The sequence below is a fragment of the Magallana gigas genome, chromosome 6 (genome assembly GCF_963853765.1).
Source record: "Magallana gigas chromosome 6, xbMagGiga1.1, whole genome shotgun sequence".
NCBI lineage: Eukaryota > Metazoa > Mollusca > Bivalvia > Ostreida > Ostreidae > Magallana > Magallana gigas.
Window position 1 is genome coordinate 50,774,461 of NC_088858.1, and position 70,425 is coordinate 50,844,885.

Consider the following 70,425-nt stretch of genomic DNA (forward strand, 5'->3'; position numbering starts at 1 on the left):
TAGCAAGCATTCAAACATCATGTTATACATGTCAAAATTTCTCTTAAGTGATTGTATAACATATGTTGTTTGTTCTTGGGAAATATCATCGCTTTTATATTAAAACGAGAAAGTGTTATTTTTCAACCTTTTGTTCCCTTGGAGTGTCACACTTTCGTTGAACAATTTATCATATTGATGTGGTTTTAATTACAAGTAGCAATGGGGACATTTATTACATCGTGTCCTTTTTGATGACAATGAAATTTATTTTCATCAGTTGGACTCGTCATGGAAGTAATTTTATTGTGCAGTAATGGGCAACTGCATGGTTGATGACAAACAAATCTTAATCAAACTTAAAAACAAAACATAAAGACATTAATTTATTGAAAAATATTATTAATCATGTTATAATAATAAACCCCCAAATTCTCGAACATACTTTCAACTTTCTTTTTTGCGTAAGACTGACATCAAATTGCATATGAAATGTTTTTAACAAAATATTCTGTACAGCAGAGTGCAGGGATTTAATAACAACCTGGTAATAACAGAAATGAATAAGTAGTACTGTAATAATGCCGGTATTATTGGATAATGTATAACACATCAATTTAATAATACAGTTGCTGAATTATATATCAGTCATTATGTAGTTTGAAGGCATGGTGCAAGAACTTCCCTTAGTTACAGAATTCTCTAACATTGTTTACGCATAATTACGAAAGACGAATAGGGCAACATAAAAAAATATTTTTATCTCGTAATTACGAGTTAATTATCTCGTTATAACGAGAAAAGATCTCGTTATTACGAGATAATTTTCTCGTTATAACGAGAAAAGATCTCGTTATTACGAGATAATTTCTCGTAATAAAGATCTATATAAAATGGAGCGTTTCTGAAAAGAATTCGACTTAATCACCCTTTCAGTCTATCTTATTCATTCCAGAAACATTAATTCAATTTTGATTAATATTTAAAAATAATAACGATCATTATTCATTAATTTCTACAGATCAAAATGATTGGATTTGAAATTTTATCTTATATGAATAAAAGGAAAGAACTTCATGTAATTTTACTATTCAACTTATATATATTATAATCCCACTCCAAAGTAAATACCAGGTAGACCTATAGTCGTAAAAACACGATTTTATTAGTTACAGATAACTTTAATGACTATACAGTTTCAGTCATGGATATGGATGTACAGGATTTACCCGAATTTGTGTTTTATATGTTCATACATGTATATTGAAAATAATTGTTTTGTATATTAACATTTTGGAGTCTGAAAACAAATTACACGTATCCTTCTTAATTATTGATAAATAGTTCAATGAATTTACTAATCAATCTGCTTTGCTTTTTCTTCTGAAATTTCTTTAAAACTGCTTGGTCCGATTTTATATCAAATTATGCATACGTACGATAAGTATGTGTATATTAATAGATATTGCAGTAGTTTATACACTTTACATAAAAAGAATAGAATAATGAAACGCGCCCTTTTAAATAGATCTTTTCTCGTAATAACGAGATCTTTTCTCGTTATTACGAGATCTTTTCTCGTAATAACGAGATAATTGACTCGTAATAACGAGATCTGTTCTCGTAATTACGAGATAAAAATAATTTTTAAGTGGCCCTTTTCGTCTTTCGTACATAATATATTGTAGCTGTATAAATTTTAACATTGATGGTTGTTCCAAATAGTATTTTTTAAATGTATTTGACTCGTACTGGTAATTCTGATAGCTTGGCCATATTAAGACGAAGTGATATTCATCCTAAATTTCGGATTTACACAATTTACATATTGCGTTATTACGCAAAATATTTCTACGGCGTTCACTCTCTATGGACAAATTATGTGATTCCAATATGATTTTACAAGGTTTTGTTTTTTTGGTTTGTTTTGTTTGTAAATATAATTGAATGGGTTTCAGCAAATGATACTGTTGTTAAAAAATGGACAATAATGTTTCTATATAACATACATATAGATGAATTATTTATATCTGCAAGAAAATTTTGCACAAAAGTGTCATACATTTTTTGCTAATATACGTAAAACATGGCTTTTGTAACAAATTTTGTCTTGGTCATCCCAGAAGTAGCTTAAAACAAGTGAAAAGCTGTCAATGTGACAGCAAACCGGGTTTTCTTTTATGTAAACTGTATCCATAATCCATGTCAACCCTTATCCAGTGAAATGGAGTACCCTACATGTATATGCAACATTTTGCCAAAAAATGACTAAGTTCAAAAGCTAGTATTTTTTTCATAAATTATCGGAAATCAAAATCCTAGCAATATGCACACCTCTGATATATGTACAATTGATCTGCAAAAGAACAACTTCCTATCTTGAGAACTGTAGGAGGAGTTATCCGTACAATGAGGGTACCCTATATGCAATATTTTGCCAAAAAATGACTAAGTTCAAAAGCTGGTATTTTTTCGATAAATTATCAGAAATCAAAATCCTAGCAATATGCACACCTCTGATATATGTACAATTGATCTGCAAAAGAACAACTTCCTATCTTGAGAACTGTAGGAGGAGTTATCCGTACAATGAGGGTACCCTATATGCAGTATTTTGCCAAAAAATGACTAAGTTCAAAAGCTGGTATTTTTTCGATAAATTATCGGAAATCAAAATCCTAGCAATATGCACACCTCTGATATATGTACAATTGATCTGCAAAAGAACAACTTCCTATCTTGAAAACTGTAGGAGGAGTTATCCGTACAATGAGGGTACCCTATATGCAATATTTTGCCAAAAAATGACTAAGTTCAAAAGCTGGTATTTTTTCGATAAATTATCAGAAATCAAAATCCTAGCAATATGCACACCTCTGATATATGTACAATTGATCTGCAAAAGAACAACTTCCTATCTTGAAAACTGTAGGAGGAGTTATCCGTACAATGAGGGTACCCTTTTGGCAGCCGCCCGCCCGCCCGCCCGCCCGCCATTTTCACCATTTTAATAACCGGATTTTTCCGTTGGAAAACCCGGTTAATAACATGTTATTTATAATTCAGTGGAATTTATTCAAAATCACTTTTATAGCTGTCTGTATTTCCGATATTTCTACGATATATCATTATTTCGTCAATTAAAATGCAGTTTTGAAATTAATATTAAAATTAAAGACTTCCATTTCACTTACCTAACCAATTATATATATATATATATATATATATATATATATATATATATATATATATATATATATATATATATATATATATATATAATGTTTGGAAACAAAATCCCCAACCCTTTTGTAATCATAATATGCATTAGTTCGCGTATGTAGTAATATTCTTCCTCTGAACTGTCGTTTAAAAAATGTTTGTTGAATCATTGACTTCAATTTAAAAATAAACCTGAAAGGTCAGAGCGGACGAGCTTTATGCATATTAAAGCACAATGAACATGAAAATCGCCCTTGTAATTAATTTCAGATTGGAGACAAAAATTAGAAATGCATAATCAGATTGACACATCATTTTTTCTTATGTATCCTTAATGTTAAACATAGAAACTGAGAAGCAGAGTGTCATATCTGTACATGAATTCGGAATTCGTTCCGGTTCAACACACTGTCCTCATGTTATTTCACGGAAGTAGTTATTTGCAATTCTACCTGACAACAACAGCAAAACTGACCAATAAAGCGTTAATTAAAATTTTTAAATCGTATAAAAGGGGACGAGTTTGAAAGCAAAATCCATCTTCCCTTTGGTAGTCACTTTGGGTAAAGGTAAGAAATAAAATTAAGATTTTTCAGTTTCAGTAATATGAATGTTGGCTCGATAACAAAGCTGAATATTTATTCTTAATATGAATGATATAACAAATTAAAAAAAAAAAACATAATGTAATGTCTGAATATTTTAGTAAAATTAAAAATACCATTATCTAACATTTTCATTGATTATTTATTTCTTATTCATAGAGTAAACATGTTGGGCTTTCTTTCTGTGTCCCTGTTACTTGCTTTAGCCGAAGCAGGTGGAGGTGGTTACTATCCAAAGGGTGGATCCGGAGGAGGCGGAATATCTGTAATACAAACTGGAGGCGGTGGCGGAGGTGGATCTGGACTTTTCTTTGGAGGAGGAGGAGGGGGTGGTGGTGCTAGCGCTGGAGCAGCAGCTGCTGCTGCTGCGGCAGCTGCAGCCGCCGCATCAGCGGGAGCTGTAGGCGGTGTTTTCGATGGAGGTTTCCACGGTGGGTACTATCCATACCATGATATTCACTATGGTGGCTTTGGCGGATTTGGAGGAGCCGGAGCTGCAGCAGGCGCCGCAGCTGGAGGATCTGGATTTGGAGGCGCAGCCGCTGGTGCCGCCGCTGCCGCAGGAGGATTAGGAGGATCTGCTGCTGCTGCCGCCGCTGCCGCAGGAGGATTAGGAGGATCTGCTGCTGCTGCTGCTGCCGCCGCTGCTGCAGGAGGAGCTGGGGCAGGTGCCGCTGCAGGAGCCTCTGCTGGAGGATTTGGAGGCATTCACTATCCAGTGTATCCCATTCCAGGACCAATATATCCCCCAGGTCCTATCTACCCACCAGGTCCCATCTACCCACCAGGTCCGATCTACCCACCTGGTCCCATCTATCCACCTGGTCCCATCTACCCACCCGGACCAATCTATCCTCCAGGTCCAATTTATCCTAAAGGCGGCTTCATTGGTGTTGGAAACATTGGTGGTGGCGCTGCTGCTGGAGCCGCAGCCGGTGCTTCCGGATTCGGGGGATCAAGTGCTGCTGCTGCCGCTGCCGCCGCCGCAGGATCCGGTGCTGGTGGATTTGGAGGTCAGAATTTCGGAGGCCTGTTCTTTGGTGGTGGTTCCGGTGGCGGATCCATTGGTATTATCGGAGGTGGATCTGGAGGAGGAAAGGTAAGACACAAGGTTTCATAGAATTAGTAATTTTGACTCTAATTACGCTAATTTATTAATGAGTAAACATTATTTCTTTGTTTTGCAGAGAAAGGTATATTAATCTGTGATGGAAACTTTTAATCAAGACGGACAGCCCGTGGACTGAACTCTCTATCTGCTTTTTATATGAATAAATTTTCATAACTCTTTATATTGCATTTTCTGTTCATTTGTAATAAGATGTTTTAGCTCGTAGGATAATGCATACAACTCAGATAGATAAATAAGTAATCTATTATCAAGGCTAGGGAAAAAGACAATGTTTCATTGGTGGGTCAGCCATATAACCATCCTGCTTGTGTAATAAAATATGATATGATTTTTGGGTTAAAAAAACTATTTGATAACTAACCTCAGAGCACTTGTTGCTTTTTGCGCTAAATATATATCCTGGGAAAAAATTTGCTGAAAGATTTTTTTAAAAAGACAAACCCCATCAGTAATAAAGAAAAGTAAAGCTGTCAATGTTACAACAAACCGGGTTTTGTTTATGTGTATACAGTATCCAAAATCCATTTGCCTTCCTCTGAATTGATAAACACTACCTATCCAGAGAAATGGGAATTAAGTTCAACAGCTGGTAATCTTAACCTCTCTGATACATATAAGATTGATCTGCAAAACAACAAATTTATCTCAAAAATTGTAAGAGGAGTTATCCGTACCATAGGGATACCCTTTGCCAGCCGCCTGCCATTTTCACCATTTCAATAACCCGATTTTTCCTATGAAAACCCCGTTAAAAACAAGCATTTTAGATTAATTTCATTATCTTTAGGCCCGTTATGGCATATAAAGAGCTACAGGGAAGTTGAAAAGGTTATCAAAAGGCGCAACAAAGAACATGTACAAAGTTTATTTAATAAAATGAAAGAGGTTAGTGAAAAGTAAGTTTGAGTTTGCCCTCCTCTAGACGTGGTGTTTCAGAAAAGCGGGTTTTGAGAAGCCAATCTCGTTACAACCAACAAAATTCACGAGAATCAATTGTTATTCCAGTAAAAATGGGGAAATTTTGTGATTTTAATTAATCAGTTTCCATGCCAAATTTTTGCAATAATTATAGAAAAAATATCATTTCTGTTTTGGGCTTCATATTTCCAATAAAAAAATGGCATGTGACATAGGTCACATATAAAATAAATGAACATCTTAGGTCCCAATCTTTATATGCATGATGTTTATGGATGATTGACATTACTAGTATTTTAGGTGCCAACATCCTTAATTGAGCCGTCAGAATTTTTCGGCGAACAATATGGACTTCATATGGCAAATACTCTTGTTGGTATTAAAAACAATACTACTGTACCTGTGAGACCAAATAACCTTACCAATACGGAACAGTGAATACACCAAGTTAAACTGTTATAGGTGTAGCATAATATTCAACTTCCTACAGGTAGAGTAAAGAATTCAGATTCTTCTACTTTGTTGATCAGATTTGTTACTGAAATTGATAAGAGAGCATTTAAAGAATTGCCAGAGCATATGAAAGACTTGTATAGCTATGATGTTGAAAACACTGATTTTGACGACTCGTCCAAAGACAAAAAATATAACCTACTTTGTAAATACAGTAATAAAATTTAAAGACGACTTAGTTTTAGGATATCCTAGTGATTGAACATGAACTAGATATTGGTGATAGCAATCAATAAAATTGCCGCCAAGAAGAGTGATCGCGCCTATGCCGACACAGAATTACAATTAATAAAAGTGGAAAACCAGGGTATTATTCAGAAGTCTAAATCTCCATGGGCATTTCTTTTAAATCGATTCATGAAGAAAAATGTAAAAGTGAGACCATGTATTGATTATCGAAAGGTGAATAATGTAACTAAAAATGATGTCTTTCCGTTGCCAAAGAACTTTACAGATTATTTTGAGAGGGATGTAGTGGCAGACTTGTCCAATTTATTTAGACGATATTATCGTGTTCGGGTCAACATTTGATGAATATTTGAAAAGAGTCCAAGAAGTTTAAGAAAGCAAACATCAAATAAAGGTTAAAGCCCAAATGTGACAACTTTTCTAACAAGAAGTTCCTTTTAGGTCATGTGGTAAACAAAGATGGTTTTTAACTAAACCATGAAAATATTTTCAAGATTTTGGGATGGCTTATACCGCAAAATGTTACCGAAGTAACAAATATTCAATAGTCAAATTTTAGGAATGGCTTCGTGTAATTGAAAATTCGTTGAGGACTTCTCTGCCATTGCTTTAACATTAAATATATTTAACAAAGAAAGATGTCCCTTTCAAATGGACTAAAGATTGCAATATTGTCTTTACAAAAATCAAAAAATATCTTACCTATATTATGGCTTTTTAGATTACATGTGAAGAAATTTTTCTTGAAACTGATGTCAGTAATTTAGCATTGGAGTTGTCCTTAGTCAATTACTAAATGGCTAAGAAAGAGTTATTTCATATGGATTAAAGTTAAAACCCAAAAAGTTCCAGTTTTTCCAACAAGAAGTTACCTTCTTAGGTCATGTGGTAAACAAAGACGATGTTAAATCAAACCCCGACAATATTTCTAAGATTTTGGAATGGCCAATACCGAAAAATGTTACCTAAATACGGCAAATATTAGGAATGGCGTCATATTACAGAAAATTTGTCAAGGACTTCTCTGCCATTGCGAGACCCTTGATTCATTTAACAAAGAAAGATGTCACTTTCAAATGGATTGAAAATTGCAATATAGCTTTTACGAAAATTAAAGAATGTCTTACGGGACCGGATATTATGGCCTTTCCTATGCCTGATGAAGAATTTATTCTTGATACTGATGCCAGTAATTACAGCATTGGAGCTGTCCTAAGTCAAATTCAAAATGGCTAAGAGAGTTATTTCATAGGCCGATAGAACCATGAACAAAGCAGAAACAAATGTTTGCGTCATCGACAAAGAATTATAAGCGTAGACATACTTTGTAGAATATTTGTAGAATATTTTAAACAATATCTAGCAGGTATATGTAGTATGTTCAGAGTGCGAACAGATCACCAAGCCTTAGTTTGGCTGTTTTAAATTAAAGAACGAAAAGGACGTACCGCCAGATAGATAGAAATATTATGATTTCCCCATAGAATACAGACCTGGGCATAAATACGACAATGCTGGAGCTTCAACAATCCTCATAGTTGTGACTGTTCTGTTAAAAGAAAGTTGAAATGAATAACAAGAAATGAAGAATTTCCCCCAAAAGAAAGATGGTCCAAATATCACACAAGTGAGAAGAATAACATTCGTACTTTTACCCGGAATGGACACATACAGAGTTAACAATTTGGAATTATCTTTGCAAACTATAGAAATGCCAAAAATGCTAAAAATTATCCAGATTTTAGCAAGTTACTGACAAACAAGTTGATAAAGCAGGACTATCAACAGTCTCGCTTGAAGTCATCTATTCGTAAATTCTATGGTCGATACAACGACGTCAGCAAATACAATCTTCCACTGGGTCGCATGCTGACTGACGTTTTTCATACTAATTGTTAGACCATAATTAATCCCCTCATTGTCTACGGACTTTGCCGATCCCCCCCCCCCCCCCCCCCCCGATTACGACAAAGAGCACAGGGCGGGTGTGACCGGTCAGCAGAGGATGCTCACTCCTCCTAGGCACCTGATCCTACCACCGATGTAATGGAGGTGCGTGTTGGCTCGAGGTTTGTATTTTGACCATCACAAACGAACTAAATCATCAACGTTTCGGGTTTTTTCTTTTTATGACATTTTCCCCGATTATGACATGCCCAATTGTGACAAGGAGCACGCGGCGGATGTGACCGGTCAGCAGAGGATGCTCACTACTCCTAGGCACCTGCTCTACCTCTATCTATTCGGAGGTCTGTGTTGCTCTGCTTTGAATTTGTATTTGGTTTTTGGAGGTGGATCACGGTTTGTTATAATTGCTATTTTTTCATTTACATGGGAGGTATTCAATGTATAATAAAAGGCTATTGAACAATTTTGAATCATTTTATCGCAAATTTAACATGGATGTACACGCTGCGACCAAAAACTGATGCGTTGAGTGATGACACTATTGGGATCGCGAGTTAAAATTTATAAACAAGCATTTTTATTAGCTGATAAGTACCCGCCCTCTTTTACCTTTAAGGTTGTATTGATAATTTATGCACCGACTGCCAACTGTGTCGTTTACTCTGTATCAGGACTGCACAAACTAAATCACTGTAATAAGACTGATAAATGACACACTTCTACAAGCCTGCATATGTTTTTAAACATGTACATAAAACTTTAAATTTACAGCACAAACATGTTCAATGTTGGACTGATCTGTAATTTACTTTATTTTGTAACTCACTCAGTCTTTAGAAACATTAATTTTATTACATGTACCTCACTATTCATCAGACAATATTTACTACTGATGTTGCTGCTTTACCTGCCGCTGACTTTCTCTCAAACACGCTAGATCTATAATCATCCTCGGATTGTAAAATTCACGTGCAGATCGAGTCGCTATTTAAAAGTTTTATATTAATAAGCAAACCACATTTCTTCATTTAATGGAGCTGGTGACGATGTTTTAAAGATTTTCAGTACAGATTTATTATAAAAGAAGACATATTCCGTAGAACGTCTAATGGATTCCATGGCGTGTTAAACCCAATTTGCCCGTGGATTTACATTTTGCAGCAAGCTTTGGTGAGGAAAAACAGTCTGTTCAATTCATGCGATTTTCCACAAATGGTACATTATGAACGGTAACGTAAAATATATTTGTTCACTAAACAGTTTCTGACGAATTTCTTCACAATAAGCTGAATAACGTTTGTTATTCAATGAGCGAAGTCCAATCTGTAGGCCTACATATATGCGTGACATTAAAGTTGGCAAAGAAGAAAGGCCCTGTGGTCCAGTGCTCAAATAAAGATTTTTCCGAACAAAGAGTTAAAATTAGCTAATAAGGCATGTGCTCTTAAAACGCACTGTGGACCATAGCCAACGTTAATTTACGATGTCTTTGTGTGATTTTACGTCTACGACGGAGAAGGAAATAACTATACATGTCAAGTGGTACCTCCCACACAAGAATCAGGGTCGAGTATCATTCAACATCATTGAAAGGACAGAACCTGTATGAGAGTTAAATATGAAAAGAACGCAGCCTTCATCACATATTGGATGGGTTAGAGTACAAAAAAAGAACAGGTACTGGTAGTATATCAGATGCAAAATTTGAAGACATAAGAAGCCAGTTGTTGAGCAGCACCTATAATTACGAGATAGTCCCAGTGGTAGAGGAAAAGAAAGCAGAGAGTAAATCAGATGAAAAGGAAGAAGACATAACAAGCCAGTTGTTGGGCTGCATCGATGTCCAGTGGTAGACTAGGAGAATGGTGACCAAGCAGATGGCATTGTCACAAAGAAAGAGAAGATGTTATATGAATAGTTACAGAAGATCAATTAAGTGCTCTGGATGGTGTCGGAGATTTACAGAAATGGAATGCTCCTACCAGAGGCGTCTCCCAAATCCCTTTGAGGAAACAAACCCCATCATTGAAACGGAGGAGTGAATCCAGAAGCCCTTTAAACGAGATTAATTCCCGTTGCCCCCAATACATCTCCCTTTAGGGACATCGTTAGAAAAAACAAGAGAATCAACAACTGGCAGAGAGGAGGTGGAGGAGAGACCTTTCTCAGCTTCAACCTGGAAAAAATTCAATGCATCGTTCATCACGACTGACTTAATCGCTCGATTAATCATCGGTGGATAGTAATCGGGTAATCTTGTGTAATTCAATCAATTGTCCAAGTTGCGGTACGTATTCACTTCCATTAATTTTTTTAAAGGGTTTTAAAACTTTGCAATACAAGATAATTTTCTTATTTCGTCTGCTTCTCTCTTTAAGGCGGCCATGATTGTTACATAAGATAGTCATTACGATGTAGGTTTATTTCAAGTCAAATTGCGGGCCATCAACAGCTAAAACTAGGTTATTAAAAAGTTTAGTCATCATCATTAAAATATAATATTCCATTGTAAAATTTTAATTTACAATAAATTTAAAATATTCAAATACTTGAAGGCCTTAAAGGGCCTACATAGCTAGTGCTCACCTAGGACTACGGTTGCATATAGTATATACTAGTATCATATAGCATAAATACGTAACGTTAACATACAATAACTTTATTGTTTACTTACGGTATAACCTTATATATAGCCATATTATAACGTTTATGATACATTAATTTTCATTGATATTTCTTTATAAACTTTGTATCTACTTTAAAATAGTAAGTTAGTCAGTTTTGTTCACTTCCTAGAAAATGTTGAGGTCTAAAAGAAAGAGCAAGTCGCCCTACGCCAGACCAAATGCACATCCGGCACTCAGGGCCCTCAATCCGGCAACCACAGCCACCCAAACCCGAGCAGGCCCACACAGGCAGCGGTCCAGTTTGTGTCCACTCAACCTCAAAATCAAGAGCATCAGCTACCAGTCGATGATCCCACAACCAGTGAGCAGACTGCAGTACCGCTACCTTCCATAGCGCCATCAATGCCTCTGACAACTTCAGGTGAACACCCTTTAATAAGCATTTCTGATGAGCTTGGGGTTCATGTCCCTCAAACCATCAAAGACAAAATATGGTCAAAACAATACATTGATCTGTCAAAAATCATCAATTCAGAAACAGTTGATACATCCGCTCAGGATAATTTTCCATAGTTGAGGGTCAGTTAGTTATTGAACCAAAAACTAAAACAAACAAAATCACATCAATTAACACCTGGCTTGATGCGTTTTTGATTTTCTCAAGCATATACCTGGCTAGACACCCATCAGACATACAGGGTATCTTGAAATATATCCACACAATACGTTTAGGATATAGCCGTAATATAAATGGCAACTGGATCGAATACGACAGGCAGTTCCGTCTCAAAATGTCTAAAAACACATCAATATCATTTGGCTCTATCGATGCGGAGTTATGGTTATTGTATATGCAGGCTCAAGTTCAACAAGCTCCACAAGAGTCAAAATCTTCACTCAAATGTTTTGATTATAACTTTAAAGGTTCCTGTCCCAAACCCCAGTGTTCATACCAGCATATATGCATGCATTGCAACAAGTCACACCCACGCATGCATTGTTGGTCCTATCAGTCGGCCCAGACCCAAGTCACCAGACCCCCCCCCCCCCAATCCAAATCCAGCACACCAAAATTTCGCCCCGCAAAATAACATCAATTTTCGTCCCTTACGCCCAAGGCATTATCAGCCACAAAGACCAAGATTTCATGCACCTAGGTTTAACTCCAATTAAGATCTCCGTTTTAGAGCAGTATCTCGCTACATATCCAGATATTCAGAATGCTCAATTTTTATTAAATGGTTTCAAATCCGGCTTTTACTTGAATTACATAGGCCCAAGAGTCTACTTACAATCCAAAAATATGAAGTCCGCGAGTGAACATGCTGATCAACTTTTGGCTATCATTGAGAAAGAAATTACGTTAGGAAGGATGTCAGGCCCCTTTTCCCAACCCCCTTTTCCCAACATTAGATGTAACCCTGTTGGGGTCCTGCCCAAGAAAGATGGAGGCTACAGGTTAATTTCAAATTTGTCAGCGCCCATTGGCAATAGCGTCAACGAGCATATTGATCCAATTCTGTGCTCAGTGTCTTACGCTTCTTTCGATCAGGCCATTTCTATGATCCAAGAGAATGGTAAAGGGGCATTGCTTTGTAAAATGGATTTGTCTAGCGCATTCAGACTTTTACCTATTCACCCTTCAGATTTTTCACTGTTATGAATATGTTTTCAAGAAAAATACTATTTTGATATATGCATGCCCTTTGGTTGTTCCATAGCTTGTTCATCTTTTGAAAAATTCTCATCATTTTTGCATTGGCTCGTAGCACAAAAGTCTCAAAATTATAATATCATCCATTATCTTGATGATTTTTTGTTTGTTGGCGAGCAAAATACATCACAATGTTCAACGCTTGCTGAAACGTTCAAGTTAACTTGCAATGAGTTGGGCGTCCCAATAAACAACAAGAAAACTGAGGACCCATGTACTCGTCTATCTTTCTTAGGACTAGGTATTGATACCATAGATAAGGTCATTTTTATTCCTGACAATAAGGTTGCAGAACTTAGGTCCAAGCTTTCATCAATTACTTCTTCTAATAAAGTCACCCTGAAAGAAATGGAATCACTTTGTGGTTCGCTTAACTTTTTCGCCAAAGCCATCCCTGGTAGCAGGGCCTTTAACCGCAGGTTTTATAACACAACAATTGGTATTAGGAAACATTACCACCTGATCAAGGTCACACAAGCAGTTAAAGAGGATGCTACTATCTGGCTCACATTTCTTGACCAATACAATGGGCGTTCCCCATTCCCAGAACTACACTGGTCTGATAATGAAACCCTAAACCTCTTTACCGATAGTTGTGGTTCCTACGGTGGAGGTGCGATTTTCCAGAATCACTGGGTTGTCATATCCTGGCCAGAGTCTTGGGGTCCAGATATAAGAAGAGATATTACATTTTTGGAATTAGTGCTTATTCTTGTGGCCATCTGGATTTGGGCAGATCAATTTACAGCTAAGAAATTGCTAATAAACACTGACAACATAGCTCTGGTCGATATATTGAATGCCAAGTCTAGTAAGTCTCAACGTGTCATGTCTCTTGTAAGACCATTGGTATTATTATGTATGAAAAATAACATTCAGATTAAAACTAGGCATATTCCAGGTTACCAAAATTCCATTGCAGATTCAATTTCTCGATTTCAGTGGGAAAGATTCAGATCCCTGGCTCCGCAGGCAGACAAGACTCCAGCCTGTTTACCTCCGGAATTGTTGTCCCTCTTAGACCCCATGTAGAATGTTTACTTGAAGCAGCAATATCCAAAAATACTGCGTCAACGTATCAAAAAGGCATAAATTCCTTTGAAACTTTTTGTACCAAACACAATTTTATCTTTTGTTGGCCTCCACCACTGGACCACATAATCAACTACATCGCATACCTGCATGCAAATAAAGTGTCATATTCAACAACAAGATGTTATTTGAGTGGTATTAGTTACAAGCTTCAGTTAGAGGGTCAAATTGACAACACTAAAACTTTCATAGTTAAAAAAATGTTAGAAGGTTTCCATCGGTTAAATCCAGCGAAGATGTACGGTCCCCAATTTCCCTATCTTGTCTCAATAAATTAGTTTCTATACTACCTACGGTGTGCACAAGCTTGTATGAAGCTGTTATGTTTTCAGCAGCCTTTCATTTGGCATTTTTTGCATTATTGCGCATTAGTGAATTTACTTTTACTAGTAATGACGCACCAGCCTTATTATTTCACGACGTGACCATTAATGAAACACACATTGGTCTGTATATTAAAGGTTCAAAAACAGACCAATACAATAGGGGTACTAAGCTACAGATTGAAATAAATTCTCAAACCCAGTCTTTATTCAAACATATGCGTGAATTTTTGGCAGTTGGACCACAAATACAAGGCCTATTTTTCTGCCATTTTAACCACAAACCTCTTACTAAATATCAATTCACATCCGTACTACATAAGTCTGTCAAATTTATTGGCCTTGACACAACAACTTTCAAATCCCACTCATTTAGAATAGGTGGAGCTACACATTTGTACTTACAAGGGCATTCGGAGGAGGACATTAAGTCAAAAGGCAGATGGAAATCTAACGCGTTTTGTTCATATATCAGATTGTAAAGCATAATCTTATGTCTGTTCAGAACATCCTCGTATTATAATTCAATACTAAGTTTTCAGGTCCCAACACCACGGTCTGGATCATTGGTTCGTCAATTATCAAACATGCATCCCATCACGCTGTCCAACAATTTGGAAACCCACACCTAGACCTTCAGAAACATAATATCACAGTATTTTGGCATGGAAAGAGTGGTATGGTCTGGGAGGATGTAGAGCCCACAATTACAAATATCATTGAACAAAGAGGCCAACCAGATTGGGTAATGTTACATTGCGGGGGCAATAGTATTCGGACAATGCCGTTGCTAAGACTTCAAAAATTCATGAAATTAACCGTTGTTAACCTACAAACAATTCTGCCGAATACAAGATTCATATGGTCCCAGATACTCCCACGAAATTACTACAGACATATGTTATCAAATATTGCCGGCGAGACCGCTCGAAAAAGAATTAACAAATCATTAGCCCAATTTATAGTCAAGCGTAAGGGCGCCTGCTTAAAGTACCCTGATCTACAACAGTGTTCACCAAAATATTACCGTGATGGTGTACATTTGTCTGATACTGCTCAGAATACATTTTTGAAAACCATACGTGCTGGCCTTCTAAACATACTACATAATAATGTTAAAGTTTATGCTAAATCCCACGCCGAGTAATTCCGCAGTCTTATTGTCATGGCATTGTGCAAAATTTTGACCGCTTGTGGCGGATGTCTTCATGTATCATATCATAGATTTTTCATACATGAAGACATATGGCCGAATTTTGCTTAAGCCTGCCCCGGATTCTGTTTACTTCCAGGTCCGTGGCCAATAATCGGGCTTATTTTAATTGACACTTTGTATGATTCAGACATTGATTGACAGTGAGTCATTGAATACACTGAGTAATTGAATAATTCTATTGATACATTGGGTTGATTGTCATAATTGAATACATTGAGTAATCAATTAAATTGATACATTGATTGTCATATTGAGACATTCACTAAAGTAAAACATTGATTATACTTTATTGATTTGCATATTGATTGATTGATTGATTGATTGAAATATTGTTTGAATTATTGATTGATTGATTTCATTGATTGATTCATCTTGATTGATTGATTGTTTGGTTCATTGAAGATCTAACATCATAACTACCCAAAAGTCGATGTTGGTCATTTAACTTACTCTATTGCTATATTTGCAATATTTTGCATACGATTGAATAGTTTATGATGTACTGATATATCAAAATAAAGCCATGACAGAGACTGCCAATACGGTGTTGTTAATCTATTTTATTGAAATAATCCGACTTAACTCGATGTGAGTTAAGTCATGTTATGGAAATGAATAGATTAACCATTTCACTAATTTATACATCGAAAGAAAGATAACTCCTCAATAAAATGACAAGTTTTATTACGTCACAAACGTTGAACGCTGTAAACTGCAACGTCACGAGCGAAAAATCAAAGTTCACGCTTGTGGCTGGTACTGTGGCTTTTCCATTAATATTAACTTAGGATAAGATAGCAATTTTAAGGGATAATTCACATTTGCAGACAAGGCAAGAAGTTAAAAAAGTGTAAATATAAGCATTAAATCATGATTTTTTGAAGTATTCAGTCTCATTACTGCAGCGATGTGTGCATACGAATTTTCATAACGCGCTAATGAGACTGTATACTTAAAAAAATCATGATTTAATGGTATAGTTCATGTAGTTTTCCTTTGTAAATCTGACAACATAAAATTTAATCCTGATTTCGCTTCACTGTGATTTCATGTTTAGAGTATTACCGGGTATTCATAATATTAGAGCTTTTTGTAGGGCAGAACAAAAAAGTGACAAAGGTATATAAAGGGTCCTGGGTTATCATCTTCTTTTAGAATTCCAAGATAATATAAACTATATAGTTTTATATGTACATGTAAGAGATTTTTGTAGACCAAGATAATTGTAAGGAGATCAAAATAAGGTCTGACATCAAATAATTACTCTGAATGTCTTGTAAATTTAAGAAATGATCCATTTTCATCAAGCAAATCATTGATGTATATATACTATAATTGTACAATTTTCTTATTATACCATTCAGTAAAGAGAAGTGAATTTTTACAGTTTATGCATCATAATCTGTTTTTAATATACCATGACAGATGATGTTCAGATATTCAAAAAATCTATACATTTGTGAATAAATTTCCATGAAAATAGTTAATTATCAGTTTCCTCAATCTATTATTATTGACAATAAATCAACTTGGCATGAAGCCTGTTTGACTAGGACTATAATAAAATCAAACATATTTTTTTTTCTAAGCATACATGGCCCCTGAGTCAGGGATTCTGGTATTAAGACAGGGCTCTAATAATTATATAGGATAGGGTGGTGTAGTTTTGTCCAATTATTTTTTGGTACTTAAGATTTGTTCATTTATGTCACTGTATATTATGCTACAATTTTTAAAAAAATTTTAGAATTTAGAAAGTTAAAATAATTAGATTAAGCACTCCCAGATTATTAAAAATGATTTCATTAGCACTGTAGTCATAATATATAAAATAAATATATACAAGTGTTCTCTAATTCAAAATTTGTTTTTTTTTCTCTTTCATCTGTGTAAAATAGATTTCTCTTAATTGCATGTAGGTCTATGATTTCTTAATTTTTTCTACACCCCCTCCCATATTTATTAAGGAAATAATAGAGGGACAATTCACAAGTTGTTATTAGCCACTTTGTTTAAAATAAATAGGCCAACATGTAACACTATAATTAACATCCATTGTTGTTACTGAATCTATACACAGTACAGACTCGGTAACAACAATCAAAACAGTGTAGCATAAAAGTAAACTATATTTAATTTAGAACATTAACTTATCTTGCACAATTTGGCAGACAGTCACACAGGTGATATCCCCCTGTACTTTGTTTGCAGGTGTATAAAATGCTTTATTTGGTGATTCATACAGTATAAGAACGTAGCAATTAATGCAGAAAGAAGATGGTTTCTGTATTTATGCTTGCCTCCTTCATAGCTTGCATGAATCACCAAAGAAATAATTTTGCACATTTCATTATAAATGTCAATATCTGAATAGAATAAAGTACCTCAATATCTGGAATACTGGGTGGATCTGCCATCAATCTTCTCCTGTCATCTTGCATTGGCTGTTGAATTCAAGTGAATTGTGAACATCAAGCAGATAGAGAGAAAAGTATTAATGTAAGCATTGACATGTAACAATAGAAACATCCATTGATGTAAGCAAATTTATACACAGTGTAGCATGAAGGTTAAAACTGATTTAAGTTAGTACATAAACATATCTTGCACAATTTGATTGAAAGGATAGATAGACTGTAAAAAGCTTAGTGTTATTTTACATGGTAATCATACATTGAACTTAACATGTTGATTGTGTTTAATATTTAATGTAATATTTCTATACTAGTATCCAAATTATGTGCTTGTAAGGAGGGATTAGAATTTATACATATACTGTTTTTACAGTACATGTATTTTGAAATATAATTCCAAGTGAAATAAACCTGATAGTTGTATTCTGTTTCATTTCTTCTCTGATTACTATTGGGGGAACAAGAGCAAGGAAGTTCAGCATTATTCTGTAAAATATAATAATACCAACTGAGAATGTATGAAAAAATTATCATTATTGTAAACATGCAATGATGTTCCCGTATATTCATTGTGCCTTTGCAAATTATTGTAATTGTGTTTGTGTCAATAAAATATTTGTATAATTGATTGGCAAACAAGTTGTCAGTGAAGACTTTATATGTAACAGTTATCGGTGACTTACTGGCAAGGAAAGATAATCATGGTCTTTATATAGAGTTGACCTTATTGGGATACCACCAACTGTTGTTGGGATTACCAGAAGAACCTATTAATGAAATGAATCACATAATTAGTTACAACATGAAAAAATATTTCCAATTATTTCTTCCAATTCTTATCAAAACCACTATTGTTTTATATCAATACAGTACATTTCAAGTCACTAGGGGGTTTGGAGGGTTTATAAAATGAAGTAATTGTAGTACTTGATGCTACACATATTTATCGACAGTTTGTTCAGTATTTTGTATATGCCTGATTGTACAATGGGCATTGGTCATGAATGAATTAAAATCTATATACATAAAAATAAATATTCTCATCCACATTGCCTATAAAGAAAGTTAAGTTTAGATTGAAGTAACCCCCCCCCCCCTCCCCCATTTGGCAGATTATGATTTGATGAAAAAATATTAATTTGTATTACAAAAGCAGTATGATGTAATATAAATATTATATCTTGTGTGGGCAATTCACTTCTCATGAAACGAATCGAGTTCAAATCATAAACAGACACAGATATAACATTTGTAAACACAGCTTATATCAGTGTGCAGAGAGAATTGTATGTATACGGATTGTGTATGTTTCTTGCGTATTATGTATGGTTTTGTGGCTAATTATATAAGAAAATTATAAATCATAACATGTTAAACTTCCCCTTGTAAATTACAGTTGTAAACACGTGCTGCAACGCTTACATTTAGAAGAACATAGAGTGATGCATTTGAAAGCGCCGCCATCTTCAACTTCTCAGTTTTTTAGCGCATGCGCAAAATCTGTTCCATGTTTACAATTTTTGCGAATGCGCAACGTCACTTCCGGTTTTGATCTCACCCATCCCCTAACCGCATTCTGGAATTGTATCTATAATCCATGTCAACCCGTATCCAGTGAAATGGAGTACCCTATATGCAACATTTTGCCAAAAAATGACTAAGTTCAAAAGCTAGTATTTTTTGATAAATTATCAGAAATCAAAATCCTTGCAATATGCACACCTCTAATATATGTACATGTACAACTGATCTGCAAAAGAACATTTTCCTATCTTGAAAACTGTAGGAGGAGTTATCCGTACAATGAGGGTACCCTATATGCAATATGTTGCCAAAAAATGACTAAGTTCAAAAGCTGGTATTCTTTTGATTAATTATCAGAAATCAAAATCCTAGCAATATGCACATCTCTAATATATGTACAATTGATCTGTAAAAGAACATTTTCCTATCTTGAGAACTGTAGGAGGAGTTATCCGTACAATGAGGGTACCCTATATGCAACATTTTGCCAAAAAATGACTGTACAATTGATCTGCAAAAAAACAACTTCCTATCTTGAAAACTGTAGGAGTTATCCGTACAATGAGGGTACCCTTTTGGCAGCCGCCCGCCCGCCATTTTAATAACCGGATTTTTCCGTTGGAAAACCCGGTTAAAAAGATGTTGGCCATATTGGCCTCACCCTAAGGTCTGAACCCCTGAATTTAACACTAACAAAAAACATTCAAAAATACAAAATCTGACTTCAAATGGATCAAATTCGAATCAAAAAAATTTCAATCTCAAGAAAGATTTATTTACTTCTATGTTATTTAATCCTCCAGGGGAGCTTCTTTCTCCAAAGTATTGACTCTATGACGATTGTATTGGGCAAGGAATGAGTCAATATTCCTATCAACACTTTCGTGTTACAAGAGGCCCCGGTCAAAGGTCACCCGGACATAGCGATATAAACAAATTGACTTCCGAAAAGCAAATCGACAAAATAAAAGCAAGATTTCTATGATAGTACAAGAAAATATGTGTTTAAAAACTTTTCAGACTTGAAAAATCTCGTAAGATCTGTTCTTTCCTAGCATAAACAAATAAAAATCCATTCATAAATTTTGTGTTTGATTGGTTTCAACAATGCTTGGTTTCGATAATGATCATGATGATTGTCATTCACGGTCATATTCATTGGAATTGTGTGATAACTACACACTAAAATTTAAGTAAAATAAATTAAATGAACATTGTTATATACATTTAAATAAAAACATCATGCATTTCATATTTTTTGTAGAACATATCCAGTTTATGGGTAATATGTTGTTGATTTTACGTTGCTTTATTATAAACGTTCCTCTGCATGGTTTCACGTTCTGAAGTTTTACAAAATCAACAAAAAATGTCAACCAGATGCTGTGCTTTTAGCTTTTGTACAAATAATGCAACCAAAATTACAAAATGGAAAAAACAGATGTGTGAAATTCATCAAATTCAGCATTGGTTGGGTTCCTGTATTTGCGACCCGCCATTCAAACTTTTCCCGTTTCCAACTGAACTAAAAGATAAATATGGACGGCAAAAGTGGACCAGTATAATTAACAGAAAAAATGGCTCAAGGTTGTGTTCTGACCATTTTATTGATGGGAGGCCAACTCCAACAAACCCATACCCCACGCTGAAACTAGGGTACACACCCCATAAGCCCATTGTATCTAAACCGACCCCAAAGGAAAAAACTCTGCAGCCCACTAAAGAAAAGAGAAGAAGATTTGAACAACAGCCTTCCCCAATCCCAACATGTGACAAGGAAGAGAGTAACAATTTTATAAATGTGCAACCAAGTTGCTCATGTGATAATGAGGGAAAAATCGCCCTTTTAGAGGCTAAAATTAAAGACCTTGAAATAAAACTTGATGCAAAACCAAAGGAAAAACCAGCTCCCCTCAATAGATTTTCATTAAGCAAAGTTTTAAAATCAGATGCAAAAGTTAAATTTTACACTGGTTTTTCCAATTTGGCATCTTTCAATACTGTCTATCAAACTATACACCCCCATATTCATAAACTGCGCTACCGGAAGGGTCCAAAAAGGGTTTGTAATCCTTTAAAACAAAAGAACAAGTTCTCAAGCCATTACAGAACACTAGGTCCTAAAGAAGAAATGGTAATGTGTCTAATGAAATTAAGATTAGGCTATCTCAATGAAGATATTGCAGACAGGTTTGGTGTGTCAGCCACACATGTATCCAGTGTATTATCAACTTGGATAAAACTCCTAAGCTTAATGCTTAGCACACTAGTATTCAACCCACCCAGAGAGGTAGTAATGTCAAATTTGCCCCCTTCTTTCCAAATTAATACCTATCGAAATGTACGACATATAATTGACTGTACAGAGATTTTTATTGAAACACCCAAACAATTTACAGGTAGCCGCCCAAACCTGGAATGATTACAAGCACCATAATACTGCGAAAATCTTAATCAATATCACTTCAGCTAGAATGATCAACTTTGTATCTGAGGCTTGGACTGGTCGTGCCAGTGATAAGTGTATAACACTTAATTCTGGCTTTCTAAAAATAATAGAGCCCTGTGATAAGGTTATGGCTGATAGGGGGTTCCCTATAAGAGAAGAGCTCACCCTGTTAAGGGCAGATCTTTTGATTCCTCCAGGTAGGCGGGGGGGGGGGGGGGGGTCCTCAAATGTCTGCTTCTGACGTGTCGAAAACTAAAGGTATTGCAAATAGGCGTATGTACGTAGAGCAAGCAATACGCCGTAAGAAACAGTGTCATATCATCAAGAATGAAATGCCAATTATCCTATTACATCACTTAGATGATACAACTAAAATAATTGCTGGCATTTGCAATTTATACCCACCACTACCTAGATATTAAGTGGGTACATGTATTTTCAAATGACTTTGTAAAATTTAGTAATGTACTTGTTAGGTACATATGATTGTTATGTACCTGATATTGATATATGTTGAGGACTATTAATCTACACATGTTCATATTTACCTTTAATAAAAAATGTATTTCAAAATCATTTTCATGGAAAGTTTAATTATAAATCTATATTCCACTACACAAACAGTATTCAACTTGTATAACATCATAAGAAATTTGCAAATCCAGTGTATCTGTTGACATATGCAGTTTAAACATTACATGATTTACAAGTTTTACTAAACCAAGAAGAAGTAGTGTTCAAAACTGACTTTGACGTGCCTACACATTTAAAGTGATACCAATTATCACACATATCACAACAAATGCTGCGCTGTGAAAATGATTTTACATTTTTTTGTTCTTGAATCTGGCTTTTACAAATCAAACAGAAATAAACACCTCCACTACTTTCAACCTCCATTGGTTTTGGTTCACATTCATTGAACATTTTAACTTGGCATGAAATAACAGGTATATTTAGTTTTTCACAAACTTTTGGTGCATTGATTGTTTTAAAGAAATCAATCAAGTTAACTTGAACATCTGCAAAGTATTTTTCCTCAAATTTGATTCTTTTCAGAAAATTACCATTACAGGAATACACAAAAAAATCACACCACCTGCGCTTTGTAATGGTCATCTGCCCTTGAACTTGACAAAAATAGCGGTGATTTTTCTTAATGTCTATTTCACCATCAGTAGATAAAAGATAATCTGGTATATTACATAAACAAAATGAAGGGCATGAATCACATTTAAGTTTCATTATTGATTTTACCTCCAAAAGCCCTTCACCACAACAGTCACATGACATCAACATATCAGGACTAGCAGCTAAATAAGAAAACTCATGATGTAAAAAGATTCCACATTCCCTAAATTTTGCATTGACATGATTATCTTTATAAATTTTACAGTAGATAGTCTTTGCAAGTGGCTCAGATTCTCTTCCAAACTTCAATGCTTTGATGTTAGAATTAGCAGTTGATTCACCCATTATCACCGACACAATCGAACTCATATCTACTTCAGGATTTTTCTTCAGTGAATTCATGCGAGTATGAACGGCATAAAAATTAGAAGCAGTAATCCTGCCTTTTCTCAGATCGTGCCATAAAGAGTTACTACTTTGTCCTACAGTCTATTCCTCAATGAGGTTGACTTCATTTTTGTCAGAAATTGATGGTCAATAAAGTCCTCAACTGTCTGATGACCTGAGGCGATGTTGTTGAGGCAGTACCGGTAGGCTTCCACTTCACATGCTTGTTGTCCAAGTTCTTGAGAAATTTCAAGAGGCAATACTTCAGGTATATCTGTACCTGTTAATAACAAAAAAGAAGCACAACATTTTTGACAACTTTCTCATGTGTATATACATGTAATAATTTACTTTTAAAAAGGAAAAGTCAAACAACAATCACTACTATACAAACACACATAAAGTTAAGGACTGGTTGAAATTTGCTATAATACCTTTCAACAGACAAGCATTTAGAACTGCTTTTCTCAGCTCATCAATAAATGTATTCCTGTCAAGGTTCAATGACTCAAGCGGTTTAAACTGGTTTTTCAGATTGGAAACTAACGGTCTTGTTTTTTCTGCAGAATAAAATAGAGTGAAAAAATCCACAACAGTATAAATTAAAAAAGAAAATTATTAAATTTTAAACATAAAATAAAACAATATTTATAAAAATACCATGCCCATGGCGCGACATTCGAATGGTCAAATCTTTAATCTTTGTTGGCACCACCTTAGTTGCTGCTGGGACCACTGGCATGGTAATGATGTGCACGATGTAAGACCTAGTTTATTTGCTGACTCCACTCGAAACAAAAGGACTGCTACGTGATTGCAAGTCTGACCCATTCTGAAATTTGAAACTATATATTTTTTAAATCTTGACAAAAATAGACAAATATAATGGAGAATTTTAAATTAATAATGATAATTCCCAGCAAATAAAAACCATTTAATATGTGTAACAAGTATAACCAAGCTTTAAATATATATATACAATCATAATACAGAAATTTATTTAAAATATTAGACTAACAGTAAAATTAAGTTACCAAGCAGTACAGGAACAAAATGCAGACTTAACACATCCAGATTCCTTTGAAATAGCCACCCACATCGTGTGATTCTCGTCCGTGACCCTCTGACTTGGGGTACACTTCGCTCTAAAGAAGCATACTGGAGATGTGGAAGAAACAGAATGAAAAAATATTTCTTTAATAGAATTACATGTAGCTGAACAATATTCAAAAGCCTTGCCAATTTTGTAATCGTCCATGTACGTTTTCACGGTGTTGCTTGTGCCTTTGTCTATAAAGAAATTTACAATGTCAGATAATAATAACGGTGGCCACTGAGACATCCAACTCATTTCATCCTGCCATCCTGCCCCTATTTTGAACGGATCGGGTAACACAGACCCATCAACATGCAACAAATCGTTATATTCTTTCTGAGGCTGACAAACATATTCACAGTCTGAAACTTTCATAGGCAACTTCATGGAATTCACAGCGAAACACAAAGCAGCTAACTCGGCCTTAGTCCCATCGGTAGACAGTCCTCTTTTGCTTAAAAAATCCTTCAGTGCTTCCAATTTCCAAGAATTAAACGTTTCTAAAGAAAATGTGTTATAACCGGGATCCATTGTTAGACAAAGTTTAAAAAGAATCGGGTAATATTTTTGTAAATCGTCACAAGTTGCGTAAAAACAAATAAACCTCCTCAGCAGCTGCTCAACGCGCCATATTTTATTGCTGACTGACCCCGTGACCTCGCAAGGCCGCTAACATCATATAAAAAAGTGTTAATAGGAGTATTAAATCCATAGGAAACATTTTATTATGTTGAAACTTCAATGCAGGAGTCTAAACAGATCCAGACTATATTGTAGAGAACATTACTACTGATATCGTCTTTTTACTCGTCTTTAAAGTCTTTTTAACACCATCAACAGCCACGTAAGGTAAAGTGGTGCAGTTCGTTAGATGTAAAAAAAAATATGGCGACTCTCGATCTCGGTGTAAATTTAACAAACCAGTACTTGATTTTTCGAGGTCGGTAACTTGTTCAAGAGAAAGTGTGAGGCAAGTACTGAGGCGGTATCAGTACCAAATTTCATGATGAATTTTATGATACTAATTGTTTTCAAAAAAGTTGCTTATAAACAATGTTAATGAGTCCAAAATTAGCGTACTTTTTCTGCGCAATAAGTTCACTTTTTGTTTAATGGGTGACACTGTAGCTCCCAGCTCGTCCATTTTCAGACCGGGAGCTACACACTTCAGTTAAATTTTTACACATTTTTCTATATGTAGCAATATTGGGCCTGACCTAGGAGCCATCACTTTTATCACAAATAAAATTGCAACATATGTTTAACATATGTTCGCCATAAAACGAGCACCATATGTTAAACATTTGTTTATAAAGATATGTTCAATATATGTTTAACATATGTTTTCTATAATCTTATGATTAACATAAAATTATGTTTATGAACCTATCTTTATCATATGTTCAACATATGTTAATATCATTTTCTGTTCTTACTTATTTTGGGATATTTCATAATTTTGGGTGATTGCGTATTGGTGTTAATTAGTCTCATAATACTTCTCATTTAAACACTGATTTTTTGAGAAAGAGAAGAAAACGCCGAAATCGATGACAATTCATAAATTATAAATCTATTTATTTGTGTATATTTGAAAATGGCATAAATATTCTGATTGATCTCAACTAGTCCATGCACAAACTTCATTTCTCGGACTGGGTTGCTTCTAAAAAAAAGATACATTTGTATGTGTTTAAATTTGAGTTTCATATCAAGACATATAATTGATGGCATCAAAATGTAGTTGTAAATTGAAATATCAGACAAATGTATGAATGCAGTTAAAATTAAAGGTATATTATACTTATAATCACCCCGAGCACTCAAAAAACTGCTCCTTCTCTTGCCGTCATTTTCCTCCATTTTCTGGCGCCTCTCATTTCCCTGGCTCACATGAGCATCCTAAGAAAGAGCACTGGTCGGCATTTAGGCGGAGTCTATGGTGAATATTTTCTGGCGATACATGAAGGTTCTCTGAAATTCAAATTAGTTTATGATGAAAGTTCATTTAAGTAAATTTAATTTGAAGAGACCTAAAATATACCTTTATTTCCCGAATGTACAAAATGAGTTTTACACACATGCACAAATACATGTATAATTTTATTTGATTGAATTTGGAAAGGGAAAGTTAAAATTACACCTTTTGCATTAATTAATAGAAGAATTTTCTCAAACATAGAAAATTTAGAACTTGCCATTTTCATAGAAAAAAAAGATTTGTGTTTTGCTTTTGCTTTAAAATAATTAAAATAAAAAAAGGACGTTGCTAGCTGTTGACTATTCTTGGCATCTTATTTTTTTGTAGTTATTTTTTTTTCTAAGGGGGGGGGGGGTTAAAACATCATTAATCATTTCATGAAAATGGCAAGCTCTTTATATTTGTTTTCCCTTGGACTGAAATGTCACACTTTCATTTGTTTAGACATAGCACGTGATTGCCTCATATATCTCTATATTTGTTCGGTGAGAAATAATATGAGGCAATATGGCCGTCATTGGCCGACGCTTCCCTTACTCATTTTGACATTTCATAGTATTTAATACATAAACTGCATGCTGTAAGTTCTTAAATTATTTGGAGTAGTTGCCCTTTGAAATTCTTTAAAATTAGAGTAGTTGCCCTTAGAATATTGACGTCACATTGTTTTGTCTGGAGTAGAACAAAATGGCAGCGTCGAAATTTGCTCAAATCTCTGCTGAGGAAAGGGAGAAAACTTTTAAAATTGAATAACAACAAAACATTGTAAGTGAACATAGGTGAAGCAAAGATTTTTAAAGAGTATTTGAAAGGTGAGATTGAAAATTTTGAAGAGTTTAAGGTAGCTCCATACTCGTAAAATTCTCTGAGGAAAGTTGAAAAACCGAACTGATTTCGACTTAATAGATTTAAATGTCATCAATTGTTAAAAAAAATATACATGTCATCACACTTTTTGAGATGCCAGATAAACACAAACTAAAGCATATTTTAGCATTAGAAAAATGTACTTTTTTTCTGTTAAAAGTAAAATCTTGTAGGCAGAAATTTGTTTTTCTTGTTTAATTTTAATGCCAACTTTATCAGAAAACTAAAATTACAAAAATATTGTAAAATTAATCGTTGGAATAAGAAAAACTATAGCATTTAGACATACAACTGAGAGAAAAGTCAGAAAAAGAGTTTTTTCCCCTTTGCATAGATAAAATATTTTAAAAATTTGGAAATTTAGTATAATTTAATTCTAATTACATCCATGTGATTATATTCCTATAAAATAAATAAAACTATCTTGCACAATTTTTAAAGAATTCAAAGTTTTACAAAAAAGTGTGACGTCACAGAACACTGGATCTACTTTAAATGAGTTAAATTGGACGAGGTGTAAGGCATCTTGTACATGGCTTTGCGTAGATCATCGCTATTTGTGAATAAATATGTCGCTTGATAGTCCTCGGGAAAACAAAACACTTATTAGGTTGGTTACTGACTCACTACGGAAATATATTGGGTTGATCAATCTCATAGACGGCTCGGCTTCGCCTCGCCATCTATGAGATTGGTCAACCCAATATATTTCCGTAGTGAGTCAGTAACTAACCTAATAAGTAATAGTGTTTGGTTGTTTCTTATAAGTTACTAATCACAATTGAATAACAAATAAGAACTCTGACATACAATGAGTAGGGCATTGTGCCTCCTTTCTTGGGAACAGACATTTTCCCCTGCCCTGCAGAAAGGCTTAAAGATGGCTCTGCAAAATTCGTTAATACTTTTTCAGAAAGACATTGAATACAAGTGTTTGTTTCTGTATTTTTATAAATATATGTTTTAATATATTTACTGGAGAACAGATGTACATGTATATCCTGTTTTTAAAAACATATTTGACCAGTTTGGTGAAACAGAAATCAGATTTCTGTATATGCATGTCTCCATCCAAAAGCATGACATTTAATTCATCATTACATGAATTTTTACTCTGTATGCATTTTCATTTTTTAGGCTGCACTTATTTTTTATTGATTTACATGTAAAAAAGTAACTTGATGCATAACGTGATTTTTCTGAACAGGATGCAATTCTCTGGCGCAGGTGAAACATACTCGTAACATCGCAAGTTTATGGCGTAGTTGAAATATACTCGTAAACTTTGCCTGCTGCAAAATCGAAGCTTGCTTCTGCAGTAAATATGTTTAATACATGCATGACAAGTTTCGGGTTTTAAAGAATGGCACATAGTTAGGTTCTTTATTTCTGTTAAAAGCTTAAATTGTAATCTGTTGTACTGCTTAACAATGTAATGTAAACTTTATTATTGATAATTGAAATACATGTTCTGAATTTCATTTCGAGTTCCTTTTCATGAAAAAAAACTAAATAAATGTAACATACTGTATTGTAGTACTCATTTTTAAAAAAAAAACATCATTATCACAAATAAATAGACTTGTGACTCTTGCCTGTTTTGTAGTTATTTGTATATGGAACCTCAACCTCATATTCTAGCAAACTGGTCTTGTGTGAAATAAAGAATTTCATTAGATCGATTAGCATGTGTCAAGACTCGGTATAAGGTTCATGAAACCTAATTCATTCATCTTTTGATGATGATGCAAGTGATGGATTCTGAGATACGTTTTTACAAATTTGGTCAATTTCTTATTTCAAACCGTGCATTATCATAGTAAAGAGAGTAAAATAGGCTGTAACCTATTACATTAATATATGAACACAGACACTAACAACTGTTTTGACATCAATGTCTAACTGGAAAAAAACACATTGCATATTAAAGTGTCATATTTAAAAAACGTATGTTTAAAATATGTTTGATACAACAATGTTAAAAATATGTTTAACATATGTTCCTACAAACATATGTTTTGAGTGTGCCGTAAGATTAACATATTTTTTAAACGTATGTTCAGCATATTTTTCAAACATAGGTTTAACATACTGTGAAAAATTCATATGTTTAACGTATGTTTAACATATGTTCAACATATGTTACTCGAAAAATATGTTGAACATAAGTTGCAATTTTCCCTGTATACAGTTTAGGTAGAAAGCTTCGTGGACACCATAACCATGCATTCTTTTTATCTTCCACTACTTTTTCTAAGATGCTATACAATTTTCTCTACATGGCCATATTAGCCCTACCCTAAGGGAGGAGTTCCTGATAAAAAGGCCATTAATTTTGTCTTAGGGATTCATGACATCATAATCATGCATTTAGTTTTACCTAAATTTCTAATGCTTTAAGCAAGTGTCTGTATACAATCAAACTTTATTTTAGGCCTAATTTAAAAAAATAATAATAAAGGTACCCTACGATATAAAAAACACAGCATCATTACCTCGTTTGTTTTCCTTTCGCACTAATACCAGTAACATCTCCTCAGTACCACCATTAAATAAAAACCTAATAAGTATGTGGAATGTTCTTCTTCTGGTCCAGTCCTGCTACATTCTGATGCTGAGGAACCGTCTCACTTTCAGGTTTATCTCGTTTCATACATACAGGCAGTTTATGCTTTCATAAATGTGTCATGCAGTTGCGCATGCTGTGCAGTGTTTATCAGAGATGCGAGTTACTCTATTGTAGCGGTCACGTTGACGTGTCGTTTCATGACATTTTGGCCTCCATGATAGGTCTTTAATACCCGGCTGCATTGAATTTTCTGACAAGCCTTGAGACTGATTTTGTGTTGTCTTTAAAAAAATCTAACAGACTGTGTTGAATATTATGAATTTAGAATAGCTGATTTATTGTTTATAACATCATTTTAAAGGTTTTAAGTAAATAGAGCAAATATTGTGAAAAAAAAAACCAAAACGTTCGTGAACTACGCACTGCTTCGACGATGCCAACTGATTTTGAAGGTTCTTGGGCAGACATGCACCGCAATTTATGAAAGTACACGAGTTACCCTAGTGTCGTTACAAGACGTTTTTGCTTTCACGGTAGGTCTTTAATGTAGTATAGAAGAAGCTGAACATGTCGACGGACGAAAACAGATCGCAATGGGTCACTTGAGTGACCAAGGTGACCTAAAAACAAAGAAATAAACACATTAAATTGTTAATATTATACTACAATATTAATTACATTTCAAATATAATTGCTTCCATACAAAGACAACTTGTATGTGACTTTTAATCCGCTATATTAATAAACATTCAAATCATACTGTTCTTCCGCCGAAGAGATCAAAAGATCTGTAAAGTTAATATCTAAGTTAAGGGGTTTTGGCATAATTGCAATTCATTTTGGACTAAACCAATTGACTTTTGAGATATTTGTGAAGTAATATTAAATCATATGAATAAGTTTCTTTTATTTACTATATAAACTACCACTCATTAAAGTTATCTTAAGTATCCTATTTTTATGTAAAGTAAGTCAGGAGTAAGATTTTTTTTATTTTTATTTAGAAATGATAAAATAATGTACATTTACTCTGTCGTTTTGATTGTTACAATAATTGAACAACATATTAAACATCAACTTGTTATTTATTCAACACCAGGACAGGTATTTTTCTTACTTGGAGGTCACGGGAATGCAGTTTTTTTCGATCATTTTATTTTGTGCCGGTCCCACTACTGAATTCGAATTTAACGATGCTGACAAGGCCACGCGTATATCAGTAATATTTTAGACGAAAACGGCTCACAGAGGTTGCGGAATAAAGTTCTTCTTGATATAATGTTCTACACCGGCCGGAGAGGAAATATTATTAAGGGACATGAAGAGAATGGTCATTGTATTAAGAATAGATAGCCAAGGAAGGAGATATTTTCTCAACATTGCACATTATGAAACAAAAAACCACAAAGGGAGTGATGTAAGTACATTGTATTCAATAATTTATTATAATTTATTATAGTGACGTGTATATTGTATAAATATTACAGAATCCTTTTTACGAAAAAGTCAATACACCCGACACATGAGTAACTTTAGACTGTTACAATGTAAATAGAATTTACATGTTTTAGGAACAAGATATATAGCTTTGTTAAGTGTTTCTGTCTTAGTTTGAATAATTCATTAATAAAATAAGCGATTTCGCGAATAACTATAATCCATCTTCAGCAAGAATACTCGAGTATGATTTAATGAATAAAGAAGCAATGTCAATTGAGTTACTTATATTTTTATAGTTTTATTTATGACATTATCTAAAAGTATTATGCATATAAAAATATAGTCAAGAAATGAGAATAAGTTGGCCTTTGATTTTTTATTTATTTCCAATATATGAAGACGGAGGCCTCCATGCCGTAGAGCCTCTGATTCTGTTGCTGTGTGGAATGACAGTGTTCCAGTCAGTCATCACACACTCGGTTACTCCATAAAAACAATATCTAATAATCAGGATTGTCAACTATGTATGTCAACCATTGCAACTGTGCATCAAAAAAGCAGAAATATTCAAGGTATTGACGAGTTATTGATCAGCACAGTAAGAGCCAGAAAATTTAGATGCATCAATGAAATCTTGTTTATCACAAAGTCAGTTTCAAAACGGGGAATTTGAATCTTTAATTAAAAATCACTTCTTATCGGAGTTCCTTGAAGATAAAAATGATTTAAATGTAATGGTCAATTCCAAAGGAAAGGTCAGTATTATTTTCAAATCACTTGTTGTTGCCGGGATTTTTATATAAAAATGGTACATTATGTATCAGCCTTATCTACTAGTATTTTGTTTATATATTCTGCTGCTATATTCTGTTAAAATAAAATGTTACAGTTATAAATATGAGTCCAAATATTGTCGGTATAACAAAACAATTGATGACACTATATGAGGTCACCATTGGTGAATTGAAGACTCTCGACCTGACCCACTCGGTGACTGGACCTTACATCAGTTGCTGGCCTCGGTCAGGTCAGGTCACCTCGATAGTCAGGTCTCCATGTTGTTCTCATTAAGAGTGATTTATTGTATAATATCCTATGGTCAAGTTAAATGAGTGAAATGAAGCTATACATGTACTAATTGTTAAAGAAAGAAAAAAAGCTTGTTGACCCCCTTTTATTTTTTTTAGATTTCTGAGTGCAAGAGATATTAATCATAATATTAAAGAGAAAAATAAGAAACTTGACTATCAATATACAAAAATATATAATGATATTTCAAACCTTCTAAATATTTTGATATTTTTTGTTACAAATATCTTTTTATATATATATAATGATAAATGTAATGACAAATTTAATGTGTCTTTCAATATAATCAATAGAGTTAAATTAATTAACAATAGAACTCACTCGACACGGAAAATGCGCAAAATAGATAAATAGAATAGGAAAAAATTAAGGGATGCTGGAGTTTTTATGTAGTCTAAGTTTTATGAATGTTTGTTTCCAGATGTTAAAGTTACTCTGCAATAAATGTTTTTGATTCTATTAATATTTGAGATCTAACTCTCTACAGCCGTGTGAACAATCCTCTGTACTTTTTGCTAGATCTCTTTATCGTTTTATTTGTAAGAATAAACTACAGATCACGAAACACATAAAGTTAATTGCATTTGTCGTTTATAATGGCTGAGGTGAGCACACGAACTCGTTCGATCAGAAATCAAAGAATAAAGGGTGAAGCATCGAACAAACCGTTTTACAAAAGCTAACCTTTTTATATCTCTATCACATACACCTTTTCATTGAAGTTTTGTTAATTCTTTCTTTGTTTATGATACTCCCTCATTGGTTTACAAGTTACACAAATTAAAAGTTAAGATCCGATATTTGTTTGTTTAACTTCCGCGTGATTCAGAAGACATGTTTCTTTTATCTCTAAGAAAAACATATGTTGGCGGGTATGCTTAAAATAATTGTTAAGACACCCAATGCTCTCCTGATAGTTCACGTTTTTATTATCAAACGAATTGATTATAGTATCTTAACGAACGAGATTGCAACTTTTGATGGTTTCGCTGTTGAAATCAATAAGAGTATTTTTGTTAAAACTTTACTTAAAAATTCGTAACTGAAAAATGAATGATGTATTTTTTATTTAAAGAATTATTTTAATTTCAACAGATGTAATACTTTAAATCGGGCGATGCTTTCGGGAAATATGAATTTTCTTTGGGGAATAAATCTTCAAATTTCTCTCATCATCATGCAATAAATGGATGGTTAAAAAATCTTTTGGAGAAAAGAGGCGGTGCAAGAACATGGTTTCGACAATACACTAATTATCTTTTTTTAAACTCTGTTTATATAACTCGACCAGCCTGACAGTGTGTCCTATGAATGTACATGTATGAATAATATTTTTTTTAGAATATTGTTTAACGTCAATAGCGAACTGTTTGATTTTGATTGGATAGAGTGTAGCATTATATATTTATAATTATGTACATATGTTTCAACAGCTTATAATTCATTTGAATTTAGCCAATAAACAATACAATGCATGCACAGGTTTATGTATAGTTTCATTATCAATGGACCGATTATTATTTCTCTCATAAATGTTTATAATGGATTGGTTTATTTGAAAATAATGATTAAAGTCTTTGCCTGAAAAATAAAAGCCGTAGTTTTGAAAATTTTAATGTGAAATAATGTAAAATATGAATGTGAAATAAATTAAATGAATATACAAAACAATAAATATTTGTATAACAACCCTTTTTCTGTAATCTTTCAACAATGTTAGTTATAGAACAGAGGTTTTTGCAAATTTTTCATTATTATTTTTTTACGTGAGCCATGAAAGTGATCAGAATATGCGCTTTTTATAGTTTATATTTAAAAATAGATGCAAACTAAGAACATCTTAAATATTCAAGAAAGAAGATTAAAATGAATCATTTATAACAGGAAATGGGACAAGTTGTGGTGAGTTCACAAGTTTTGACCCATTTGTGTTGATTAGAGTCAGCCATTGTTTTGAGTCTAGAAAATTTAGATTAGATAAGTAATAAACGTTAGAAATCATTTATCAAAAAAATGGATATATCAATTTTTCAAATAAATATAGAACATCAAAGTATGTATCTTAAAATGCAAGAAAACTGTGGCTGAATAAATGAACAATTTTTCGATAAAAATTTAATACATTTTACGTGTTTTGTGTGCGGAATTGTTATTGAAGGGAAAATTATGATTTAAATCAAAAACCTCAAAACCACATAAAAGTAACTGATGAGAAAGGATTTGTCAATAAATGTTCTTTTTACTTAAGGTATAAACATATAAAAAAAAGCGTTATCTAATTCCTCATTTCTTACAGCGAAAAGAACATGCAAAACACATGAATTTTCCTAAAGTTTTAATATTTTAATTTACGAATCAGTTTCCTACGAAGCATTGTATTAAGCTGTCAAGAATATTGACAATTTAATGAAAGGTCTAATGTGTCTGCCTGTTATTTAGTAATATATGTTCTGTTGAAGTTTTAATGAAAAAAAAAACGAAAATCCATAAATATCAAAAATTTACATAATGTGCAAAAACAAGAGGACTGAAATATAGTCATAACGTCTTTAACAAATCTATTTTGATATGTATTGCATTATGTAACAGATTTTCTGGACGAAATAACCACCATGGCTAAGAAAAATCTCATTCGTAGAAATTAACCTGACCGAAAACAAATGGGTTACTAAGATATCCTGTTCTAGTCAATTAAAATAGTTCGTTTGAAAGAGATACATGTCTAATTAAAACTCTATTAGGGACTAAAATAAAAAGAAGATGTGAATTGAATATTTGAAACACAATTAATCTACCTATAAAATAGTAATTAGCGGTGATCGTTTACCTGTGTGTGACAGCAGCAGGTAAGGAGACGGACGTCCATTAAACGTAAGTGTTTAGAGTCAAAGCCTAAAGAATTGCATTCACTAGTCGCAGTAATATTTATTCTCAAAAAATTATACATTACAACGTTTTGAAATAAATAATGAAAGCAGAAAATGTTATAATATAAAATGCATGTATCTTTAAAGTCTGTTTGTTTTATAAACCTTAGGTTGAACATGAAGGACCTACATCTGTTTGTTTTTGGAACAATTTTACAAGTAAGTCATATTTTATGGTGGAATGCTTTACCAAAATTTTATTCATATGGATTGTTATCCATTATTTCGGAAGCATGATACCATTTTTTCGCTTAAGTAAATGAATGTCAATGGCTTCTAGACGCTTTATTTATTTATTTTTTATTTTATTTTTTTGGGGGGGGGGGGGGGGGTACAACTTTTTATGAAAATTTCAAAAATAATCTTCTGTTTATATTATTCAAACGTATGAATAACGTATGAATAAAACTATAGAACAATCGGTGTTTAATTGTGCGTTTTTGTTTGGTTTGAACTTTTACCTAACAGAATATAATTTATATTTATATATATAAATTATCTGTGTAATAAAAGGACGTATACAAGTATTTATAAATAACGACATCGGTTCTACTTCTTCGTATGTCAGTAAATAGAAATAACCACATCGATTCTACTTCTAAATGTTGTTTTTTTTAAAGATTATTCCAGCTAACAGTTCCCCATGGATCAACAGAAATGGGCTTAATTCAAACCAAGGTAACTGTACTGAAAATAATTACATAACTCACAACTCTTCAATATAAACCGAATCTTGTCAATGTAGTTTTCTCTAATTGTTGATCTTCTACACAGGTATGCCAAATATGTACACAGGACATGGATTGTTCGCTCCTAACAGTAACGTTTATCCTGGGAGTTACAACAGTCCGAGCAGTACTGGATACCAGCAGCAAGCAAAGGCTTACGGCAGCAATACGAACCAAAACAAGCCCTATCAAACCCCCGGCATTTCACATCCAAACTCCTATCAGAAGCAACAATCTGGGCATTATCAGAATGCGGCGAACTTGAATTATCAATCGAATACTCAAAATGGATACACTTTGCCGGTACAGAACTCAAACGGAAATTACGGAAACGTTTACTCACAGAATAAACCGCCGATTAAAAGATTCGGAAAGCCCCAAAAGAAGAAATTCTATTGGCCATTCTTCCCGTACAGCGCTAGTGATTACGGTAATCCTCTCTATAAAAAGGGCAATGAGCACAAGAAGGATACTTATGACAAAGGGTACTCCGATGTACCATATGAGGGTCCAATGTACAACAGTGCAAAGAAAGTTCAATCGTATAGTAGGCATTTGTGAGGTGTCATATTGATACAAACTCATAAATAAATTGTATGCAATGGTTTAGGAATCATAAATTGGTTCTTTTAATTCGTTACGGAGATCGTAGGGGAACTTTTAGCCTATAATACATTTTCACTTCAAAATCGCCTGGGGAATACGGTACCTTCTTTTTTTCTCTCTGTTTTTAATAACAATAAAAAAAAAATAACAATTATAAAGACGGACACATACTTTTCCTTTTATGAAAGTTTTAACCTGCATATTGTCTCATAGAACCTGTAATATATTTGACTCTTTAATCAATTTTTAAAATCAAATTTTTCGATCATCATATACATGTACTAATAGTCTTGAAATTCTTCGTCATTTATCAACCTCGCTTAAACTTCTTGTGATTTTTTATTGAACGCATGATAAAATAAAGAATATGTACACATGTTCATTGTTTAATGAACTTGTTAGATATATCTTTTTTCTTTCGTTTTTGTGATTTGCTTCGGCTGATCACAGCTGTGTCCATATGAGGCATCCGACAAATTTCGCTATCTTCGCAAGCATTACGCTTTGCACTACTTTCTTAACTAATCTTTAATTAATAGTTTTATAACTAAGGAACGATATTTTGATGTATTTTACTTAAGATTTTGCCATTTATACAATTTCACAATGATGTAAATCATGTTTTGTTTTTTTATATACGTAAGAATTTCGTTTGGAAGTACACTTGTACTAAACGTTAAGTTAATTCGTTCCTTTCAATTTCGGAAAGCAACAAACATGCAATTTATCCTATTAATTAAACGCATGTCGTATTTAAGGCCAACGTTACATAAAACATTTCATATTGACAACTAAAATTACATTCCGATCATTTCTTCAAAAGGAATACTTCCTCCATCTTATATTTAGGCGATCCCTTAACCGGATATAAAAGAACGGTAACTTATGTTTGTATTTTCAAAGTTATTGTCTTATATTTTTTCTCTATAATACACGACTCTCTTAAAGATTTTATTCATAAATTCTTTAATAAAAAAATGAACAAAAGATGTTTTTTTTATTTTTCTTAAATAATTTTTATTAAAAAATGTCTGGACATGATTTATTAGATATCAATACCATTCATTTATTTACTTTTAAGAGGGTTACTTGCAACCAAAACAGGTTTTTTACTTTCTTATAAATAATCTAAAATTCGTATAAAATAAATACAGGCATGTATTCTTCTTTGAACAATGGAATCATGTTTCAGAAACGATACTTTAACAATCTGTAACACACGGTAATATAATATTTGGGTGTTGCATTCCACCTTCATCAATCCAATTCAATCATTTCCGGACCTTTCATGTGTGCCTGATATTGTCCGGAACAATGAGTCCGGTTCCGGTACCCCTTCTCTCTATGTGTAGGTAGAATAATGAGTTTGAAAGACGGATAACTTACTGTTATATTAATAATATATAAAAAACGAAATAGCAATGTACATACCAAACCACTTTATAATTGATAATTTATTCATTTAAAAAACATTCTTATCTTCAAATTCGGAAACCTTTAAAAACCGTTGAGGAGTTTGTGGGACCTCAATGATTCTAACGGTAATTTTTTAAGTCATGTATGTTTACAAACAAATCCTTCTACATGTAACACACATCGGTTTTATAAATTGTCAGGTTCATGTAAAATTTAACTCAAAATTCCCTCAGTATGAGCCACAAAATGACAGGCTTTTAACAAAATGCAGAACTCTCTGCAAATCTGTCGATATTGCAACGTATCGCATTGCGTTTACATTCGTATTTGAGGTTTTTTTGTCTAATTTACGCAGAAATATCATTAATATTTGCAGTTCTAAAATTGATTTTCATGTTGCTTTTAAGAGATGCCTCACATTATCTTGAAAGGAGTTTGGATGTAGCAATCAATATTAATGTAAAAAAGATAAAGAAAGAAGAAATTGTAAGATGCTTGCCGGAAATGATTGGGGTAAATAAATTATTGATAGGCAACATGCACGGATCTAGAGGAAGACCCCTCTTGAAAGTTTAAGTTTATTAAATTCGCATATTAATATTTACAATTATTTTACTCTCTCTCTCTCTCTTTCTCTCTCTCATGCCGGATTTTTTTTTATTTATGATGTACATTTTGTATACCCCGAGGTTTGTAGACTATAAACACACTCTCTGTTTATGACAAACGCCCATCAACGTTTACATTTGAAAGTGGTAATGCAGACAGATTCACCTCAGAGTCTGTAAATTAATAAATACAGTATTCAGAATGATATATAATTTTCTCTTTCTCCTCATATTAAACTTAACAAACCATGGTGTATATATTTCTATTTTGTTGCGTTAAGTTTGTTTTAATCCTGGTAAATAATGTAATCTCTCTCTCTCTCTCTCTCTCTCTCTCTCTCTCTCTCTCTCTCTCTCTCTCTCTCTCTCTCTCTCTCTCTCTCTCTCTCTCATGATGGAGTATCAATGCATCAGAACAGGAGATAACATGGTATAGCACAATCAATAAAGACACAGTCAAAGACCTTACACAATAGCCAGCACAATAAATGTTTACTTGATGGAATCCCTGCAAGACTACGGCCAAGAATACAAGAATACAGAAATAGTGTTAGTTCAAGTCTGTTTGGGGGAATTACAAGAGTATCTGGCTCATACAAACCCCAAACCGTCATGGATTCCTAATGATCTTCAGTATTTAGATTAACCCTTGTTATGCAATAGGAGTTTAATGAGTGAATATGTATCCAGGAAAAACTTTTGGCTTACTTGCATTCCTGATTTTGCAGGTAAGTTGCAGTGTGTGTGTGCCAACATGTAAACAATAATCCTATTTTAAGAAATATAGGCATCTAATTGGGATCTTTGAAGGATGCCCAACAGAAATCACATTGCCTGTCTGTCCGTCAGGTTTAGGAATAATTTATTAATATGAGGAATACTTTTTAACTTTTTAGGATTGTTCATAGAATTTTTACAACCACAGAGTATTTCATTTCAAATTTTAGGGACAAACTATTGTAGGTGTAAACTGTCTTCCTGGAAAATTCCGATTAAAACAAGCTTAAAACTTACAAGCCTGACTATGTTAAAAATGTACCATAGGTAGGCTGCGCAAGTTAATTGTTTCATTTATGTGTAACACACTGATCCGTAATTCGGTATTGGACGCTCTTTTTCCAAGATTTAGTCAGCTTTGGACTGGATAGTTTCATTTTCTAAAAGACAAATTGCTTACATTTTTTCATGGATATTTATCAACATGTCAAGGATGCTCTCAGTCGCTGAAGGCTCAACCTGCCTTCTCGATTTATGTATTTTTTGGCAATGTCCTAAAACTTAATATACTTAATTATCATAATTTATAAACAAATATGACATTCTTTTCTTTAAATGCATCTATGTCTAAAAGAATAACTATTCACAAAAGTTGTGAAGCATAATTTATCATATTTTACTGCATCTCTTTCTATTTAATTCAGAATTGTGTTGGATCAGTTGAAAATATCTTTACATGTTAAAGCCTTCAACGTTTTGAATACTTGATGTATCTACCGTACCGTACCGTAACGTACTGAACCAATATTACTCAATTAATTTACTATGTACCTCCTAAAAGTTTTATATGGATGTACTTGACCACCCTAAAGATATATTTGTGAAGATGGTCGACTGGTAACTTTGTCCATATTTCATATCCATTAACGATGATAGGCATGTATACACAATATTCATTTAAATGCATTTTATTATCAACATTACCAACTGTCAAATATTGTTGCCCGCGTTTTTAATTTAAAATTTAAATATCAATTACTAGCCCAAGAGTAAATAAAATTATTCTTTCAAAAGTCAATTATCAAAATATTTTTAAAAAAAATTAACTTTCAAATACTTTGCGTGCATTTCGTATCAAATTAAAACATCAAAAATTACATCAATTACTTTCACACGAGTATTTAATTAAGTCATATCTTTAAAGTCAATTTTCTTCCTGCCGACTTATGATAAAGACGTCTTTATTTAAACTTCAAATTAAGTGTGCAACAAATATTACTTCGAAATGATTTAAACGCAGATTCCTTGCTTGTTGCACTTTTGCGATTTATCACAGCACGTGTATGAAGCTTTGTGTTTGTATGCACAGCAGTCCTCCCCCGGGGGACACGGTCGCGAGGAACAAGTCATCGGTTTCGGCGGTGGAATACGTGGGTCATAGTTACAGAAAACCCCTGAACATTTGGTGCCAGGTAAAATACTAGCAACAAACAGATCTAAAACTGACGTCTGCTGCATCGGCGCACCATAGTCAAACGGACCGTTCCAGTTCGACGAAAACACGGGTCCCGTCACCTTAAAAGACGGAGGACCATCTTTAAACACAATGTAACATTTTGAAATTGGAACCTCGTTGCACATATTTTGTTTAAGATTTGCCTGAATTTGGAATTCCATCCAATTCTGGTATTTCTTACGTAAGGTTGCGTTATTCACAGTATCCATGAAATATCGCAGGTTTCTGACGAATATTCCTTTGAACATCTTCGCATCGTCATCGCAGTCTGGGTCGCAGTTCTTCTCCGTAAAGACCCCAGTCGTATTGCTGTTGTAGTCAATGACGGCAGAGGCTAAGTTCTCAGCGAGACCGAGATAGGACTCGTTCTTCGTTAATCTATACATTTCAGAGAGCGCACCTATCAACACTCCAGTCTCATATGTAAAACCAACAGTATTTGAGGGCTTGCATGTGTCTAGATCTATTCCATCACTCATTAGATAGGTAGAACTGTTTATGAAGTTGTTTGCAAAAAGGAAATTTTCTATCATTTCGGATTTGTTTCGGTACTCAGTGTTGTTTGTCAAACGGTAAAGTTTTGCAGCTACATGGAACATTTGCACGTTGGTGATTGCCACTTTGGCATTGACATTGTTATCAAACCACATCCCGCCTTCACATTTATTAGATGAATCCCAACCCGTCTTCCAGCACCAGTCGAAGATGTCTTGGGCTGTCTGTAGAAACTCTTGGAAGCCGAACAGCTCGTATATCCTCGCGTAGCTAAGACCGTACCATCCCATGTCATCAAAGGAAGGGTAGGGACCGTAGGCCTCCATCAGCGAGTATAGATCTCTGTGTGACCCTTTCACTACACTCATATATCTCTGGTGCTTTGCAAATTCTATGAAGTTTGCCATGGTCTCAAGAACAGCTCCATTTTGCCAAAACCCATCATATCCATTCCATACCTGAAGAGCATGTTTAATATCACTAACTTATACGAACTCCATTTATACACTTCTTTGAGCATAATCTACTTAATTGGAAAAAATTACAATAACCATTTACTTGTATTTAATTGAAAATTATAAGAATAAGTACGATTATATTTCCATCTTGCTTACGTATACCTGATAACTGTATAGTCCGGCTAGCGGAGAGGGGAACCAGTTACACTGGTGGGCAAACTGGGCGATACAGGCCAGGTAGGCTCCGTGGTCGCCCCCAAACATCGCCACGGAACACGTGGTGTTCTCGTCGCCGACCACGGGACCGATGAAGCAAATAACGACAACGGCGAGGAAAACGACGGGATTCAGCGACGCCATTGTACACAGCTGTTACAATTATAATTGAATAATACCCTATGTATATCAATTCAGGTGTCAGGTTATCATATTGTTACTGATAATTGAAATGATATCTTTACCTCGTCCCCGATATAATTCAGTGTGCAGGTATTTGTCTAAAGAGTGAAGGTCGTACACAGGTCAAATTGAAGAATATGGTCCATGTATATCTGTACCAAACATTGCACATGTAGCTCATTACTAGTGATTTGCAGTATAAATACATTTGTTGCAAATCTGAATAATCGATTGTTTCTTCAAGCATTAGGAATACTTTATATCATTGTGTGATTTATGTAGAAAGGAAAACATTTTCTTTAAAAAACACAAATGAAATCATGTTATTCGGTTATTAGTGTTTTTTTTCATAATTTGAATGTTTCAATTCATGAGATAATTATTTCATATTCAGTTAACAAATACAGGTCAACGATAAATATACGAGAATCATAATCAGTTAATATTTACGATTGCCTGCGGTGTACAATGTTGTTCAGAAAACATTGGTAGCAGTTTAAATACATGTAAGAAAACGCCTTTTTTCTCTAAAAACCTACATAACATGAGTATGACGAAAATCCTGTAGCTCATGAGCAAATGAACAGTGTTGCAGAAATGCATTTTAGTGGGATTTTTTTTAATTTAGATTAAACCGAATCTGGTACTGTCTATTAGCAGACTTTCGGATCAATAACAGTTTGTATGAAATAAAACACGTGTCGTATACACTTTTCTGGAAATATTTTTGCATTGCCGTTAGGGTCATGATTTTTTTATCTACAGTTTAGAGTTTTGCATGCGATATTGATACCCGACTCGTTTGCTAAAATGAATTGATAAGCAGGCTTTGGTCGACCGTTATTTAACATTCAAACGAGTAAAGATTGAAGATGTTGATGATTTTCGCCCAATCTTTTTATCGACATAGCACCTTCCATTAAAATACATGGAACTCATCATCTGATTTTTGGAAAATTACTAGTTTTACACAAAAATGCCCAGCATCTCAAAATTTCTTCAAATTAATGAGTTTATAGAGTCAAACCAGCAACCATAACTTAATCATTATCAAGATACGATGAAACAGTGTATGCCTAGAAATGAAATATTCTAACAATATACAATCTTTCATGCAAGAGTAATTATAGAAACCTTACAACCTTACAACTAGTTCCACTACTTATATAGTAAGTATATTCTTTAGGGACAGGAATGATAAGTAAAACCCGCGCGCGTGTGCACTAAAGTGACCCCATAGGGATCGAGCGTCTCGCCCTGACAAACACCGGCTGGGACGACCAGCTTAATAACAAAATGCAAATACGACGAACAATGTGATGAAGGTAACAGGAATCAATAGAATCAAGATATTATTTTCTACGATAAAGAATCGACGAAAACTGTGGTATCTCTCAATAAAGGATTTTTTTATAAGAAGTAAATTACCCTGATTAGATATCACATTTCCGTAAAACAGGACAGATTAGTTGCTTCAACAAATTACTGTCAAAATTAAGCATACACATGTATTGCATAATACATGATTGTAGATCTGATCTTGATACTTGTGATGATATGATGCCATAATCAACGATTTATCATCTAACCGAAGGTAAAAAGTTTGTTTTTAAATACTTTGTATTTCTTTTATGTCAGTTAAAATCAAAGTCGATTGCTTGATACGTTTGTTCTTGCAATTTGTAATAGAAAATTCTTAATTAATAATTAATAATTAATAAATTAAGAATTAATAAACGGTTGGGGGGGGGGGTAACACTTTACAAAAAAAATAAAAATAGGAAGTAGTCCCTGAGAGCTACAAATAAAAGAACACTGTATACTTTAAAAGTTTTTTAAGCCAAATTCTTTAGATTTTTACACGATTAATCGCCATAAGTTAGATGAAGTCCCAATATGGTGGTTTTGGTATAGTTGAGTTACCTTTTAGCCGCTGTACTTGTAATTAATCTCCTCTGGAGCCCCTGTCACCAGTCACGGGGGTCAGTTTACATAATCAGGCTTAGAGACCTTCTAAGATGAAGAGACTTTATCTTGACAAAGGGTTAACATAGAGTCTAGATGTCGAAACTAAAGTAAATATTGCCGCACCTCCAAAAAGGTTTTTGGCCATTATCAGTATAACCTTAATCGACCCTGCCCTGGTGATGAGGCTCAGGCACTCTGTTAGTGCCACCGGTGGCTTGATCCAGGACTTAAATCGCAAAATAAATATTTCTATAGCACACTATAAAGTCGTTAACGATTAAGTCATTCAATTTCAAGGCGATTGTAGTAGCGCAGATCTATGGAAGTTGTTTTTAAAATGTAGTGTGTATTCCATCTAATCTCTATACGATTAACATAATTATTTCTTGGTTTTGCTGAATTCTCTTATACCCTATAATCAGCAGTGAGAAGGAATTAAAGAATCTCATTCAGGTCTAAATTGGAGTAAACAAACGTGAAGATAGCTAATAATTCTTCTTAAATCCCTAATGATACCACCGGATTCAAGGTGAGATATAGGAACTGGTTGTTCTTTGGTGAGTTATGCAAGACCTTCACAGCTATCCCGAGAACGAAACACAATTAAATCACATAATTACACCAGGCACGGAGAGACGGACGCAGGGTAATAGCGGATTCCTCCCCAACAGGGAGAATCTTGTACTCTCGGTGTACGGAATAACTTTCGCTTTGTAATGTCCTTCCACAAATTCATTTAAAAATTAAATTTGTTGTTATGACTATTAGTCATAACAACAAATTTAATTTTTAAATGAATTTGTGGAAGGACAGATAGATTTAACGGAAAAGATTCATTAGAAATTGTATCATTATCTTTATATTTTTAACTTTTCACTACATGAACGAATATGCAATATTTAAAGAATTAGATAACTTGTTTACTGAATTTTAACAGTTCATTGTCAATTTCTCTTTTATTCATTCAAATGTCAAATGTTCAAACACATGACAGCAATTCCTCTGGACATTGGGTTGTTTATTTGGTAAATAGTTTTTTTTACAAAATGTAAGAAGGTGTAAATTGAGTAATCCCTAGCATGTTCACTTAATGGACCATCCATTGTATTGTGTGTAAATAGTTTACTTATCAGTCTTTGATATCCGGCCTAGTCCGAAATAGGCTTAATCAATTACGTAATCAAGTTTCATTTTTATTGTACTTTTTTTCTTTTTGCAAATGACCCACGGCTATGTACAGCTGCGCTGAGTTATGTCAATTAAACGGATAAACTGTACGGGTCACGTGATTTATCACTAATAGGTTTTTTCTTAAAATGGTAAATTTTCACACTTTTGATATTTCCGATCATCTAATACTGAATTTTGATTGGTCAATGACCTGCAATCCAAGCGCGTGGGGACGTCGCTGGAAATTTGGCCTAACTCGGTCACTTCCATGCGACGCTCCATTCAATAAACTTGTATTCATATTTTATCATCATTTTTCTTATTTGGATTGCAGGTATGTTGCTCTCTATTTTATTTTCTATTGTTTCAAAGTTCATAAAAGTTTGATTTTAAGAAATTAATAATTTGCTTAAACGTTTATTTTTTAATTTTGGTATTTAAATAAGTTATGATTTTAAAGGAATAAGTTTCTAAATTTGAGCTTGGTCGTTTATGAAATCATTCATTATTAACCTATCGGCTAGGAGGCAGAATAATTGCTTTTACATCCGTCTAAATTTTGCCGTTAACACATGTATTTTTTTTTAGTAAATAGTTTTATTTTTGATAGCCGTAGAATAGACAAGTAAATGAAATACTTTTGTTTGTTGCATTGATGCGTGGTAAATTAGAATTTGAATTTAGCGCCATTTCTAAGTTAAAGAGACTCTTTAGTAAAAGGAGGTAATTTAAAGTTAGTTCGGGAAACAAAATACGGGAATCATGTTTAGATCAAATTGTAAGTTCTCAGTAAATATTGACAGTTAAATTAGATAAAATTATACCATAAAGGCTTTCAAATCATTCATCGTTTAAGATCTTTGTAATCGCTTTTGGTTCTAATTCACATACGCGTTGTCAAGTTTTAGTTCGAATTTCCTCGACGTTAAGTCTTTGTTTATATTCTTTATATTGTTTACATTGGATTTTATTATTTTTCATATTGTTAATTAATAATACAGAGGTTATATTTTTATTACATCTTGTTTATACCTCTGTTACGGTCACCAGAGTTTTAAAATATTATACGTAAATGAACTTAAACTTTTGTAACTGGTGACTGTTGTTTATAGCACTTCCATGCGACGCTCCATTCAATAAACTTGTATTCATATTTTATCATCATTTTTCTTATTTGGATTGCAGCCACGACAGATTGTGTTCAACATATAACAACGTCAGTAGAGCTGACACCAATAAGAAATTACGTCAGCGAGTTAAATTTAGTTCATCACAGCAAGCGAGTGTTCAAATTAAAGTTAAATTTCCCCAAATTTATAGTGAATTCAGATCACGTTATTAAGGACAAAAAGCAAGACGTGACAGTAACCCTATCAGAATTCAGCTAGATTATCGTTAAACGATGTCATTCTGCCAGTTTCAAAGGCTGCTGGGCTGAGCAAAGAGCATTTTGTGACTCGTAGAGTGAAGTTATAATTGTGTTTACACACACTCGAGCCGGCAATTATTGTATGGACAGAGTCTCCAGCGCTACATTTTTTCCGTGCTGGTTTCTTTGTGCCGTGTTTCAACCGATCTCCCTTTTTCAGTTATTAATGTTTATTTTTAACTTTCACTTATCGCCGCAACGGACACTTCTTCGTCCCTGTCTTCCGGAGGGGGGTTTTGTACCTGTGTTTTTGTGTTTGTCTGGAGAGTGGAACTTTAAACTTTTAAACACCTGCGAAGTGCGCGGCGGGTCCGATTGTTAATTGGGGAGCTTGATGTTCAATGAGGACGGTGGGTGAGAGCGATATGGTGTTACAATAATGTGGATGGTACTATGTCTCACGTTACTGGTAAGTATTAGTAAGCTTTACAGTCATCTTATTAAAGGTCAGGGGACCTGTTCGTCCGATTTAAATAAAGTACGTAATACGTATATTTTATTGAAATGATTGCAATCTTTGGGTTAATGAATGGTTCAAAAAGTAGGTAATTTTAGCGCTTAAATTATTTTTATTGTGGGGTTTGTTTTTCTTCATTCAACTCAGAAGTGCATGTTGTATGTGTATTTCTTATAATCTAATACATATAAACCAAGACGTTTTCGCCATACAAATTATTTTGGAATGGCATTTTTATTGTTGTTTTATTTTATCATCAGTTATGCAAAGAGGACGAGTAATTGTTTGATTAAAGGGCGAAAAAAATCCTACTCTATTACCTCCGAAAATGTAGACCTTGAAATACAGGAAGCAAAAGGACGGTTTTTGAAGCAGGTGCCCTGGTACTGGAATTAGGATCGGTGCATCAATGATCCAACCCTCACTTCAATCTAGATCAAATATTTCACCAATCGACCCCATTTCATCCACTGAAAATCAAGTTCCTTTTTTTCTTCCTCACTCTATTTACCCGATCGTGTATTGAATCGAGAAGGAAATCTTGGGAATAGTTTAGTTTAGGTTAAGAAATATTTTATTCATGTGAACAGGAACATGGAACGTGCATTGAGCTGGCGAAAAGGGTCTATCGCGTTTTCTGTCGGAAGCTGTCTTGTACGAATGTGCTCACCCACCCCCCCCCCCTTTCCCGGACTGACTAGGCTCTCGGTGCTGATCCGTTATACGATCTCCAGGGTCAGCCCTTTCCCCGTTATAAGACATGATGAGGTTTCCAGACCCTGTCTTCCTGTGCCTTCACTGTGTATGTGTCTCGTTGCTAATGTTCTTTATCATGTTTGATGATAAACATGCAGTAAAAACTCAAAATACTTGTCCGACATAAAATTGAATTTTGAGCGATAATTAATTGGGCATTTTTTATTATTGTCCTTAATCAACTCTTTCACGCGTGATAACACATTTTTTTAAAGAAATAAATTGTATTATTGTGGACTTATTGGGATATATTTTAATATATTTTTGATTTATCTGCATTGGGCGTATGAAAGAAACAATCTCTTCAACTTTATAACCAGATTATTAATGTACTTTAATACATTTATGTCAAGACCGTTTTCAATAGTCAATTTCCTAAATCACTGAAAAATACTTATCACATAGAATATTGAACATGTTATTTGAGAAAGAGAGATGTGTTGTTTGTGTAGTACATTGAGATCATTACCGCGCAATACTGCGCCGAACTATCATTAAGTACATATAAGTAACGTGAATTCTCTGCTGTGTATATCAGATTTTATTTTGTTTTAAAAATCAATCAAATGCACATTTTCTCCCACTGAATGATATGATTATATCATGAAATACAATTGAAGATGCCATTTGCGCAACAAAGAAGAAAAATGAAAAAATCCTGTAAAAAGTTAACAAGACGAATAAGTTACATCTGAAAACGAGCACGTGCTGTCACGGTTATTCGAAAGATAGAAATGTAGACCACATTTATTTGAATATCTGAATCATTAGTAATTAAATTGGCGGACATTTAATTTGTTCAGTCTCCATGTCGAGTTACTTGATTAATAAACCTGTGCCATTTGTTGAAAACATTTAAAGAAGCACTTCATCAACATCAAATTATACAAACCACCATCGGAAAGCTCTAATCTAATTAAATTAAGCGCCAAAGTAACCTCCCTTCCCTGTTACAGTGTAAACTGGCACTATAGCGGTTTCTTAATCGGTCAATCCGATCGGATTAAAACGTGTGAAAATACCAGCATATCTGTGGTACTTGAAGTGTTTTGAAGGATGTTACTGAGAACTACTTGAAGATCCTTGAATATCCCTGATATTTTGTTTATGATACATAACAGTGTACAAATAAAATTCAGATGCTATTTGAGATCCTTGATGTAAATGTCCCCATTATTCAAAAAACAAAAATCAAATTAAATTTTCTATATACATGTATTGCATAATTTTTTTAAAAAAATCTAAAATTAATGATGTTTCGTTTTGCATTTTTCTTCTGACTTCTTAAGTCCGTAGTTAGTTTCAAGATTAAATAAAAACACCACGCAATATTTAAACTTTAATTAAACATATATCATTTATTATTTAATAAAAGCTAGTTATTCTCCATGCAAGTAGTAGTTTGGGTATTTAACAACTAGTACTAGTATCAATTTAAGACGTTTTAGAGAAAATTTCAAACCACAGAGGCCCAAGACGTCTCTTTGATGCACTCTATCAATCGGGTCACTAAAACATAGATTATTAACCAAGCCATTAAAAATCGAGACTTTAATCTGTTAGATAAGCGTGCAGAGATCGGCGTAGTTCCTGTTATATAAACACATGCGTTACAAGCACAGAGCATGCTGCACTTGATACGTTTTAATGCTCGTTATCCCAGACATCGAACACTCCTTCAAATGACAACAAAGACGGAAAACTGCTCACGTTATATATCAATAGCTCTTTTATCATTTTTACCTCTTTCGTTATCAAAATGTTATAGATCTGTTATGTATCTGGTTCAGTTCCTCAAAATATGATGGAGGATTGCATAAAAGAAATTGAGAAATCAATGATAATGCTATATCTGTATTTTGGCAATAAATTTGTACAAGTTTAGACATTTTGACATGTTTATTAGTGTAATAATGAATGGGGATGTTTATTTTTATGGGTGGTATTATGCTCTTAAAAAGATATTTAGATTTATTACCACTGAAGTTTTGTAGGTCAATTGGTTTAAGTTGTGGAAGATCAATAAAATATTAATATAACTACGGTCATGTTTTACAGGTTTGCCCATTTGAAACCACGGCCAATTGGTCCGGATGGAGTGAATGGAGTATGTGCAGTAAGTCATGTGACGGTGGATTATCCAATCAAAAGCGGCGATGTTACGGCAATATTAACTGCGCAGGACCGGGCGTTAGATATCGACATTGCAATACAAGAGTTAGTATCAAATTCAAGACCCAAATCCTAAATATCATGTCATAAATAATCAAACTATCAAGTACTATTAATTCAGATACAATTTCTTATTTGCAGCCATGTAGCGGTTATCTCTTGAACGATAACGCCCGAATCTGCAATGTCCATAACAGCGTAGGCAGCACTAGTGCTGTTCGGGAGTGGAGTCCGATATCAGAGCAAACATACCCGTGTTTCGTGCTTTGTCATGATCTGTCTGGAAACACTCCGAATGAAATCAGAACAGACAAAGAAGATGGCACCAAGTGTGGTTCTGCTGAAAATTTCTACTGTATACAGGGGGAATGCAAGGTTTGGTATACAAAATAATTAAGACAGTTAATACAATTTATTTTTTATTATTATAAATTTAAAAAATAAAAATTCTACAACGCGTGAAACAAAAGAGGTTTTTTTATTCAAAATGCATTCATTAACATTTTTGACAGCGACTTGGCTGTGACGGAGAGGTGTGGTCTAACAAGGTGATTGACGGGTGTGGAGTCTGTGGCGGGGATGGCTCAAAGTGCTCGACCAATGCAACGAGGCCCCAGTTCTACTGGCAGCTGGACTGGTCGCCATGCTCAGTCACTTGTGGCGTTAGTTTATTTTATATAATTCAGTGGGTGCATTCATTCAATATGACGCATGATCATTATAATATGTAAACCTCCTTATATTGAACGGGTGGGAAGGGGGTCATAATTTGACTTTCTGTGCGAATCGAGTAATATATTTTGATATAAAAGTGCATAAAGAATAAATACATGTACGGAATTGAACTTAATTCCTGTACCTAATAAAGCTGAAATCACATCTACGCAAAATATATCCGTAGGGAATAAGATTTTATTTCTTTACATGTACCCAATATCTGGCTTTGAAATTGTAGAAATCATTGCCAATTTTGACATTGGTTGGCTTTGCAGATATGATTTATTATCAATAAGTCAAGGGCATTTTCATATTTTTTTGAAAAGTAAAACTTGAATAAATAGTCGAGTGTTCTTTTTTAATAGACATTGTCAGAAAATGCCTTTAACTTCAATTATTTCTACACTCTGTGCATTGTTTGTATAGACAGGTCACCAGGAATCCATCATACACTGCATGAATAACCGAACCAAGAGGAGAACAATGGACTATTTCTGTGACCGCGAGATCAGACCCAGCGACCTGACCCGGGAGTGCTCCCCCTCCGACTGCCCTCCCCGGTGAGATCTCCCGCCATCAGAGCACCACTCAAATACTACAATGAAGCGTTTTGTGTATTTAGTGTTAGAGAGCTAACAATTACAAATGGTTGTGTTTGCTATGTTTAATTACACAAGTAAAAGATTAATGTATGTTCTTTTTGAAGGTGAAATCCATCTAATAAATTAATGTATACATTCAGAACCAAGCGAACTTTACTTGAGAACGGTTGTCGGGTACTATAGGTGCCAGTCAGCAAACTTTACGTGTGGTAAATACGGATATTCATTTAACACATGTAAGGCAGTTAAGAAAAGTTAACAAAGCTTTAAATGTTCACGTATATCAGGTGGGAAATTTCCTCCTACGGACGATGTTCCGTGGAATGTGGCGGTGGAATACAGCGCCGGAACATCCGGTGTGTGGTAGGGACCGGAAGAGCGAACCTTATAACAGTGGGATCCTACCAATGTCCTGATCCTATCCCAATCACCGAAAAGGCTTGTAATCTGAACTTTTGTCCTGCCAGTTGGCAGACTGGTAAATGGAGCCAGGTTTGAACCCATTTGTCACACGATCTTATAATATGATAACGTACAATAAATACCTTTTACATAAACAAATTCATTATATAAGAATATATTTGTTTATTCTTATTAACTTTTTAATACTCTGTGTACTATTTCAGTGTTCAGTAAGCTGTGGAATAGGCACCCAAACCCGCAGTCTGACTTGCGTTAAATTTCCAACTCACGGAATAGAAATCAACGTATCGCATTCGGAGTGTTTTGGAGCACGACCCGAGACCACCCGTGCCTGCTCATTGGAAGCTTGTTTTAAGGAGTTTTTTTCCGTGCCTTCCATTGTTGTTGATAATTCTACTTTTTTGCAAACTCAGCGCATGAAAAAGGTGTATCTTAATGTCGGCGGCAAAGCCATTTTATTGCCAAAGCAACCGGTGAAAATAAGATGTGTAGTTAAGAATATGGATAGCAGACTGATATTCTGGACTAAGGACGACCGTCTTATTTCTGTGTCGCCGTACAAGAGAGTCCATGTTACTCCAAAAGGAGTCCTTAAAATTAAACGAACAGATCCTAATATTGACAAAGGCACGTTTACTTGTATGGCCGGCATTGAAAAAGCCAGCACTTACATAACTTTTCAAACCAAGAAAAAAGCCGTGAAGGTCGCGAAAAGTATGATGAAGCATGTGTTACAAGAAGTTCCCAGTTTAGATAAACCACAATCGGATAAAATTCCGGGATCGCATGATCATCTGCGGCCACTAGGGGGCAACAGTTCCACACTGGCGGAGTATATGGTCAGTGATTGGTCAGCGTGTTCTAGGAGCTGTGGCGCTGGCGTACAGACACGGGAAGTGACGTGCGGAGTATTCTCTGACAAGTTCCTCAAAGTTGTTTCTGTAAAACAGTGTGAACGTCAAACGAAACCGGTCAACTTAAAAAAATGTTTACTACAGGAATTTTGTCCTCAGTGGGATGTAGACAAATGGGGAGAGGTAAATTTATTTCTGAATTTGAATACTACACATTGCTCAGATGTGAAATATGTCTTAATGTTTTTATTTTTACTGTTTCGGTCAAATACATTTGTCTTATTTCAGTGTAGCGTAAAAACATGCAAAAAGGTCGGTAAAGCAGTTCAACGCCGCGCAGTGTACTGCACAAACGGAAACGGAACTGTCATTCGCCGATCTAAATGTCAAAATGTGCCCGTACCCACGGGGTCCCGGGAGTGTGATAATGCGGACTGTAAAGTAGAATGGATTACCTCCAAGTGGACCAAGGTTAGTGGGGACGATAAGTACTCAAATCTAAGTCAACTTATGTCAGAAAACAAGATATAGTTAATACATTAGTAACGATTTTAGATTTTAAAAAATTAAATATTTTTTTTCAGTGCAAACCCCATTGTACACCTCGAGGAAAGAAGTTTAGATCATTATCCTGTGTGTGGAAAAGAACACAAAAGTTCGCTTACTCTCAGTGTTCGTCACTTCCACGTCCACAAGCATGGAAACAATGCAAATCTAATTGTAAAAAAGGTGAATTATCTTTTAAATTCATTACAGGTTAATTTAATAATATAATTTGTTGTAATTTTTACCCATGAGCTCTCGAGTTATCAGATGCCGACTTTTAATACATGTACATGTTGTTTAATACGGTCTATCGAAAAAAAAACAAATCATATTTTGATTTAACCTTAATATTATTCACAATAAAATTATTATCAATGGTAATTCTTACAATTTTATGCACTCACCGTCTACATTTTAAAAATCAGTTCCATTGTATTTGATAAAATTAATAAAGTCTGCAACTCCAAATTTATTTCGGCCAAAAGTAGTAAAATTTAATTTTATGCATATAGTATACATATATCTGGGCAAGATTTTTTATTGTAACTATAATTTAGAAAAAAGGAATAATTTAATAGTTGAATAATGTAGGTTATTTTTATCTTTGAATGGCTTTGATGGAGAGCGCTCAATACACAAACGGAAAACTATTTTTTTTAAATTCTGTTACCAAGTTTTAGTGATCTGACACATGGAAAATGGCCTCAAAATGCAAAGTTCTTCTTTCATTTGGCTTATAATCACCATTAGGTAATTAGGATGATTTAAATAAAGACATATAATGATCCTCATATGTGAATTTTCTCTTGCAGAGTGTCACGACCATTCCAGGTATTGTTCACTGGTAGGACGGTTAAAGATGTGTCGATACGAGACGTTCCGAGAGAAGTGCTGCCAAACATGCAAACGTGTGACAGAATGAGTCGTTCCTACCCAGTGTATTTTAGCTGTATTGTTATCATGTTCGGTAGATAAAAAACAAGAGATGGGAAAATCATAGCATATGCCGCTCCTTCAGAATGATGCAAGGTTATTCCCGACCAAGGTCAGATGGACGTCTTAACTGTGTACAGGTTTTACAAGATTCTTCTGAACATATACGATATATAACGAATATAATTATACATTTACAACTAAGCAGAATGTGAGCTGTTTCAAATCGTTTTATTTTGTACTGATTTCTTTTTTACACAGAATTTAATTTTGGAAGTCATTTAAATGTAATAAAAATTGGAAACACTGAATTGTGTCTGCGATTATTCGCTCTATATTAAATATGATCTTTTCTACATATACACTAGTGTGGGCAGTGTTCTTGTCTTTTGATATTTTAACAACAAAGGTTTCAAAATTCGTGGTAACATTGCGACTTGATTGTCATTTATAAATTAAAGTATCCGAAATGAAGGCTTGGCAAAAACTAATACCATTACAACTTTTAGATTTTTACCATCTCCTTAAGGCACTAAATGATTCAAACAATGAAGATGGATATGAAAAATAACTGAAACCAATTAATCGTTTAACATGAAGCGTCAGTGAATCAACAGGTAAACAAATCTGAGCTGTTTAGTAATGAACCTTAGAAGCCTTACCTTTCATTCTATAAGTCTGCTGTTCGTCATGGCGCCGTGCTCTTACACAAGCTTTCGTCGTGCTGAAACTGACGCTTGTGCCGTGCGAAGGTCTTTGGTAGCACCCAGCGTTATGAAAGGTGAAATCATCATAAGGCCAGATTACCAAAGAAAAAGCACAGCCAAATATGTCTTAAGTCCCGGCAATGACAGAAACAGGGGCTTAGTTTGCCAGAAGGATAGACTGCCTTTCGATCTATGCTACTTGTTTTTTCTGTTCTATATAAATACATTTGACAAAGAGCGTTTTTAAACCAAAAGAGCCCGTATGCCTCGTACGCGCCCTTTCCCTTATGCCGAGCTACATTTACAGTATTGTGTGTCCTTTGTGACTGATGAAATGTTATATAAATTCAGACACATCAAACTCGCTCACATTCCAAGCCCAGGGAGTCAGATGTCTGATCACCCGTATAGACTCTCACTGTCAGAGATTTCAAATGTGGAAATTCTTTACCTCCCTCGTCGAACGCTTTGATAGAACCATTATTTTGAAGCTTAAAAATATGAAATTCGTCCTGTTCATTGTTGCAACCTTATCACATATAATTGATATTCGTCTAATCCATTGCATTGTCCTTTGTGACATTCACATGACATTCCAGTTAACCATTAACCAAACTGAATCAGTTGGATTTGGTAACCGTTTTAATAATCTAAAAATTATACTAGAACATACCGAAAATCTACTTACGCATCCTTACAAAATTTCGTATTTTGATATATATTGTTTTATTGCGCGATTTTTATAGGACACTTTGTAAAAAACGATACATCGTTGCAGTGACAAAGGTAGGTAGATATAAAACATCATATAATACGATAACTTTTAAATGTATTTGCCTTCTTCCGACGACTACCTAAAAGGCAAAGCAAGACGTATGTTGCCAACAAAATCCATGCACAAATATTGATGTGAATATTTTTGTTAAATATTTCCTTTACGCGCAACTTTGAAAAAAATCATTTTCTCTGCCTACCGACTCGAAGTTTAAAGATTTTGTCATAGGATTTTCAAAAGATACATGTAGCTTATAATTACAATTAATATTACCATGTTCATGAAAAGATATCTGACGTTTATGTATATATGTCTACAGTGCCCTCGCTTTGTTAAAATTTTTAATTGCTCAAATTATTATGCAACCACAGATAATTTGCCTGCGTTTGAACAACGAATCGAATCACCAACATTACACAGTGGCCAAAATAATCTTTATCAGTTAAAAAAAAATGCACTGGTGTGTCGAGCCACCTTATTAAGCAAAACATGCATTTTATTTTTTCATCCATATAGAGACGTGAAATTGGGAAATGTAGGCAGGGTTTTGATAAGAAGATCGAGATTTAACAGATATAAGGTCCTATAGTATGTTGGTGATATATAGTATTCTATCCAATGCAAAATAATGGGATACAAGTCAAAAAAACCAATGGACGGCTGCGCTTGATTTTTTTTTTAAATGTGAACATCTATTGACCACATCTCTATTTTGAATAACAAACACCTAGAGATTTCTCTTTTTTCCAATGGCTATGTATTAAAAGAATCCGGCGCTCTTTAAACAAATGATTTTAATCAGAGCTCCATTAAACTCAATTTTCTATTCAAACAAAAAAACCTCTTTTTAATATTTTGTGTACACATTGTTGCTTAAATTTGCTTCTTTAAACACCGCATAAAACTTTCCAGTTTTGATTGTAATTGAAATTCATATGACATCTTTTCAATCTTTCAATATGTACCGACTCTCTTCAAAAGAAAAATTACGAATTGCGGATATAAAACATTCATCATTTACATAAGAAATTTTTAAAATATTAATTTCTAGTATACACCTACATGCACCTCATAATGATACATCATATATAACCACAAAAATATGAGGGTTGCAATTAGAATTAAACCACGCACTATAAACACTGTGTCGGATATTTAATCCAGTGCCAAGTTTACATTTTTGCACCCGTCTAATCGAAAATATTCCATATGACGGACAATTTCTTAAAGAATTTAAAATGATTTTAACAGGAACTTGGACTTTGGGTAGTTTTGTCAAACAGCAAAGTGACGTATGTCTGTTGACCACTAGCCATGGCTTTTTGAAATCAACAAGATTGTTCTGGCTTTTGAGCAAAGACTACACAATCTGTGTATATTTCATTTGAAACCAGCGTCATTTTTAACTTGTTTTGCTACAAGAAAAAGATAGTTACATCTTTAACCTCTAAGGTTAGATACAATTCCTACAGGAAAACAAGTTTTCATAAAGAAAAACAATTTTCCTGTAGGATATTTGTAATTTCCTACCGGAATAAAAGAACTTCCAAATGAAATTGAAATTTCGATTGGATTTGAACAAAACTCCCAAAGGATTTTAAAATCCTATACGAAATTTCCCATAGGAAAACTACCTTTCTGTATCAAACTACTGCAGAAAATACTCCTCTCCTATAGGAAATATTATTCCTGTACGATTTTTGGAAAATCCTATGGGAATTTCAATATTTCTTGTACAAAAATTATTCTCTTGTAGGAAATATTATTTTCTATGGCATATTAATTTTAAACGGTAAATATCTCACCTGTCATCAGACAAATGTATCATATCATTATCAGTGAAATACTAGCCAGGATGTATGTAAGGTATAGACAGTCTATAAATTTTGTGCAAAATTGAGCATTGTGTTCTGTGTACTGTGTCGGATTTGGGGAGGGGGGTTAGTTTGAAAATAAAATAATTAAATCATAATTTTTGACTTCCTACATCACCAACTATTTCTTTCATTCCTTAAGTCATGATTTTTAAAAAAAATAAGTTAATATATCATTTCGATCAATTGAACTAAAACCACATGAACCAGATGCTAAACGAGTTGTTTAACGTACGATTTATTTCTATTTTGAACACGTGACCCACTGAGAACAGACATAAACAAAAATGGCGACTAATTTTCTGAACAACGAAGGAAAAGTTTGTCCGGCGAAAGTTTTACAAGGAATCCCTGTCATCAGCAACAAGATAATGGAATATCTTCCTATGACGTCACTTCACGCCTGTGCTCGGTATGAACTCTTCTGTAAATTGTACGGAAACAAAATGAAAATGTATTGAGACAAGAATCTACTTTCAATTTCAGCTAACAAATTCATAATCATTACCCAACAAGCTGATTACTTATGTTGTTATTGTAGGGTTTGTCGCATCTGGAACGATATTGTCAAAAGCATCAAACAGAAGAGGAGGGATTTAAAATGGATTTGTATTCAAGGAACGGGAATGGAAGACCAGCAAGTTCAGACCATTTCATCAGAACTAATGCTTCTGTTCGAGGTAAGGAATTGACGATAGTATCACTATTAGACGCAAACATTGGAAGTTTGATTTTGCATTTCCATGAGCTCTATCTCTTATCACTATTGCATTTGATGTAATTTACCCACAAAGATCTGATTTACATGTATAGCACTTGCTATGAGGACAATATATAGCAAGTCTTCCTCTACAGCAATTCATTATTGCATGGATTTTCCAAGTCAAAGCCTCGGGATATAATAGCTTTTTTAGGGTATAATAAACTTGTTATCGTCCATTATTATAGTCAGTAAACTAGTATTTAAACTAAAAAAATTGTTGACACTGAAAAAAATTGTTGATGATACAGCCTTTGCTGATGGTATACAAGTTCACACTGAATAATTACCATTACTATTCACCATTGGCAAACAGCATGGATAATAACTAAAACCATGTGTGACTCATTAGATACATGTAAATACCATTTCAAACAACCAAACATTGACTGCCCTCTATTTACCATGTAATATTTAGTTAACCATGAATAGTTTAAAACTTGTGTAAAAGAGGGTGGGTATCTACATGTATTTTACCCTGTATGCTATAGCTTTTCTCCAGTTTCTCAAAATATGTTTTTCATACTTCTCTTTTCAGAACCTGACATGTGAGCCTGCCTATTTGTTTGTGTTTTGTACCTCTGCCCTGTTTGAGCAACATCTTTATGCTCCTTCCAAAAACCAGACACGAAGACCTCGCCAGTGTCAACAGCAGGCTTATGATGTAAACAGTTATATTACGTCCCTCGCACCTCCATCCTGCAGGTGTTATTCAGTGGCAGCAGATGGTATCATTGGTATGGAAATATTTACACAACTTTATATTAAAAATGATATTAACCTTGGTTTAATTGCTATATAAGCCATATACTGTAAACCAACTTTTATACGCGAGTGAGAAAATTTCACAAGGTTCACGAGAACCTTGTAGCCGCAAATATCTCTTGCTGCAAACCAGCCTTTGGTGTATGGTTGTAATCACAACACAGATTTAGAAAAGACTTTCTCATGAAAATTGGTCATAGTGAACCAGTTTGTGTACAGTAAATGTGAAATAATTATAATGTTGTCACGAATTAATGTTGGTTTACAGATAACTGTTGCAGTATAAAGCATTACTGCAGTATTACCCCATTAGAGCCATTGAAGGTATAAAAATCTGTCTGGCATGAAATGAATAACTTTGTACATTGTAATTTGATTTATTGTTTATTTTTACAGGAAGCACTGGCAACAAATCAGTAGAAATAGAACACTCCCCACTGGCCGTGACATGTTTAGCAATTCCCAAAATAAATGGACTGGAAATTTATGATTTTTTTATTGATCTGAACAAACACATTTCTCCACTGAATCCAGAAATCCCAGAGCAGTTTAATGTAGAGGATGTGACTTCAGTGCCGTGTGATCAGGAGGTCAAGGCTATTCTGTTTTTCTCTGACCTTCACTTCTGTCCTCAAGAGATCCAGCTTGGCCTCTTGGACTACTACAATGGATGCCCGGTGGTAGGGGGTTATGTTGATCACATTCTGTCCACTGATTTGGATAATGACTCAGAGTAAGTGTCAGCTGTTTAATGTTTGTGATGAAGTTCAAAAGCAAATTTTTGCTATGAAAAGCTGTTGGAGTAATGAATGTCATACTCCATCTTTTTTTTTGCACTAGTTATTTTCCTATAAATTGTCTTCTTTATAAGCTCCATTATGGACAGTAATGACATTCACGCAACAAATATTTTTTATCTACTGGTACATGTAGCTCATTAAGGGTTTTTCTGTTTTTTGTATAATAGAAACATAACCCACATTTCATCTTTTAACATGGATGAAAAAAATCTTTGACTTAGTTGTAAGAGTTACTGTTCTTTGACAGTTTGATCCATATATTGCAGTGTTCCAGACTCACAGGTTCGCTGCATTGCTTTGTGCGGACCCAATGTACATGTGGCTTCTGTCGTCATCAAAGACGATGTCAGTGACCAAAAGCAAATCGAGAAAGAACTCTTTAAACTCAAGGACTGCAACCTACCAATGGACACTACTTTTGCTTTTATGTTTGCCTGTCTCGGCAGGGGGAAGTCGTTTCATCGTAACCAGGAAAATGTGGAGTCCTCAATATTTAGGAAGGTTTTTCCTCAGACGCCGTTATTTGGTTTCTTTGGCAACGGAGAGATTGGCATGAATTATCTACAACCGTTTGATTCCGCTGGAAGCTTTTCTAAGACAAAAAAGACAAAGTTCAGCAGGCACCATCCAAAACTCTCTCATGCTTATACTTCTATTTTCTTGTTAGTGTCTGTTACCTCTGGCTAAATTGTTGTGCATATATTGATATATTAAACATATTTCATGAGTGTGTGCGATTTCAACTAATTTTTGATGGTTTTATTTTCTCTTTTATTAACATTATACTATATACAGGGAAATATTTGCCCCTGTTTTATTTTCGCCTGTATACAGTAACCATAGAAACAGTAATATTTTCAACAGCGTACAGTATTATCATACACATGATTCCACAAAGAGATAATAATATACATATAGATATAGTAATTTATTTTGCTTTTTTTGATTCCATAAGTTAAGGAGATGATAATACACGTATAAATCTAAAAAAAATATATACAATTTGATAACGTTTTGCGTTTCGTTTGCTATTGTACAAGGGATAATTTAAGGAAAATAAAGTATTGAAAGAGTTGTAGAATAGAATCATACAAGGATTTTCCAAATTTTCTCCGTCGCTCTCCAGCATCTCAAATATTGGACTGTGGACCATGCAAGGCTACATTGATAAATGCCGCTTATTGTTTTTAGGCAGACTACACCGATCAGACCAAAAATTTTACAAAATCGGATTTATAGGTTTATTTCTGATGTTCATGTAACTGAAAAACTTTTTGCAACGAAGAACTTGTTACAAACAGCTAAGAAATATAAGCTCTTCGATGTGATTTTTAACGACTGTAATATTATTTTTAACAAAAAAGAATATTCAAAATTGGTTATCAAATCAATTTGGGCAGAGGAAGAAAAACAATGGCATAGCTCTCTCTGTGTGAACCCTGAACTCTCTTTTTTTAGTAGAATACATACGAATTTGTGCCCTAATAAGCTTTGGCAGATTGCTAAAGAGGAACCGTTGATCAACTTTTTAGTACAAGTTTCATCAATGAAAACTATATGTAAAACTTGTCCTTTATGTTATAAGGAAACAGATAGCTATAATATGCACCTTGTTTTAAGCTGATATAATCTTTTAGAAGACAGAGAAATTATGCTTGAAAACATTTTAGAATTTCTTGATGTCAACGAATATATATTGTTTGAAAATCAAGATCTAGAATTACAGTTTTTATCCCTTATGGGATGTGTCAATGGTACAAGTTTTGAAAATATATCGTATACAAAATGGAAACAGATTATGTTAATCGTTGCATTTATGTTGTATATAAAAACAGAGGTTTCTTTGCAATAGATTGCCGTAATCTATAAATGTCTTATCAAAATATGTACTTATATAAATATGTTTTGTTTCTGTTCTATTTTCACTTGAGTTTATAATTTGATTATGTAATACTCTCCATTAATTTGGAGGAAATAAAGAATATCTTATCTTATGTATCTATTTTTCTAATTGAATATATATAGATAGAAAGCCAACGCTAGCATGGTGGGCCACCAGTCATCTACCACAGTTTTCATTACCCTCATGCTAGCTAGACAGTGCCCACATCTGGCATGTGGACCTGATGGCAAATTATAAACATATACAAATTTTCTTTAAAGTTTCTTAATTTGTAAATAAATTGTACGGTTTCTTTGCAATATCTTGATAAGTTTTCAAAGATAATATCACAAAGTTATATAAAGTTTCTCTATCTTATTTCGAATTCGTAAATCAACGTATACATTTCATTTTGTATTCATAAATTTCATTGCTGTATATGAAATTAGTGTATTCACACCATCTGAGTTTCCTAAAAGCCTATGGCCATGTGTTTCTAACTAACAACAAAACCAACAATAGAGATTATTTTTTGCCATATGAATGAAGAGTCATTACAATCGTATAACAAGTGCTTCACAGTTTCAATCTCTCCACAGTTTTCATAAGACAATTTTTACATTTGAATTCCATTTACTCACACATAAGTTTTTATTCAAAATAAATTCAAAATATTGTGCAGTAATTTATAATTAAATTCAGCAATTTGCTTATTATGCAATTTTAGCTCACCAACACGAAGTCGGGGGAAGCTTATGCTATACCCCCGGCGTCGGCGTCTGGAACTGGTTAAAGTTTTGTTGCAGGTCCTCTATCTAAGTTATTACTTGTCCTATCTTCACCAACTTGCATGAATGATGCATCTGGACCTAATGATATAACACGATTCCTATGATAAAGTATTGTATGATATGATACACTTTTGTTTTTATGATTCAATAAATTATGTCATATATTATATTGTTAAAAGTTATATGATACGATATGATATCGTATCATTTTTATACATTATGATATGATATTGTATCATGATATTGTTATGTATAATATTGTATATTATGATACAATATTGTATAATATGATATTGTATTATATATTAATTTATCACATGCTATTGTCTCATATGATATTGCAATATATATTTATTGTATCATATAATACGATATTGTATAATATAATAAATAATATCGTATCATATGATATTGTATAATATGATATTGCTTTTATATAATATATACTGAAATCACATGAAATTGTATTATATGATACTGTTATATATTAATATACTTCAAAATAATATCGTATGTTATAGTTTTGTGATGTTTTTTGGATATGATATTGAATCATTTAATTCTATATCGTTACATATATTATTTATTATGATAAAAAAAACATTGAACTTTATTTATTTTACAACGATTGATAAGCAAGTTCTACAACTTATATTAATATCCCTCGTTGGCACGGATGTTAGCGCGAAGGGGTCATTGGTGTGGGAAGAAGCCGGAGTACCCGGAGAGAATCCACGTGTCCAAGCGGGCGACCGCCATACCCTATCACATACCACCACTGTCGATCACGGGGATCGATCTCTTATTATTATATTTATTATGATATTGTATTATGTGATCAAATACAATAATGTATGACATGATACAATGTCATATCATATGTTACAATATCATATTGCATCCATATTTATTACAATAATTGTATTATATGATATAAATTGTAAGTACCATAGGATGCTATATCGTATTTTATATTATTGTATTGATAAACATTGTATCTTATAATACTGTATGGAATTAACATATGATTATCATACAACTTTTTAACATATGACATACGGTTTATTTTGTCAAAACACTATCCCTGAATATCATTAACTATGATTCATTTAATATGATAAAGGTGGTGTCATAAGGTGATGCCTCATAAGGTGATGCCTCGTCTCGGTGAGCTTTGTAATCTGTGATTACCGAGTATCAAACATTTTACTTAAAAGAAATTACTTCTAAAGGCTTTAAAAATTTTATTTCAACAAAAATATTATAGAAAGTTGAAGATTTTAAGTTCGCATAGGAAATGTATGTATTTCCTTTCAGAAGTACATATTTTTTTCTAAATTGGCAAGGATAGGAATTCATATCTGTAAATCTTTCTTAATTTTTAAGTCTTTTGAAACAGTTAAAAGCACATATTGCCTCTTTATAGAAGGTCGGAAGTTTGTTAACCTCTTTGTAGTCACTTAAATTTTTTTAGTTAGTTTTTAGTATATACATGTTTTCTTGAGTCAATTTTTTCCTACATAGTTAATTCAGCAAAACTGCTTTTCTAGTTAATCGTGGAACCCATGATGCCTTGGACGCGTTCAGTTTAGATTCGAGGTCAGTTATGTTAATTGCTCCTTTATTTTCCTTTCCAATAAGAGTTTTTCTTTTTATACGATCTTTTTTACTCCACAAAAAGTTACAGATAGGTTTATATATTTGCTGGATGATTTTTATTAGTGGACTTGGAAGAATGGCTGCATTATATTGAAGTTTTGAAATGATCCATGTATTTATCATTTCTTTCTTTCCAAATAGAGTGTTTACCAATGAACCTAATATTTTGCTTATTTTATCAATTTTTTTCGAAACACTTAATTTTGTCGCGTCCTATTTATAGTCCCAATGTTTTAACCGTTTGTTTGTTACCTTTATATTTTCTAGGCTTTCGCATTAATTTTTTAGAGGACCTTGAAGTATGCATTTGGGTTTATCAATTTGAAGTTTTAGACCGGCTAATTCAGAAAATTATATATAAATTCAACTTCATTTTTCACAGATTCAAATCTTAAGGAGGTTGGCACCTAAAATGATAGTAATGTGAATCATCCAAAAACTACTTGGATATAAAGATGGGAACCTAAAATGTTCATTTAATTTATTTGTGACGCATTTCACATGCCATTTTTTTTTTTGGAAATATAAGGCCTCAAACAGAAATGATAATTTTGCTGAAATTTTTGCTAAAATTTAACATGGATTTTGATAATTTGAAGAAATCAAACAAATATTCATAGTTTAAACTATTATTTAACTAGGATTTTGATACAGTATGAAGTTGAACACGCGTAGTGACTATAAAAGTAAAATCCAAGTCGAAGTTTTAAAAAAGATTGCTTTACTGGTGGCTTCAAAGGCCATTACATAATGAACACAACAACAGATGTTACAAATTTTTTGAGTAATCAAATCATAACGCAAACTGAAAAAATATAGTAATGTCATCTTTCCAAAACTTTGCATACAAGTAGACATACATTTATTGTCTCATTTAAAAGTAAAACAAGTAGGGGTCACATCTCAAAAATTTGAGATAGAGTATGAAATAAGCTAATTTTAGGCCAAAATTGGAGTTAATTTTTTCTTAACTTCTATGAAATATAAGCTAAATATGCCAAAATATATCGATAGAAATATCAAAATATCAATATTTTTTTTAGAACATTATGAATATATCGTAATACACAAACCATCTATAAGTTTGGTCTGCGCTGAAAATTAGGAAGCTAAAGTAACAGTACTCTAAAACTAGTGTGTTATGAAAATTGTTTATTTCTTTCTTGAAAACCTTCCGCCTCAACATTTAGACCCTTACTAAACTCTGTAAAAATGTTATTTTTGTAAAACAATTTTATTTAATAAAGATTATTTGGCATTGTAAAATATGAATATACATGTACTACTAGAATTAATATGTGATGCAGAATTTTCAGATTAAAGGTGACCCAAAATGGCTACCCAAAACCTAAGGAGCGAACCTCTTTAAAGTGTATTTGTTGAATCATCTGCATGTTGTACCTTTTTTATCTTTGCCAATTTTAAAACCATGTATTTCTTTCGAACTTTTTAGACGAATAGCTAGTGTTTCTACCGTCAAAATAAAGAGTTATGAAGATAGTGGGCATCACTGTCTAATACCTCTGGTCATATTATACGTCTTAGAAATAAATCCATTATTTTTTACTCTGAATTTAGGGTTATTATACAATATTTGTATCCATTTGATAAAGTGTGGTCCAAAATTAAGAGCTTTTAATGTTTCAAGCATAAAAACCATTCTACAGTGTCGAAAGCTTCCTCAAAGTATAAAAAAAATTGATAGTTGTTTTGTGAATGATAGGGTCTATATATATGTTTCTCTAAATGAAGCACATTTATATAAATGTTGGCTGAATTTGTATATCTGAATCAATATATCATCAGTGTGTTTTAAACTTAAATGACTGTTCTTCCTTTTTGTACCAATCAATCAGAAGAACATAATCAATTTTCAAGTTTGCACATCCAGTTTATTTATGCGCACGGTTATGATATATTTAATATTAGCAGTAATGGTTGTGTAATAAAACTAAAAAATTAATACCATTTGTCTACTATTTTTAATCAATGTGTAGATTGTAGAGATATCTGTGGAAAACAGAGAATCACCAAGACTTAACTTTTCTTGCTACTACGTGAAAGTACAACTTTGCCCGGTGCGTCTTTTTACCCCAATGAACCCCAATGATACTCCAATGAACCCCAATGATACCCCAATGTTACCCCAATGATACCCAAAAACACCTAATTATACCCCTATGATACCAAATGATATCCCAATGATACCCTAATGAACTTTGAAATATTAATACCCCAATGAAACTAAATGTGTGCATAGTTAAAAGATCTTCTGTGCAAGCGTGTGAATAAACACCGTACATGTATATTATTAATATCAAGTGGGTTTTTTTCCTTTTTGTTTTTGTTCATTTTTGACCGAAAGTTTTCTTAATTCTTTTTTTAAAAACTATTCTTTAAAATTAAAATAAAAAATCCAAACCATGGCTGAATATTTAGAGGAGCTGGCAGGGTTTTAAAAAATCCACACTGAAATGGATGATATATTCAATTTGTTCCAATGTCAAATTTCTCTATATTTTTTATTACTGTCCCAAATAAGAATTTAAAGCAATTGGGGAGCAAAATTAAAAAGCAGTTGGGGAGAGAGGGGGTTGTCTCATTCAACTTTCCTTTTTCTGCATTCATCATTTATTCGTAAAGACGTAGAAGTAAAAACTGAAGTATTTCTCTAATGGAAAAGAATCGATATGTCTCTTTTTCTTAAAGTTATGTTGAACTAGCACAAATGACCAAAGCTCCCATCAGGACATGATTACAGGTCACAGACAATCTTTGAGTCAAATTTTAGCTTAAAAAATTCTAATAATTTCCCATCACAAGATATGGCCCAATCGGTGAAAAAACGGCGCGTAGTTGAAATTTCATTTGTGTAACATGTTGTTACATAAAATTCATTCAGTGTATCAATTATGAACATACTTAGTATCATTTGGGTATTTCAAAGTTCATTGGGGTATCATTGGGGTTCATTGGGGTATCATTGGGGTATCATTGGGGTTCATTGGGGTATCATTGGGGTTCATTGGGGTATCATTGGGGTTCATTGGGGTAAAAAGACGCACCCCAACTTTGCCTGTTCATCGTAAGATTTTGTTGGTTTAAACCATGAGCTCCAAAATTAAATGTTGGATGAGATGCTGTTATTAATGTTCAAATAGCCTAAATTGACGGCTTTAGGATGATAAGGAATAAATTCTTATTTATGTTTTTTACCTTTTACCATAATTATGAGATGATCATCCCTCTGTAAGGTCCAACTATACAAACTTGACCATTAGATTTTTAGTGACGTCCAGTTCATTTATTTATAAAGAGTCATCATCAGTGGTTATTGAAGGGCTGATCGTCCTTCAAATCCAATTGTTTTCATATAAAAATTCAAGCGAAGACGCAGCAAGGGGGATATCATAACGCCACAAGATAGAAAAAAAGCGCACCAGATTTTCTGGTTATCTGTGATCTTTTCAGTAGGATGGTTAACATGTAAATTGAAATATGGAGTAAAACAAGTAAAAAGCAGGATATGAAATGTATGTAAGTGCGTAGTGTTCCCGTGACCAACGCACACTGTCTCCTGCAGTCTAGATATTCGTAATTTTATATTTAAAATGCATTAATATTTTGGTGAAATAAAAAGACTTTAAAATCGTTGCAATTGGGAGAAAACTAATGAGAACTATTTAAGTGTAGTAAGACCCCAAACTATCCGCATCGCGAGTTTATGACGATATGCCAGCTGATTTTAACATTTGATTTTTCATAATTTATAATAACCATATAAATATTTATGCGATACATAAAACGTGTTCATTTTAAGTCAATCAATATCTGGTGGTTCGTGTTACACTATTTGAGAAAAGTACCACGAGTCTTAGTGCGGCCGTAAGATCGAGTACACAACTGTTAAAAAAAATAATGAGTTCAAAAGGAAAGAACATATTAATAAAATAATTGTTTTTTGACATGTTCTACCAGTTAAAATGCCGAGACATAGGTCGCCTGAATACTTAGATCATAGGCGTGTTCAGCATAGCCAGTTCTCGCAAGAGCTCGCCAAAATTCCCTATCCCTGCAGCTCAAAGAGGGTGTTGCAGAAATGCGGGATTTTTACCTAACGTGAAAAGGACCTTTAAATACCCGTAACGCTGGTAGAGTCATATCTAAATATAGAAACAAACTAGAGCAAAGCTCGTTGCAAAGCAACGAGTGGGTCTTCCGTTAATGTCGGAAGTAAAGCTGGAAGTTCCTGTAAGAAGCAGAGCTCTTAAACCAACAACAAGAGTAACTAAAATAAAAAGATGAAAAAAAAATCAAATTATTCCTGGTACGACTTAACAAACCCGAATGATATTAAGTACGATTTAACAAAAACATTTTTGATTTCAAGAACGACTTAACAGAAAAATCCGAATGTTTTTAAGCACGACTTAACAATTATTTTTGGTACGAATTTATTTTACTTTTAACATTACGCTATTTTTTAAACCAAGGACGCGGAATCAAAATTTCCGGAAAAATCAATTTTCAAACCCTGATATCTCTGTAATGCATTGTTTGATTTTCAAACGGATTTCAGATTTGAATTCACCATGGCAAGTTCTAAAAGACTATAGTATTGTCTTATTTTGTTCCAAAAAATGAAAATTTCCAAAAATTGGAACTGCTTCCGGTTTTGAGCAAAATTGATGAACAAAATATTTAACCCCCCAGTACATTATAGAATTGATACATCTATCATCAGTAAAAATTTCAAAGCGATATCTTTAAAGTTAACGGAGATTTCTTCCGGACAAAATCACTTTTTTTAAATTTAAAAATGGCCGCCAAATTTGAACAGAAGTGACTTAATTGCTGAAACTTTAACATCTTTGAGGCACGGTAACTTTACAAAAGCTCTGAAAATTTCATTGAAATCGGATGAAAACTTTTTGAGATATAAAGCCGAGAAGGAGTCAGAAAAAAAATAAAAAATAAAACTAGAGCAAAGCTCGTTGCAAAGCAACGAGTGGGTTTTCCGCTAATGTCGAAAGCAACGCTAGAAGTACGTCTAAGAAGCAGAGTTCTTAATCTAGTAACAAAGAAACCTGAGTACAAAAAGATAAAAAAAAATCGAATGATTCTTGGTACAATTTAACATGATCCGAATGTTTTTAAGTGCGACTTGACCAAAAACCCTTAACCATTTCAAGAACGACTTAACAAAAAAAACCAATGTGTTTAAGTACGACTTAACAAATTTGACTTCATTTTAGGTACAACTTTACTTTACCTTGAACTAACATCTTTTTTCTTAACCCAGAATGCAAAATTAAAATTTATGTAAAAAATCAATTTTGTTTAAAACATAATTCTGAGCAACTTTTCCTCTTCACTGCTTTTCAAAAGGTTGACCTTTCGTACTGTGTGCTCGTTGCGTCATTAATTGTCAGAAACTTATCGATGTTAAGTTTACTTTACTGTACTTCTGTGAATATTTTCTATGTAAAATCACTATGAACCAGACAACATTGAAATGGTGAACATTTCAAAGGGCCCCGCTTATGTTATTTCAGAGAATTCTGCTTTGACCTTGACCTATAACTTGAAATTTTTCCAGCTGGCATAGAACTTTTAATACAATTTCATTCCCCCTAACATACATGCATTTTTGTTCAATCTGACCAAGATTAAGCATATTTGGAAAATAATCTACTATTTAAAACTAATTTTAAAAAAATCTGCTATGACCTTCACATTGACAGACTTGGTTCAAGGTCACTGCACGCCATTAACCAATAAACTCTGTAAAGGAAAAATATTAGCCAAATAGGGGCTAAAATGAGAGTATATCTATGCTCTTAAAATATGGATTTTTGTGTGATCTGATATGACCTTGACTCTTCATCTACAAATATCATTCGAGGTCATTGCATATATTTTGAACAAAGGCATCATGTGGGTAAAGTATGAGGCTGAATGGAGCAAAGGGAGAGAAGATATACTCCGGACAAGGATTTTTAAAAATATAATTCTGATATGACCTTCACAGTTTCTTTTCACTGAAAATAGGTTCAAGGTCACTACACACCCTTTCACCCTTTACTCAAAAGCTCTGCTTATGTGAAGTCTGAGCCAAATAGGGGTTAGT

The 70,425-nt window shown here is 33.7% G+C and overlaps 5 protein-coding genes across 7 annotated transcripts; 4 read left to right on the top strand and 1 right to left on the bottom strand.

Moving 5' to 3' along the window:
- Positions 1 to 3,618: 3,618 nt before the first annotated feature.
- On the top strand, positions 3,619 to 5,096 carry LOC105319423 (uncharacterized). The gene is made up of 3 exons (XM_011416965.4): positions 3,619 to 3,770; positions 3,966 to 4,905; positions 4,994 to 5,096. The coding sequence occupies exons 2-3, from the start codon at positions 3,973 to 3,975 to the stop codon at positions 5,006 to 5,008; spliced, it is 948 nt and encodes a 315-aa protein (XP_011415267.3). The 5' UTR covers positions 3,619 to 3,770; positions 3,966 to 3,972; the 3' UTR covers positions 5,009 to 5,096.
- A 30,062-nt stretch (positions 5,097 to 35,158) lies between these two features.
- LOC105337658 (uncharacterized) lies at positions 35,159 to 37,055 on the top strand. The gene is made up of 4 exons (XM_011442490.4): positions 35,159 to 35,256; positions 35,423 to 35,471; positions 35,933 to 35,990; positions 36,087 to 37,055. The coding sequence occupies exons 2-4, from the start codon at positions 35,430 to 35,432 to the stop codon at positions 36,599 to 36,601; spliced, it is 615 nt and encodes a 204-aa protein (XP_011440792.3). The 5' UTR covers positions 35,159 to 35,256; positions 35,423 to 35,429; the 3' UTR covers positions 36,602 to 37,055.
- Positions 37,056 to 39,163: 2,108 nt separating this feature from the next.
- LOC105337660 (protein madd-4) lies at positions 39,164 to 54,593 on the top strand. Of its 2 annotated transcripts, none has more exons than XM_011442491.4 (10): positions 39,164 to 39,398; positions 50,094 to 50,252; positions 50,349 to 50,582; positions 50,720 to 50,869; positions 51,351 to 51,484; positions 51,814 to 52,018; positions 52,153 to 52,986; positions 53,092 to 53,274; positions 53,388 to 53,532; positions 54,162 to 54,593. In XM_011442491.4, the coding sequence occupies exons 1-10, from the start codon at positions 39,351 to 39,353 to the stop codon at positions 54,269 to 54,271; spliced, it is 2,202 nt and encodes a 733-aa protein (XP_011440793.3). In that variant the 5' UTR covers positions 39,164 to 39,350; the 3' UTR covers positions 54,272 to 54,593. The 2 variants fall into 2 exon arrangements, with proteins under 2 accessions (XP_011440793.3, XP_011440794.3); XM_011442492.4 differs by lacking the exon at positions 39,164 to 39,398 and adding an exon at positions 46,764 to 47,231.
- On the bottom strand, positions 40,548 to 42,281 carry LOC105337661 (uncharacterized). The gene is made up of 2 exons (XM_011442493.4): positions 42,019 to 42,281; positions 40,548 to 41,856 (listed from the first exon to the last, which is right to left on the bottom strand). Exons 1-2 carry the CDS (start codon positions 42,214 to 42,216, stop codon positions 40,678 to 40,680), a joined length of 1,377 nt encoding a protein of 458 aa, XP_011440795.3. The 5' UTR covers positions 42,217 to 42,281; the 3' UTR covers positions 40,548 to 40,677.
- Positions 54,594 to 57,883: 3,290 nt separating the features above from the next.
- Positions 57,884 to 60,691, top strand: LOC105337662 (F-box only protein 22). Of its 2 annotated transcripts, none has more exons than XM_066087803.1 (5): positions 57,884 to 58,050; positions 58,180 to 58,318; positions 58,937 to 59,135; positions 59,560 to 59,896; positions 60,211 to 60,460. In XM_066087803.1, the coding sequence occupies exons 1-5, from the start codon at positions 57,926 to 57,928 to the stop codon at positions 60,314 to 60,316; spliced, it is 906 nt and encodes a 301-aa protein (XP_065943875.1). In that variant the 5' UTR covers positions 57,884 to 57,925; the 3' UTR covers positions 60,317 to 60,460. The 2 variants fall into 2 exon arrangements, with proteins under 2 accessions (XP_065943875.1, XP_011440797.3); XM_011442495.4 differs by having other exon boundaries at positions 57,885 to 58,050; positions 60,230 to 60,691.
- The last annotated feature ends 9,734 nt before the right edge of the window (positions 60,692 to 70,425 follow it).

Coding starts and splice junctions, on each gene's coding strand:
- LOC105319423 (XM_011416965.4), top strand. CDS start 3,973: ATGTTGGGCTTTCTTTCTGTGTCCCTGTTACTTGCTTTAGCCGAAGCA.
- LOC105337658 (XM_011442490.4), top strand. CDS start 35,430: ATGAAGGACCTACATCTGTTTGTTTTTGGAACAATTTTACAA. Junction 35,472..35,932: donor TTTTTGGAACAATTTTACAA/GTAAGTCATATT, acceptor TTTTTTTTAAAG/ATTATTCCAGCTAACAGTTC. Junction 35,991..36,086: donor TGGGCTTAATTCAAACCAAG/GTAACTGTACTG, acceptor TCTTCTACACAG/GTATGCCAAATATGTACACA.
- LOC105337660 (XM_011442491.4), top strand. CDS start 39,351: ATGTATCCAGGAAAAACTTTTGGCTTACTTGCATTCCTGATTTTGCAG. Junction 39,399..50,093: donor TTGCATTCCTGATTTTGCAG/GTAAGTTGCAGT, acceptor CATGTTTTACAG/GTTTGCCCATTTGAAACCAC. Junction 50,870..51,350: donor CATGCTCAGTCACTTGTGGC/GTTAGTTTATTT, acceptor TTGTTTGTATAG/ACAGGTCACCAGGAATCCAT.
- LOC105337661 (XM_011442493.4), bottom strand. CDS start 42,216: ATGGCGTCGCTGAATCCCGTCGTTTTCCTCGCCGTTGTCGTTATTTGC. Junction 41,857..42,018: donor CCGGACTATACAGTTATCAG/GTATACGTAAGC, acceptor CATGCTCTTCAG/GTATGGAATGGATATGATGG.
- LOC105337662 (XM_011442495.4), top strand. CDS start 57,926: ATGGCGACTAATTTTCTGAACAACGAAGGAAAAGTTTGTCCGGCGAAA. Junction 58,051..58,179: donor TCACTTCACGCCTGTGCTCG/GTATGAACTCTT, acceptor TTGTTATTGTAG/GGTTTGTCGCATCTGGAACG. Junction 59,897..60,229: donor GATTTGGATAATGACTCAGA/GTAAGTGTCAGC, acceptor CATATATTGCAG/TGTTCCAGACTCACAGGTTC.